Raw genomic sequence first — 72,089 nt, 5'->3', positions numbered from 1 at the left:
ATTCAGGAGTGACTAGGTGGGACATCAGGATACCGTCTGCATGGGGCCAGTTGCTAGAGTTTGTCATTTATGTGGCCATCTTCCTTAGCTGCTGGGTTACCCCCCTCCCCTGTTTTGCTTTAGTAGCAAGGCTTCCTTATATTTTATTTTGCCTCTTGCAGCTTCTGACCTCTTTTTACTTGTCTTGCTTGTTTCCCTTCCCACCCACCACTTCTCCTAATTGCAGTCCCTGACTCCCTCCCTTCCGAGCTGTCCTTGCCTGCACATACACTCACCCCTGTTCCTTCTAAACATGCTTTCCCACCACCGCTCCCATCTCTGTTCCTTCTACCCTACCCTACTGTCACACTGCCCCTGTTTCTCCTTCCACTCCTGTCACCCGCCCCTGTATCTTCTACACCTCCCTCCTGCCCTCCAGCACCGGTTTCTTCTCCCACATTCCAAAAAAAGAACTATGAAGCAGCCAGTGGTGGGCACTTCATAGTACTTTTTAAAAACATTTTGTTATCCAGCACTGCCCGCCTCTCCCCATACCCACCTCCACCAGAATGGAGCACCCTGCCTCTTGGCATCGAGTAATTCGTTCAAATATTTCTAGTTGCAAATATGTCAATGGGGTTACCCCTGTGTCCACGCTCAGCCAGTTGTACTGTGCAATTTCTTGACAGTAAATGTTTTCTATGTGATTTACCCAGGGCGCTGAGTCAGAAATAAGAAAGCTTCTGATAAAACGCGCATTAACTCTTCCTTATGTGACACAAGATATAGTGGGAAGTTGTGATTGTGCAGGACTGTTTTGTGGAGGTGACAATGTATGTGTGTAAACACATGTACTTTGCATCCTTTCTATTTCTAAATGGCCTACAGCATGTTTCTATTTAACATATAGATTGACATAGTTTCATTTTAAACAATGCAAGTTTGCTTATTTATTTTGCCGCTTTCCCCCATTGTCATGGGCCGACCAGATTTGGAAAACCAAAAACCGAGATATGCTACAAACATAGAAGAAGGACAGCAAGTTTACAGATACCATGGGACATAGATGACTTAATTGGCTACTCACCAAAGCAGAAAAAACATTATGATGTGGCACTAAGGGAGAAGATGTGGGCTAGTAAGTAGAACTGCCAACTTGGAGGCCCAGCTTCGGCACTTGACTCAACATTGTGCGATTCTGAACAAATCAGTTACTAGTTATTAGGTTACTTTTTACCTAAAAAGTATAATGTGTACAAAACGTATTTGTGCAATCACCACTTGATGTACACAATCCTCTAGATTGCCTCCCATCCCCTTATGTAATTTATAATGCTCCTTTGCTTCAGTGGTAGTTTTGTGCTACACACAAAAATACATATTAAGGGGAAATGTAATGCAACTGTGTTAATTAAATTGTTTTCTGCTAAAGGCTGCCAACTCATTTTGCACTGGTGCACACGAATATCGTTAGTTGATCCTCTTTAAAAACCGACATGTGCTAAATTTCCAGAAATGTGCTGGGAAAAGATTTTGAAAAACTGGTATTGTCTCAACGAATCCTGTCTGACTGGCCACCCTGCAGTGCCAACACTGGGGCAATGGCTACAAAACTTGTGGATGCGCACGCACAAAAATGCACAAGCAGATAGACATTCAAGCATGCACATGAGGCCTTTTTTTAAATTTACCTTTGTGTCTCCTGATTGTTTTGCTAATCTGGCAGCATGGATTTAATGTGTGATCCCAACATGCCAGTTGGCATAATAGAAGCTGCTCCACAGTTTGTATCAGCACAAGGCTTGACTGGACCCTGCACTGCCAACCATGATATGGCACAGAACCTCCTAATACTGTGACTGACATTATTACCATGTCTCTTAGCCGCCACTGAAAAATTCAGCAGGGGCAGCACAGGGCTACACTTGTTCTCGGCTGTAAGAGTGGCACATGGATTGAGTCCACTTTGAGAGCCTTATCCTCACCAGCACCTATTTCTTCCAATAATGCAGCAACATCTGGCTGCATTTATGAGTACTTCACTCCTAAGCCATGGAAGAAGTAAAAAAAATAAGACATGTCGGTTCTCAGTCCTGGTGAATACGGGCATATTTAAACTCCTGCTAGTGCCTCCAGCTTGTGCATTACAAAAAAAAATACAAACTGATGAATCAGATACTTCAGTTAATCTCAGCCACTGGTTATTATTCTAGGCTGCATTCCAGGCAATGGTTTTTCACTCATTGTGCCACTTTAGACAGGGACCAACGATAGGCAAAACAGTATAGGACAGCTCTAAATGGAACAGTCCAGAGAATGAAAACAACCAACAAAGTCAGAAAATTTCATAGAGAGGAAAGAAACCATAGCATACTGTCATGGTAGTTTTCAATACATTTCTTTTTTAGGGTTGAGCCTGCGCCGCATGCGCTTGCGCATGCGTTTCGCTAAGCGAGACGCTTTAGTAATTAAAAAGGGCTCGGAGCCCTGTCCACGTCACAGTAGTGTCTGTCATTGGCTTGTGGGCTTGCCTGTTAAAATCTGCTTGATTTCATTAGTGGAAGGCATGCACATGTCATGCCTTTTCTGGTGGATAGCCCTCCTCGAGCGCATCGACCAAGTACAGAACACATGCGAGGCTCGCTGTTTTCTGTCCGGTTCGTGGACTACTTTTTCTCTATTTTCCCAGCGTGATTTTGCTTGGCAGAAGTCGAGCGCTTTACACAGTCAATTGCACTTTTTTGGGTTATGTACATAAGTGCACTTTTGCCGATAGGTGAAAAGTCGGGTTGGGAGTTTACAAAACTATCAGCTCTAACACAAGCAAACGTGAGACCCGTTGCATTGCAAATGCTTGTTTGTCCTGGACTGTCAAAAGGGGGACCTAACCAAGACTTTCTTTTGTTGAAAAGCAGAACCAAAGTTGAGCATGGCTTGTTCTGTGGATACAACTGTGTGTAACAGTTATTAGAAAATAACACGAGCGAACAAGCTGTTGCGACCGATGTGGAACTGCAGGACTCATAGAGCCCCATTTATGCTGTGGCACAAGGTGGAGCAGTAAGTGCCTTGCTGCACCACCCTGCCCCACTGGGAAAGGGCAGAAGTGTGACGTATCTACAAGATATGGTGCATTTCTGCCCCCGATGCACGAATTGCTGCCTAACACCAATGCAGGCAAACTTGCACCATGATGCAAGGATGCCTGAATTGCGGGGATGATTGTTTTTGAGCAGAAAGGGTCTCGTAAATGAGGCTCATAGTTTGCATAATGGTGGTTACACGATAATGCTTGGGTTCTGGGTTATGTGATCAAGTGCCATCAGGGAGCTGTCTTTAATGGTTTAATGGCGGAGATGTCACAGGAAAGGCTCTAGGATCTCGATAGATACACAATGATTGCACACTGTGGCCTATCTTTAATTTGACTTTCATCAAGGCAACAATCTGGCATGATTGGAGCCACTCCAGCAAAAAAAACACTGTCATCTGCATTTGTTAAGTCGTTTCTTGTACCCAGTGGTCTCTGAGGAAATTTGTATCATCATGTACCCACATGGTTGCCCTAGATGAGTGGCTTCCCACTAGCTCTTTCACCTTCCTGGATATGCCCATGTATATCTATCTAAAACTGGTAGGATGCATTTATTTAATAAATATCTTTACTAAAAACGTTGATATATAAACATACAGACCACAACCAGTAGGCACGTTGACTTGCTAATACATTATTGTGGTTGAGAGGGTGAAGTTCGCTATGACATGCTGGGGAGGGCATAACCTCCACCCCGCTTCTCTAGGTGACAGTACCTGATTTAGTTTAGCAGATCTTTTGTGGTTAATGGTAGAACCATGTCTCCTTGCCTGATGCCTTGGATACCAGGCCCTTTTGCCAGCACAGACTTCAGAATGCTCTTAGGAGTTTACCTGGTGTCTCTCAGGTCTGGGCAGCAGGAGATATTGAACCCAACATCTGTGTTGAAGTACACACTCTCTCAATTGGCTGGTGATGGTTAAATACTTATCCAGGGCTGAGGTGGACACGGCCTCAGCAGGTTAGACCATGGACGGTTCCTAGTGTTCCTAAGCGACACCAAGCTCCTACCACACCTCTCCTCCATCCCAGACTGTCAAAGTTGACAGAGTTAAATTTCGTGGTGAGCTTCTCCAGGACTGAGATCAAGATGATTTTGTCCACTTCTCACTTTTTTCTTGGGCATTGCACCACAGTACATTACAACATGGTCCCTGCAGAAGACTCAGGGCCTCATTTACAAGCGGCAAGGACAGGAATGCGCGGTGTCTTGTAGATACAGCACATTCTTTCCCATTTGTTTTGATGCAGGGCAAAGCAGCAAAAAGGCTTGCAACACTACCCTGTGCCAACAATTTGTAACTGAGGCCCTCAGAGAGATAGCAGGGTTGCTAAAGATTCATGGGCTCATTTTCAAGCCCCTTGCGCTGCACAACCTTTTTTTTAACGCAGCACTAGAAGTGTGCTACACTGCTCCATATTTACAAACTGACACGTTGGGCCCAAATCCTCAGTTTGTAAAGACCTGCATCATATTATACCTGCGCCAAGATAATGTACGCAGGGTAGGCGTTCTTACGGAAAAATCCACATAGAACTGATGCAGTGAAATTTACAACTTTTCACTGCCTCACTCTACAACTTCACTGTGTCAAAATGTTACCGCCTGCTCAGACCAGGCATAAAATTAACACAGGGCTTTTTCCAATGGGAATGTCTTTGCATTGCTGGAGTTGGGTCAGCCTATTGACGCAACTCCAGAATTGCGTCACTTTAGTGCCAACAGATACGCCAGAATTTCTGACGCATCTGCGAAAATGTGTGCCGTAGAGCTCTGTATTGTAAATACAGTGCATCCATGGTGCCGCTAGGGGATGTGCGTCAGGTGCAAGAAAATCTGACGCATCAATAACAATGCGTCCGTTTCTTGTAAATGAGGCCCTCACTGTCATTCTTTGGCTGCATCTACTGTCCCATCAATGTGCACAGTGATGAAACACCTCTGACAACAGCAGGTAGACTGCATTTCTTGAATAATATGATGCATGGTTTGCGTGCAGTTGGCATGGAGTGGTAGGTTGATGGGGCCCTATCCCATGTGCATCTCAATAGTGGTTTCAGGGATAAGATAAAACCTCTTCACTGTGTTATGAACTCTGATTGGGCCCTCATTAATTAGGTGGGAGTGTCCAAAAAGGTGGCCTGGAATCCTCACTAGGCTTTTGAGAAAAGCCACTGTCCTTAAGGACTAGAGATACAGTGCTCTCAGTCATAGGCTGCTGCAAGTTGTCACTTCCACATGGTTGCATTGCATGTAGTAGACGTTTAACAATGGCGTAACGAAACTTGAAGGGGCTCCCCTGCATAGTACACAGGGTGTGGCTTGTGTCTGTATACCTTGAAGACAGAAGGACCTGCTGTTCTGGGCAACGGGGTCACAGAGATTTCATTTGTATTGCACAGCACAATTACGTGTGATTAAAATATAATGGACCCCACACTCGTAGAATCGATGCTCTCCCGAAGCAACAAAAATACATGAAGATGTGCATGTGCAAGTACTGTTACAGGCCACTAGGGGGCATTATTGCAGGTGTGCGGGCAACTGCTACCTGAGCTGGATGGGCTTGAATGAAACTTGGACTCCAGCACAGTCGAAAAAAAACCACAAATTAAACTCAAGGTAATAATTTTATTAGCTAAGCTCGCTTTAAATTGTGAATTTTGGAAAATACGGACTAGGGCTACCCACAGTCGGGACCGGTAGACTCTGACCAGAAATTTGTATCCAAATTCTCTTTGCCTCCCATTTCTCCCGCTGTGCTCTAGGCTTCGAAAAGACCGCAGGCGGCACTCTGTCTCTTCACAAAACTCTAGAGTGAACGACTAACTCATTTTTTTATATCATTGGCTATTAGCGTCTGATCAGGTCAACAAAGGTTGTAAGCCAAAAAAAACGACACTAATTCAAACCTTTTATTAACAATTTACTTGAACGCGTGGCGTGGTCATATGGGCTAATTTGGTTAGGACTTATAAGTGGGTGTTGACTTCCTTTCATAGGTCTAAGGAGGACAAAAGACGTCCCCTGCCTGGTAAACTGAGTTTGTTTTTCGCAATGAAGGAAATGGCTATATTTAGCAGGCCTGACTCATTAACTTTAACGACATAATGCATGGTGTTTATTGAAATGATGGCTATAAATAGCACTAAACAGGTATGACATTTGCAAATAGGGTTACTGAGGCGTCCCTACTTACAGTCTGTCATTCGGAATTCACTAATCATGAGAGGCAGCAGGGATGGCTGCTGGGCTGGCACGTTTATATGGCTTATGAGAAGTCGAGTTTCATTAAGAAATGCCATGAGTAAGGTAGGAGGGAAAGCAGCAGGGTGCCGTGTGTAATAAACAGATATAAACAATCCTGTGTGTTACTTATGGTTTAAATTAGAATGTCCACTGTTGTTCAGCAAGTGGAAAGGGCCCAGAATCCAGTGGTGGCTGGTGGGCTTTGAAAGTGGTGGGTCATCTAGTAGTTCGAATTCCATCAGAGCACGACTTTTCTAAGGCGGGAGCAGGGTTCTCATTGAGAGAAAAATGTGAAAAAACTAGGTCCAAATAGTTCATTTTAATACACAGTTTTCACATACACTGCTTAAAAGCCAATAGCTCTGGAAGAGAGGTCATGAAATAGAGACACTCTTTTCAGGTGTGCTAAACTGATGAAGCCTGACCTTTACAGGGAGATGACCAGGTTTTGTTTCAAAACATGCTATGTGCATGCCAATACGTTAAAAATGACCTCCATTATGCTAGGGCCATCATTTTGTTCTGGTTGCTAAAATATGCCATAAGAGGCCCTTTATACCAAATGTTACATCCAATATGTCATTCCAGAAATTTGCCTGCGATTCTGTTTATGAACCATGGTTGGCCCTGCTAGTGGAGGTGTTTTAATAAAAAGTTTTAATGAGAGTTCATGTATTTTGAGTAATGGATTTGTGTAGAAAATGTAATAAAGTAGAAAAATAACGCACGCATTTGAAAATGTGATTACGATGAGTGGCCATCAGTGTTCACAAAGTATACCTATTAATGGGTTATAAAAATGAAATGTTGAGTATATTGTTAGATTAATGTAGTAAGATGTCATATTAAGAGTTATGCATCATGTATGAGCTTTATTAATTGTAGGCCTTAACTTAGCGGAGGTCTTGGCCTAGTTGCACGGCCTCATGTCACGCTGTATATCTTAACGATTAATAAAACGTCTGTCTTAGAGAATTAAACTATGATTTTCCATTGTACTGTCTAAACGTGCTTGTAGCTAAAACTCTTTCTCATGAGAACCGATTGCTAGAAGACGCTATTCTTGCTAAATTTAACATTATGAGTGTAATGTGTGTAAGACTGACGTTCTCAGGAGGAGACCAATGGAGGCACTGACTGAAGTATAAGGTGCAACAATATTGTTACCTGATGAGCCGTATGATGAGGACATTACAGGAAAGGCCAATCAGCGACATGTGAACAGAGTAGTGGTAGAATTCATAGATTTTAAGTTTTAGTTTTATTGGACAAAGTATGACCATGCGACCCCTTGACCAATAGGGACTTGGGAGGTAGTTTTACTAAATTTAACTTAACAGGACTGCACCAAGAGAAGACAAGCCATTCTCTCTATTCTTCTTGAGGGTTTACGTCTATTCTTTCGAGTTGCTTAAAGACTTTGGTGGTCATTACAACCCTGGCGGACGGTGTTAAAGCGGCGGTAAGACCGCCAACAGGCCGGCAGTAAAAATTTTGGAATTACGACCGTGGCGGAAACCGCCAACAAAGACAGCCACTTTAACACTCAGACTGCCACGGCGGTACAAACAAACAGCTCGGCGGTCACTGCCAACAGACAGGCGGAGGACAATGTCCCGCCCACACTATTATGACAGGCCAAGCTTCCACCTTTTCCGGGGCGGATACACCGCGGATAAAAACACGGTGGAAACAGGCATTTCGAATGAAAAACGCTCACCTCTACCCACTTCATGAGGAAGGAGGACACCATGGAGCCGGAACTCCATATTTTTCCTGCGATAGTCTTCCTGCTCCTGTACCAGGATCACCAACGCCGGCGGCAAAGACCACGGTGAGTACTGCACCTACGACACAGGGGAGGGGGGAGGCAAAAAACAGGGACACACACATGCAACACCCCCTCCCCCACCCACACCCACTACAACACACACACCAATGCATATCTATACAGCACACTTACACCCCGCAGGAAGAATGCAAAGACAAAAGGAAATGAGTGTAACCATTGTAATATATCAAAATTCAGAATGCAAAAATATACATATATATACACTATTAACAAAATATACACCACGATTAGTAGTCCAGGTATTGCACCATTCATACTCCGTGGACCACTGGGCCCAAAATGCATGGGTGAGGCCCACACACAATACCAGATCAAAACAGAGAGAACACTGCTGGGGCATCAGATAGAAATACAACAGGCACCTCAGGGGGAAGGGAAGGGGGAGCACCTCAGCGGGATGAGTGCACAACGCCAGACCCACGAAGGGGCTCCATGCCCATTGATGTATCCTGGGGAGTGCAAAGCCACAGTCTCTCAAGTCTCTACAGTGGATGGTTTGCCCACTGTTCAATCCTGGGGAGTGCAAAGCCACAGTCTCTCAAGTCTATCCAGTGGGTGGTTTGCCCACTGTTACATCCTGGTGAGTGCAAAGCCACAGTCTCTCAAGTCTCTACAGTGGGTGGTTTGCCCACTGTTCCATCCTGGGGAGTGCAAAGCCACAGTCTCTCAAGTCTCTACAGTGGGTGGTTTGCCCACTGTTCCATCCTGGGGAGTGCAAAGCCACAGTCTCTCAAGTTTCTACAGTGGGTGGTTTGCCCACTGTTACATCCTGGGGAGTACAAAGCCACAGTCTCTCAAGTCTCTACAGTGGGTGGTTTGCCCACTGTTCCATCCTGGGGAGTGCAAAGCCACAGTCTCTCAAGTCTCTCCAGTGGGTGGTTTGCCCACTGTTCCATCCTAGGGAGTGCAAAACCACAGTCTCTCAAGTCTCTCCAGTGGGTGGTTTGCCCACTGTTCCATCCTGGGGAGTGCAAAGCCTCAGTCTCTCAAGTCTCTACAGTGGGTGGGTTGCCCACTGTTCCATCCTGGGGAGTGCAAAGCCACAGTCTCACAAGTGGATGTCTTTCTCCACTGGTTCTGGAGGGAGACAGGTGCCCAGAGTGCTTCATCCTGTGCAGGACAGAGGTAGTGGATGCATGTCTCCACTGGTTCTGGAGGGGGACTGGTGCCCAGAGTGCTTCATCCTGTGCAGGACAGAGGTAGTGGATGCATGTTTCCACTGGTTCTGGAGGGGGACTGGTGCCCAGAGTGCTTCATCCTGTGCAGGACAGAGGTAGTGGATGCATGTCTCCACTGGTTCTGGAGGGGGACTGGTGCCCAGAGTGCATCACTCACCCTGTGACGGTGCCTGTTGCGTCAGTGCCCCTGCCGCTCATGGGCTAGCGGTGCTTGACTTGGCGGTGCTTGCCCTGTTCAGCGGTGCTTGACTTGGCAGTGCTTGCCCTGTTCAGCGGTCCTTGCCCTGTTCAGCGGTGCTTGACTTGGCGGTCCTTGCCCTGTTCAGCAGTACTTGCCCTGTTCAGCGGTGCTTGACTTGGCTGTGCTTGCCCTGTTCAGCGGTGCTTGCCCTGTTCAGCGGTGCCTGACTTGGCGGTCCTTGCCCTGTTCAGCGGTGCTAGACTTGGCGGTGCTTGCCCTGTTCAGCGGTGCTTGACTTGGCGGTCCTTGCCCTGTTCAGCGGTGCTTGACTTGGTGGTCCTTGCCCTGTTCAGCAGTGCTTGCCCTGTTCAGCGGTGCTTGACTTGGCGGTGCTTGCCCTGTTCAGCGGTGCCTGACTTGGCGGTTCTTGCCCTGTTCAGCGGTGCTTGACTTGGCGGTGCTTGCCCTGTTCAGCGGTGCTTGACTTGGCGGTCCTTGCCCTGTTCAGCGGTCTTTGCCCTGTTCAGCGGTGCTTGACTTGGCGGTCCTTCATTGCCCAGCTGGGCTGGGGCTGGCGGTCCTTCATTGGGCAGCTGGGCTGTGGCTGGCGGGCCCTCCTGGGCAGCTGGGCTGTGGCTGGCGGGGCCCTCCTGGGCAGCTGGGCTGTGGCTGGCGGGGCCCTCCTGGGCAGATGGGCTTTGGCTGGCGGGGCCCTCCTGGGCAGATGGGCTGTGGCTGGCGGGGCCCTCCTGGGCAGATGGGCTGTGGCTGGCGGGGTCCTCCTGGGCAGATGGGCTGTGGCTGGCGGGGCCCTCCTGGGCAGCTGGGCTGAGGCTGGCGGGGCCCTCCTGGGCAGCTGGGCTGAGGCTGGCGGGGCCCTCCTAGGCAGCTGGCTGAGGCTGGCGGTGGCCACCTGGCCAGTGATGATGATGGCAGTCCTCTCCGCCGTGCTGCTCCTCCCAGACTTTACGGGTTTCTTCTGCCCTTCCCCACCTTGGGAGGAGTCACAGCTGAGTCCACACTCCCCCTGGGACCCCTGTGAGCGGCTTGGGTGGCCGGAGTCTTCCCCCTCTCCCGCCGGGCACTGGCCAACTTCTGGTGCTTCACGGGGGGGACTGGCTGTGCTCTGGCTCCATGCTACACTAGCTGTCCTGGTGGCCGGTGCACTCCACATACCTGTGACAACAGGTACCACTGGTCCCGTTGATTTTGTGGCTGAGGTGCTAGATCGGGACCTATGAGTTGGACGGGGGAGGTGGTGGGAAATAGGTTAAGGGTAAACAGGAAAAGTTGTTTGGAGACACTGAGACAGGTAGCTGGAGGGGGTTTGGGGGTGGAGGAAGAGGTGATGGTTGTAGGAGGTGTAACCTTTGTGGCTTTGGGTGCAGGGGCATGCGCTGGAGGCTGTTGTGAGGTGGATGTATGTTTGGTGGGTGTGTGCCTGCGTTTGTGTATCTTGGGAGGGGGCGTCACAGACACACTGGTAGAGGACACAGGGGACGTGTGAATGGTAGTGGGGGTGGTGGCTGCATGTGAGCGGGGTGTGGTGGGGGTATGCTGGTGCGGGACGTAGTGGCTGTAGTGGTAGTGCATGCAGGTGTGAGTGGAGACGAGACTGGGAGGGAGGAGGGAGACGAGGAGGAGGGGGACACAGTGGAGGCAGTGGATGTTGGTGTGTCTGTATGTGTGTGATGCTTGCGTGAGTGCCTGTGGGATGTGTGGTGCTTTTGTTTGCCTGAGCTTCCCTTGTGTGGTGAGGTGTGTGCAGGCTGGTCTGATGGTGTGTTTGGGATAGGCAGAGGTACAGGGAATTGGATCTGGGTGGAGGAAGTTGGAGGGGGGAGGCTAGACACAGGGACAATGGCTGCCATCAGTGCTGAGGCCAGAGTTTGAAAGGTTCGATGAAGGGCAGCCTGACCAGAATGAATGCCCTCCAGGAATGCATTTGTTTGTTGCAACTCCCTTTCTACACCCTGGATGGCATTCAAAATGGTAGACTGCCCAACAGTGAGGGACCTGAGGAGGTCAATGGCCTCCTCACTGAGGGCAGCAGAGGTGACAGGGACAGGGGCTGAGGTGCCTGGGGCAAAGGTGATGCCCACCCTCCTGGGTGAGCGGGCACGGGGCACACGCTGAGGGGCTGCTGGGAGGGCGGTGCTGGTAGGGGGGGTGGCGGCTGTACCTGTAGTAGTGGGGGGCACAGATGTTGCCGCCCCCACAAGGGAGCTCCCATCGGAGGACGAGTCCATGTCACTGGTTTCAGCTCCTGACACCGCTGTGGTGCTCCCCTCGCCCTCCGTCCCACTGGTGTATTCAGAGTCCGTAGTGTGGCCCTCCATGGCCTTGTGGGATGCAGCTCCCTCGTGCTCCGGTGCCACTGCTCCTCCGCCTGATGATGCTAATGCACACAAGAACAGGGAGACCGCAAAAAAAGGGGGGGGAAACAGAAGAAAGACATGTTGAGTGCATGGCTTACCGCTACAGTTGGCGGACAAGACAGACACAGCAGCCCCCTGCACTACGACGCGCTCTTGGGCTCTACAGTGCAATTCCTGGGAAATGGCCTACAAGGCTATGGACGACATCTGCACACATAGATGACACAGGTGCATGAATAGCTGTACTTGGCACTCTACAGAGGTGGGGTGGGGGGCCACAGGGCCATGCCTTACGAAGGGGCCTAGCCTATGGAACTCGCCCTGGCCTAGGGAAACCCACAGCCCTCCTCCCCCACCCAGACCCCTCCACTGCGCGCTAAGTCAGCTGAATGAGAGTGTACTCACCCCCTTGTGTCTGCTGTGATGCCCTCAAGCGCCCATCCAAGTCCAGGTAGGCCACCGCCAGGATCCAGAACATCAGGGGGGTCATGGTTTGATGGGCACCCCTCCCACATTGGGAGGCCATCCCCAGCTGAGCCTCCGCCGTCTTCTTGCTCCAGCGGCGAATGTCCTCCCATCTTTTCCGGCAGTGGGTGCTCCGTCTGTGGTGGACCCCCAGGGTCCGGACGTCCTGGGCGATGGCACGCCAAATATCCTTCTTCTGGTGGGCGCTGACCTACATGAAATGTACAGGGGAAGAAGAGAAGTCATTACCCACTGCGCCGTCAAAGTGAGTGACCCCCATCCCTACCCTTGCCATGTGGCACATGCACCCACCGTCTTTCATGCACTCAGAACTCTTCCCCCTTCCTTCTTACAACCAGCCCTCTCCACACAGGCATAGCCCATACAGCATGCTCCCTGTGTACTTACCTGTTGATCTGGAGGACCGTAGAGTAGCGTGTACTGGGGGAGGACCCCATCGATGAGCTTCTCCAACTCCTCTGATGTGAAGGCAGGGGCCCTTTCCCCAGACGCACGAGCCAATGTCTCTTCCAGACCGAGGTCACAGCAGCACTTGCAGTGTAGGTCCTCTCCTGTAGAAGATCAGTTATCGAATGATTCAACAGCTAGAAAATGGCGGTCACATCAGCGGCGGTGCGTACCATCACCGCCGGCGTACATCGTCATTGGCTCCTGGGACCCATAGGGTCCAATGTTAACCAATGCAGCATTGCGCCGCGGTCTTCGACCGCCTACCGCGACGGTGTACAACGCCAGCGCAGTTACCTCACATCCCATTGTCTCACTTTACAGGTCAGGCAGCCGCCATTTCAGGGGACCACATGGCCGAATTAACAACTGCGTCACACATACCTAGGCCTAGTCTCAACACACATACAGGCCAGATTTTGTGTATGAATGGTGTTCTGTGTAGACTGTGGGTACATACCTCTGAGTTGTTTGACTCTGTGCTTGCTGTTGTCCTTCATAGGCACCGTCCGCTGGGACATGTGAGGAGATGGCGGAATCCTCTGGTGTAACTACCGCTGGTGGACCTGTCGACAATGGAGGAAAGAAATTTGATAATCCCCTACAGGTTTGACCGTGCCACAATCCAGGAACTGTGTACCCAGTTGAAGCCAGACCTGATGTCAGCAATCCGCCATCCCACAGGAATCCCCCCTCAAGTGCAGGTGCTATCAGTGCTCCATTTCCTTGCAAGTGGGTCATTTCAAACAACTGTGGCCATGGCATCAGGGATGTCCCAGCCTATGTTTTCCAACGTATAGTCCAGAGTGTTGTCTGCTCTTCTGAAACACATGCGGAGCTACATCGTTTCCCCTCAGGTGGAGGATTTGCCTACAATGAAAGGTGACTTCTATGCCCTTGGACATATCCCCAACATCATAGGTGCCATTGATGGGACACATGTGGCATTGGTACCCCCCGCAGGAGTGAACAGGTGTACAGGAACCGGAAGAGTTATCATTCCATGAATGCACAGATGGTATGTTTGGCCGACCAGTACATCTTCCATGTGAATGCCATGTTCCCTGGCTCAACGCATGATGCTTACATCATGCGGAATAGCAGCATCCCTTATGTGATGGGTCAACTCCAGAGGCACCGTGTGTGGCTATTAGGTGACTCTGGTTACCCCAACCTGGCCTGGCTACTGACCCCAGTGAGGAATCCCAGGACAAGGGCAGAGGAACGCTACAATGATGCCCATGGGCGAACTAGGAGGGTGATCGAGCGGACCTTCGGCCTCCTGAAGGCCAGGTTCCGGTGCCTCCATAGGACAGGTGAACCCTATTCTACTCACCAAAGAAGGTGTGCCAGATCATCGTGGCCTGCTGTATGCTTCACAACTTGGCTTTGCAACGACAGGTGCCTTATCTGCAGGAGGATGGTCCAGATGGCGGTGTTGTGGCAGCTGTGGAGCCTGTGGACAGTGATGAGGAGGAAGCAGAGGAAGAAGACATGGACAACAGGGACTCAGTCATCCAGCAATATTTCCAGTGAAACACAGTGCTGGCATTCCTGTGTGGGGGCTTGTGTGATGATGGTTTAGGGGGGTGTATGGGTATGTGCATTGGGCATGCTTTAGTGATGGGTGTCCATGCGTTGGTGTTGCATGGAGGGCTTGGTGTTGGGATGGGTGGTTTGTGATATTGGTACATTTGTGAGGAGTTGGAGTGATAGGGGTGGGGGCGAGGGTGGGGGTATGTGATAGCATGCAAGTAGGGTGGGGGATGTAATAGTAAAGCTTTGACTTACCAGAGTCCATTCCTCCAACTACTCCTGCGAGGCCCTCAGGATGCAGAATCGCCAAGACCTGCTCCTCCCATGTTGTTAGTTGTGGATGAGGAGGTGGGGGTCCGCCGCCAGTCTGCTGAACCGCCTGGTGGTGTCTTGAGACCACGGAACGCACCTTCCCCCGTAGGTCATTCCACCTCTTCCTGATGTCTTCCCGATTTCTTGGGTGCTGTCCCACTGTGTTGAACCTGTCGACTATTCTTCACCATAGCTCCATCTTCCTTGCAATTGAGGTGTGCTGCACCTGTGCTCCAAATAGCTGTGGCTCTACCCCGACGATTTCTTCCACCATGACCCTGAGCTCCTCCTCCGAGAACCTAGGGTGTCTTTGCCGTGCAATGGGGTGGTGTAGGTGATGTTTGGGGTGGTGATAAGTGTGCTGATATGTAGTGGTGTGTGGTGTTTTGTGCGTGGAAGTTGTGTGGGTGATGGTGTTGTGTGTCTGTGGATGCTAGTTTGTGGATGGTGGTGTCTATCTCTGGCCTTCTCTCTGTAATACTGGTCGTAGGGGTTTGTGGGTGATGTGGGTGTGTGTTTTATATTGTAATGGGTGTGTGGGAGTGGTGTGTGTATGTGTATCAGGTGTGTGTATTTCGAACTGTCCAATGTGGCGGTGTTTTGTAGAAGTGTGTGTATTTTGAGAGCAGCGGTGTGTAACGCCAGTGGAATACCGCGGTTGAAAGACCGCCGCGTGGATTCGTGTATCGTGATAGTGTGGGTGCATTTCTGTTGGCGTGACGGTGGAGGATTTGTTTTCGCCCGTTTATCGTTGACCTTTGGTGTGGCGGACTTGTGTGGGTGTCTGATTTTGTCGGATTCCGAGATGTGGGTCATAATAGCTGTGCCGGAATTCCGCGGCCGCGGCGGTGTGTTGGCGGTCTTCTGCACGGCGGTAAGCGGCTTTTACCGCCAATGTTGTAATGAGCGCCTTTGTGTTTTCTGAACTTTGACATGGAATCCTGATGTCTTGCTGACCTAACTGATGTCCTGCTGACGAAGACTATCGTAGCTTGCCGATCCAATTGAGGAGAGGTATTCTTGTGCCCATGTGTATGTTATGCCTATTTGCTTTTTCTTACTAGGTACCAACCACACTGTTTGATAGAGCCATAGTTAGATGTTTTCCAAATTTGTGTTTGCTAAATTGTTTTGCATGAAGCCCAACATGCTGATGCTAATTTGGTGTTAGTTCAGGATTCTCACTAATGAAAGTCTGCGATAGGGAATAACGTTGATGTATTTCTTTGCTGAATTTAAATGTATGTGATACCATTTGCACAATTGTTCTTATTATTAATTTTCACTGCAACCTTAGAATATGTAGTAGTTCAAGCTTTGATTAGATTGCATTTCTTCCATAGGTTTGGACAGCCAGTGTTGTTTCTGTATGTTTATCATTTGATTTTGAGATTAATGTACGTGACATTAGCATTGTTAATATAGGGAAATAAATATTCTAACTTTTACTAAAGTTGTGGTTATTCATGACTGAAATGTCATGGTGTGTGAAAATTATTGACTCCTATTGATCATTAATGCTATTGATTATCATTGATTGTTGACGATATTGATTAATTATTGATTATTGATCTGCGTGTACTAGAGTTATGGTGGGAACATTTTAATTGCAAGTCAAAAGGTTCATCGACCTATTCGCGTTCCCTTGTAAGTTTACTTATTAAGGTCAGATGCGCTAACAGTCCTTTTGTTAAAAATTACATCTAGTACACCAGGGCAAGCATTTTGTCATGAATACCTGCCTCTCATATGAAAGAATTGTCCTTCCATATGCCAAGGCCTACCCCCAATGTGCCAGCACTAAGATTTTGCCACAGGTGCCCTATGTATCAAGCATTGCTTCTAGTATGTCACCACCAACATTTTTTCTTGAGTGCGCCCTATGCCAGGAGATACATATAGTATACCAGTGTCAGTATTTTGCCACAGGGTCCAGCTATGCCAAGTATTACCTCTAGTCTAATAGTCTGGCGCACTCTGATATAGCTCAAGCAAAACAAGTGTTTATATTTTATTTGTTTCCATGTATTACTACACTATAAGTAAAACATATACAAATGTTAAAAATGCACGATCCTTTGTAAAATAATACCATCATTTAACATACATATCCTATTCAATCTGTTAGAACAATACATTAGCATTTGCATACAGATGGAAAGATCAGACAGTATGAGATGCACATAAAGGTGTAATTTATGTCTTTACATAATCTGTCCAATCCAACAGCAAGGTCAACACTTGTTTTGTCTTACTAGACTTCTCCAGGGCTTAGGATATACTTCATGAGTATCCCACAAAACGTTAAAAATACAAATACCTAATCCAATATCCACAATAGTAATTACTGTGTGTATAAATTCTTAACTGTTACCAGCAATTTACCCTCAAGGATACCCCATATGGATGTTAAGCAAGGACTTTGCCAGCATTGATAATATTCAGGGAGCGACACTCTTGAAAGTAAGATGCAAAGAGCAAAAGAGAAGACCAGTTATGACCTCAAAATATTATCAAGAAAGTAAAAAGAAAAATCCGATAGTCATCCATAAACATTCGTAAAACCTCGATGGCTATTTATGGCCACCTCACGCTTAGGGTGGCATATTCTAGAAGTGGAAACGTTTAGATTTACACACTCAGAAAAAGACTCACATACAGATGTATGACTTATTCCTGTGATTGCATGAGTAGCAACAATATCATTAAAGGAGATGTTCTCCACATCTGCAAAAATATACAATGAAAACATGTCATACTAAGTTATGTGTTTATTTTATCAAATGTCCCTAAGATCGATAAATGTTGGCGAAACCGAAAGGAAGGTAAAAACTAGGATAAGGGAACATAAAAATATTATAATTAGCAATAACACAGAATCAGGCGTATCAGTTTATTTCAACAAAAGACAATATGCAGTTTCTCAAATACAATTGCAGGTTCTTGAGGTAAAAGCAGAAATGATACATGGAGACGGCATGAGAGACTGTTGCAAAGAGACATTTTCTAGATCAAAATTATACAGTATATTTGAAGGGTATGTATATACCTCAGATAACGTATGTGTATTTATGGCAAAAGATATAGCTGTGACTATATGTAATGATCCTGTTGTATCAATTTTTACATACCTGCAACATAATTTTTTTTCTTCTGAAACAATCAAGGACTGTTCAAGCCCATATATTTCACACATATCTTCCATCAAATATCATTTAAGACTGCATCACTAGAGATGTCCACATCACCCGCTTTACTAACATCAGCAGTGAGAGACAGGTATTTGCGCACGTTCAAAATGGAGTCAAACATTGAAAAGGCACAATAACTAATTGAGAGACAGGTTGACTTAATATCATCATTGCATGGGCACTGGAGAATTTATCTTTTCCTGACAGCTGTGTTTTACGGAATTCTGAGGACAGTGTAAAAGAGATGCTGATAGACTAAGAGTATTGCAACCCCGAGCTGGTCTCCTGATACCCACAGACAGTTTGGGGTATCACCAAAAGATTCGAATGTATTGATTATTTCAGAGACTGAGAAAAACATTGATAGTTCTGAGAAGAGGAAGGGGATATTGACGCGTTTAGGTTAATAATAAGAGAGGTTGACAAGAGTATTTGTTATGATTTTTGCTCCTTGACTCAATGTTGACTGAGGAGTTGTTTACATACTTGATCAAGCACCGACAAAGCCAATAGGACTTGACTTTGGGACCTACTGGCTTTGCTAACGGTTTAAGTCATGTTGCACAACATCCATGATGCTGTGCAGCATGCCTGATAAACAGGGAAAAAAACCTATGCTGAAGGCTTCATCATTATGTTGGTGTGTGCACCAAGCATGTATGTACCTACGATATGGTGCAAGTATTATCATTTTTTGGTTTACTGATCTGGGTTGGATTAGTAAACAAAAAAAATAAGGCCATTAAGTTGAGGGAAAGAATGCGGGCGAGAGGAAGGAACACAGGTGGAAGAAGCATGGAGAGCAGAATCAGGACAGTGGAGAAGCAACATGGAGGGAGGACGAAAGCAACACAGGGGTGCGAGGGGGAAGCAAAATGGAAAAAGAACAACACAGAGTAGGTTGGAGTGAATGAACAGAGAGAGCACAAGGTGGAGTTATAGCTAACTGGAGTGTAGCTTAAACATTAAAACTGTAAACACATCAAAGTGTACGTAAGAGAGGCTCAAAGAACAAAGGGACAATTTTATTTTTGGTGGTAAGGATACTGAGTCACAACGGTGATGGAGTATCCTCACTGCTAAGAACATGGTCCTCCCACTGCATTTAGATATGGATGGACCTTTGAATAAATCACGGCAGAGACTTCTCTGTCCTGATTAACCCCCTCCGACAGCCCTGGGGAGCAAGGGCTGTCAGTGAAATGACTACATGTGTGCCCACCCAATTTGGATGGGCTGACATGTAGTTTTTTTTTGTTGTTTCTTACCATCAGGTAAAAACCTGGTAGAAAGGAATAGTAAGAACATTTTAATGCTCCACTTACAATGGAAGAAGCCTCCCATAGTTAGGGGAGCATTTTTTCTTTGCAAAAGAGTTTCGGGAGTTTCTTTTTGACAAAGAAAAAAAATTACCATTTTGTTACAGGGCTCTTTCCTTCCGATTCAGCCCAGCAGCAAACAGTAAAATGCATTGACAAGAACTGCTGTAGTCTCAATTCCAGACAATGCCTTTATAAATGACTGCATGCTAGACAGTTATTTATAAATGTGGTGAGTGAAGTAGTCACGGCCTGATGGATGTAATGTCCTCCACCAGGCCAATGGGGACTACTGCGCCCGCTAAAAATTAAATTGGTCACAAAGTTGTGGAAAATTAATTTTTTCTAATGTTATGATAAAAAAAATTCTGGGAGCAGTGACAAAACACACAGACTAGGGGAAAATGCATGCACTCTCATTGAGTGCTTTTAGAAAAGCAAAAAGTTCCAGAAGTGCAGACATTTGTGGAATGATGAAAGGAGCCAATCAGATACATCATAAAAAAGGTTATTCTTAACTTGGAGGACAAACGCTAGATGATCAGGCTAAAATAAATAAAATAATTGAAGAGAAAACAAACAAATAAGAGAGAGAAAACAAAAAAGCCAATAGAAATCAATGGGAGAAGTTGCTTTCTGGGTCAGCTATTGAAATGCCCCCCAAAAAGGTCTAAGCAACTAGACAACTGCACTGTCTAACAGGTTTTAACCGACAGCTGATGATTATGAACTAAATCAGGCGGCATCAGGTATGTGAAAAGAAAGAAGGGGTGCCATGAGGTGTGTGTAGACAATTCAATGCATTAGTGACTGGTATATGTATGTTGGTAAAAAAAAAAAAAGTATTAGTTAGACCTGGCATCCTTGACATGGTGTCTCCTAACTTTTTGCCATCTGACCTCCTGATTTCCTCACTCAGTTCTGCTGTTTTTTTCATTCTGAACACTTTACCACTGCTGACCAGTGGTAAAGTGCAGGTTCCCTGCACTCTAAACATGGTAATATTGGATGCTCCACAACAGGCATATTTAATTTACTTGTAAGTTCCTAATAAAGTGCACTATATATGCCCAGGGCCAGTACATTAAATGGCATTAGTGGGCTTGCAACACTGATTGTGCCACTCACTACAGTAGCCCTGCAAACATGTCTCAGGCCTGCCACTACTGAGCGTGAGTGGGCAGGTTAAACTGCCACTTCGATTGGGCAAGTTCACCCGATTGCCAGGCCCAAACCTTCATTTTATTACAGACAGGTCACCCTAAGGTAAACCCTGAATAGCCCCAACTTTTAAGTTTAACATATCCAGGGAGTAGAAAACTGCTAAATTTGTTTTTCACTACTGCAAGGCCCATCCCTACAATAGGTGAACATTGGATTACCTTGGAGCATAATTTAAGTACAACTTTCAATTGGGTTGGGAAAAGATAGAAATATGTAGCTTGGTGTCTCGGAGCTCATAATTTAAAATCACACCTTCTGGTGAAGTTGGATTTTAAATTGTAAGTCGGAAATGCCACTTTTAGAAAGTTAGCATTTTCTTACTTCAACCATTCTGTGCCTCTGCCTGTTTCTGAATACACATCTTGGGTAGATGACAGCTAGGCTTTGTGCATTCCCTCTAGGCAGTCACACACAAAGGGAGCTCGGGGTGACATTTGCATTCTGGTGGCCCATCACCAGGATGATTTGTCTTCCTGGGCTAGATGGGTGGAAGCAGCTGACACAACTGAATAGGGCTATGCCTCTCCTCACACAAAGGGCTGCATAACACCCTGTAGGGTGTGTAGAGCCAGGAAAGGAAGGCAGGGACCTGGTGATCTTCAAAGGCCTCTTCAAAGTCTCCCTCACTTCAAAGGCACACTTGAGTATAAGTACTGGACCCCACAACCCATCAAGTCAGACCTCTACTGGATTCAAGGACATTTTGCCTGGAAGAAGGACCCCCGTGCTGCCAGAAGGGACTGCCACATTGCAACAGCATTGCAGTGTTGGCCTACTGCTTGCTTTGTGCTATGCTGTAGATGGGACTGCCACTTTGATACTTGCCCTGCTGTGTTCTCCTGCTGCCTGCTACCTCTTGCCTGGGATAAGAAGGACTGGACCTGTCTCTACATCCTTGATGCTAAACATTCTCCTAGGGACTGTTGGCTTGCCCCCTGTTCCTTGGGAAATCTCAGGGACATCAAATATTCCCCCTGTGTGCTGCTGTCATAGGACTCTTCTACTGGTAAGTCTGACAGCCCCACCCTGAGCAGTAATTAAATACTCCTGACTCTTGTGACACTCAGTGTTCCCTGTTTCAAAAGGGTCAGAGTGTCCGAAGTCTTCCCCCATAGCCGATGCTGCACCTAAGACACGTTTAACTCTGCACTGTGCGCCACCTGAAGTCACTGTTTCAACCACTGAGAAAGCACTGCAGCAAGGAGCAAAATCATCGCAGCACAGATAACCACTCATGTCACCTCAGCCACTGGGGATCAGTCAGCACAGTTGCTCCAACCCCTCCCCTGTGGGGAAACCTCCCATGATGCAGGTCCAGAGACTGGCATCTCCGCATTTAGAGAGAAGCAGGTACTGTGGGCATGTGTAGCCACACCGTGCTCTAGCGGGCAGGTGATTTGAATTGGTGTGCGATTGCGAGGGGCCAAGGGAGGCCAGTCTTGCTAGCGCTGGACGTTAGCCTTTGTGGAACTATCAGAAACCTCATCTGGACTTGCTTTCCCTGTACCAGTGCTTGTGGAGTCCCATTGTCAATCCCCGACAGGGGCCGCTGTCTGTGCCCAGTTCTGAAGAAATTCCTGTTAAGGCTCTAAAAGGAGCGGCGCTAACTACAGCATTCCTATTGTTTTTAAACTCATATTACTTGCCAAGTACTCATGCGATTCTTATTGTTTTGTTCACATTTTAATCAGATAAACAGTTTCTATTTTTCTAAGTTGGTGTGGAGTCATTTTGTGGTGACTTTCACAGTGCTACTGTAATCAAGTGTTGCACAAATACTCTTAAGTTAAGCCTTACTGCTCTGTGACAAGCTACCAGAGGGTGAGCACAGGCTAAATTACGGTGTGTACCTGACTTACCCTGACTAGGACTGTGGTCCCTACTTAGACAGGGTGCATACTTCTGCCGCCTAGTGACACAATTTTCAACATTATTGTTAACCAATGTAGATAATAATGTGTTATTTCCTTTACTGGTTGAGATAGTCTTCCTTTTGTTTTGTAGATCTGGAGTTCTCAATCCCCCTGATGAAGAGAGGATCACTCGAAATGCATTGGGGCTATTCCAGTTTTTTGGACACATATAAGTCCATGAATGTGCACTTACAAAAACATAAATGAGAAGATAGGACTTGTGAATAAAAGAGTTTGAAGTCAACATGGAAGCAAGATACTTTATTGATTATTATCAATTTGACATGAATGAGTGTTGGTTCCAAGTGGCTCCAGCTAGTGATGCCAAACCTAGAAGCTCTAATTCTGTATGGAAAGTCTTGTTTTAGTGTAAACATGTAAACCCTTTTATTGCACTATTTAACAGTGCATCTGAAAGCCCTCTTTTTTCCTTCAATTTATTACCCTACTTTGCTGTTTGGGATCCAAGTGACTGATTTAGAGTTTGGTGTATAGGTTACTTTGTCACAAATGTTGCAGAATTCCTGTCAGCCTTATTACAAATGGATTCTATGCTAGGGCCTTGTAATAGGTTGGCACTCATAACCACCACATTTGTGACAGGAGAAGCTGTCTGCCAAACTCTATATTAGGCTCTTAACATCCAATTGACTGTTGCAGCAGTGTGCAAACAGTATGGGAAACCTAACGCTTACTGTTCTTTGTATAACCATTTGCCGCTTTATAAATCTGATTTTCAGCCAATCTGACAGTTATAAAATGTATTTACAGCCTGTATTTTGGCAAAAACAAAACTAAATATATTTCTGGTTTTATACCTACAGCCTGATGTAAGTCCATTTATGTGTGAAACATCAAAGCAATTAGTAAACTTCCTTTTATACTACAGTATTATGATAGTATCTGAGTAAATTTAGGTTCAATTTATAGATGGATTATAATCGTCAAAAGTACAGTAAGCATTAAAAATACAATTAGCAAGTCTTTTACGTAAAGACGAGTTTATTTTGGAAGAAGGATATATCAGAATGGTGTAAGCATTAGGATTTTAGAATTAAAGACATTATTAACTGTTTGGGCCATGAGCCACTCTGTCACAAATGTGGGAGACGTCCCATCTGCCAGTTTACAAGTGCATTATGGTCTACTGCACTTGTAGTAGAACAGATATCCATAATTTTGTGTTGGAGTATCTAGCCCTCCAAACAATGCCCTAATACTCTGTAACCCTTTTTGGTAAGAAGGCCTTCCGGTTTTGTGTTTTTTTTGCTTTTTTTTTACTTTTCTGTCTTTTTTCATCAGTATTTTTTGTCCTCATTATATTCCTACTTGTCCATATTTATTTTGTGTTATTTGAAAAAGTAGTGTAGCAGTTTGCCTATTTACACTTTTATTTACATTATTTTTCCGCTTGAATGACTGCAGGTTTTAGCACTCTATGTAACCATACAAAACACACATGTACATTCATCTAAAAACATTCACACTGACAAACACATGTGCATAACCTCAGCTATCAGGAACTCTTATCTCTTTTTTGAACTCCCTATGCTGTCAATCTGCAGAGACACTGGCCTTGCTACCGTAAATGAGAGCATAGTCATAGGACCTAAAGTGTGTATGGTTTGCAAATGTGTACTTCACTTGGGCATTTTGATGGCCTCATAGAAAGGGTGAGTCTACGTAACGACTCAGGTATGGAATACTGCTTCAGCAATTTATTTTGTTATTAATATTATTTTTTTGTTGAGCAACCTATGTTTCAGTCATACACAGGTTTTCTGAAGGTCATATCAATGACAGGCTGCACATAAATGAGATGACCCATTTTGAAAATGGCATTGTAGCATTCACATTTTGGCTGTGTTTTTTAAACAAAATTTGAGTAAATGCCGTAAAACATCTATTTTAATTAGGAACAACTAACTCGCTTAGTGCATTATGCGCTTCGACGTTACGCCTGTTTAAAACTTCTCCAGTCACAAGTGGTTCAGAGACAAAATATAGTGATGGTTTTCTTCTCTGGCTAGGAGGTGGGATGAATTAATAATGTCATACAGGTAGTCATAGCTTCTGTGTTAAACAAATGAGTGAATCATAGATGTAACACAACACTCACGTTTATCACAAATTCTTGTGTAAACTCTTCAGTTCATATGGTGATTTGTATATGGGTTGTGCCCATAAAATTTGCTCTTTGTCAAGAATTTTTGTCTGTTAAACTAATCTTCATTTACTGCACAGAATCTGACTCTGTATTGGTGGTCACACTTGCATGCGTGCATGTGCGTGCGCACAGACACACACTCACACTTCTCTGAACTGCTAATGTCAACATTCAATACTATTTTTAAATAGCTACTTGGCACACCACATCTTTCTCACATCCGGCAATTATACCAGATTTCCATTTGGGTGGAAGGCATGGCTCTGGGCACTTTCTTATAGAACACGAGGTATGTTATGAGAAAGCAACTCCCCACAGAAACCAAGGACCAGGGTGTTGGCACCATGTTCCAAAATGAACGCTCCGCACGCGACAGGGCTTGCAGCTATTGAAACTCAGCTTAGCCCTGGCACTGACCCAGGGCGAGCATGACTGCTGTTCTCGAAACAAGTAGTGCTTATGAAGCTAACTGCATGCTCATGGCAGTGGCTGCTGTCACAGATGTCAAGGGGGGCCAGGGGCACGAGTGGAACGTTAACGGAGGGGGGAAAACAATAAATAAAAAATACATCTTACCTGTCCACCACCACTGCTGGACGCTCCTCTGCTCTCCTGCAGTCCCTGAGACACAAGCACAAGCTCCTCATGCAATCCTGGTGGTGCCTTTATGCAATACCTAGCACGAGAGCAGGACAGGATTGGTCCAAGCAGCTTGGTCTGCCGCTCAGACAGTGTACTGGAGTCTGTGCTGTTTCTCCAACCTGGCCGTGCAACACAGCCAGGCTGGAGAAACCTAGGTGTGAATGTCAATTTAGCTGGCCTAAGACGGCTGACCAAACTGACATGCGCACTTAGTGCACCCACTCCACTTTTCCTCCCCCCTCCCAATGGCCCAGCCCTACCCCTCCCTGCACATGCTTGCTGAGCCAGCAGGTAAAAAATAAAACAATAGTAAAATATCAGTTTATTTTTCAACTGCTGGCTCTTAGCCAGCGTGGCGACACTTCTTCGCCATTGCGAAGGAGCCGCTCCTGGCCAAGGAGCAATGCAACAGATCAAGGCTTGCTTCCTTAGGAGAGCTCGATCCAATCCACAATACCACCAGTTTTATTGTTATGTTTAGCTTCATTTGTGAAAGGATAAGTACAGGGCCTAAAAGATTTCTCATAAGCCCAACAGTGCCACTATTGAATGTCAGTGTCAGTGTTGCCCTAGTCTTGATTCCATCTCATGCCTCTTTCATCCACTGCCATACTTTTTCGGCCATTCTATCTCACACTTGTAGCTTCTTTTTCCATCCCTGCTTTCTCAATATGTCACTATTTTTTAATCTTTCTCTTACTCCTTCTTTCCCCCTCCTCTGCTTTTATCGCTCTTGTTCTGGATCAGAGTCTGATGATGAAAAATAATTCCTGACCCCAAAAGAAGAGTGCGGGAAGGCCCACTTACAACCACTGGCTCAATTTCAGTACATCTGGAACCTAGAGTTAATAAGAATGCCAACTTCAGAGCAATAGAATTTAAAACTCAGTCTTACTTCCACAAACAGTAGGAGCAGTGACAGAGAAAACCTCCGTGTTCTCTCTCAGCAATATGCATCCATTCTTCCCTATACAAACAGGCTGTCTACCATTGTCCTTTGAATATTTGGTCTCTCCCGCAAAGTGTCAAATATACATGTGTGAGCTCATGTAATATTTTTTAATATGGTGTAATGAAATTACACATAACATGAAATTGCACATATGAGTTAAAAAGTTGTTTGCCAGTATCTCTGGTGAAATGTTCCTCTGAGGACATATCTTGCACGAAAAAAGTCACATGTGGTATTGACAGGAGCAAGAAATGTTTCTTGGCAACATATTTTCTGCTTGCACCAAAATCCTGCAACAAAAAAAACACATTGCAAAACTGTGTATTTCAGTTAATTTCATGCAAAATGAACGTTACATTTTGCGAGAGTATATGCCAACCCAAACCCTGCTTGTGGCTATGGTTTCATTTTAGTAAAGGGGACTGTTTGCCCACTAAAAACTAGGCTGAGGCCATTGGAAAATCTACAGGCACTGCCACTAAACAGACTCTGCCGCCTTTCCGACTTTCTGTGCAGTGTAGTTTGCACTCAACTTTGAAGGTAGCTAGTGGTTGCTTTCGTAACATGACATTGAGCACCACATTGCCACATGAAATCACCCTCTGTGGTAGTGTGCAGTTGTCTTGCATTTGATATCACAATTGTCTTTCTTTTGTTTAATGTGAATTGGCAGGAACTGGCAGTGTGCAATCCCTACCGAAACAGGACATGTTAACAGTGCTCGTCTCAGACTGTGAAGACGTGTTCCAAGTCCTGCAGCAATACATATTACATATTGTGTAGATGTGATGATGTGTATATACAAGAGTTGCAGCTCGCTGTGCGTGGGGCAGCAGGCGGTGTGGGGGGGGCTTGAAACAAAATAAATGTTCAATTAAAAGAAATTAAAAGTTCACCTGCCTCGCCACCGCTCCTCTTTCCTGGTCACTGAAGGGCACAGGTTCCCAGCCGGCCCTAGGGCAAATCCTATTGTGAAAGGTTTGCAGCAGCTGCTTCTCACAGGGGGGATGCTTCTCCACCATAGCTGAGGAACCGCTGCAAAAATAAAAGAATCCACTGGGAAGACAGCATGAGGCATTAATTATGGGGGAAATACCAGCAGTCACCCACTAAGCATCAAGGAGGGTGATCAATCACTCTTATTCACTCCTAGGATTGCATGGACCTTCCAAGCATTACAGGATCACCATTACCTGCATCACAGATACAGTGGGGGAGGGGCACAATCCACAACATCAAGCAAATTTCGAATCTTTTGCAGATATCATCATCAATCAATAGAATTAATTTGATTGTTAAACCAAACTGTGGAATCTTCTACGGGTTCCATTTTGAGATGCAGAGTTCATTGGAATAAAGGAATTTTGAGAGCTTTTCCTTGTCTATTCCCGAACATTCTACCATTAGCTAGTATTTTTAATAACATTATATTCTTTCTGCTGTACAGGTTGTTAAAAGCCCTGTACCTCATTATAGGCCATCACCTGTGTCTTCAGACTTTAACTTGTTAATAGGGCCGTTATATATACTGTCATAGCTCTCGATAGTGGGCTATAATGCTATATTGGAAAATTAGGATGTTGAGAGGCCCATTGAAGACAGTGGAATGGAACATGGTAAATATTGGCTGGAATCGAACTTCAGCTCCATCATTCAAATGTTTGTCGTTCTGTTTCTCTCTGTTTCATTTAGTAAATTTTATCCTCAGTGAGTGGAGTGTTGTAACATCATAATAGTCCTTCTACCTCAGGTTACCTTAGTATAGGCCATAGCCAATGTCTCAGGCCATTGACTCAAGAAAAATAACTTTAGCAGCTGTTATCATGCTCAGCAGAGAGCTCTAATGGCATTCAAGATTACGCAGCACAAGGCGATGCTTGTCTTGATGCTTGCTAAATAGACTGGAGATCAGAGAAGATCTCTGTTGTAGATGGTCAACACAGGTAGCCAAATCTTACCAAGTAGAAACAGAAGGTCAAATGAAATGCCGAAAACTGGACTTGTGCCGTAAGGTTTTGGCTGACCTCAATCTAGCAACAGGTAGACTTATAGAACTTAGTTGGGTCACTTCTCGCTTCATTCTGCAAACAATATTCCAGAATTATGTCAATAAATAATACTTAATTATCCACCGCTTGTCTTTTTTGATGCAATCTTCAGTCCTATACTTTTTGATATAATTTTAGAAAGCTGTGCTGCGTGGATTCAAATCCTCCTCTTTCTACACTGTGTATTATGTAAGCTTGGGGAATCATGGAACTGGGTAAAGATTTTCTTCTTTCTCTCCTCCAATACCCACAAAACACTCACCCATATTTAAACTTTTTTAGCGCCACTTTTGCACCGCTTTTTGACGCAAAAACGGCGCAAACTTAGAAAACACAATTGTATTTTGCAAGTTTGCGCCGCTTTTGCATCAAAAAGCGGCGCAAACGCAGTGCTAAAAAAGTATAAATTTGGACCTCAGATCTGGAAAGAACTTACACTCACTATGACCCAGATACTCAAAATGGGGCTAAATTCCAGTCCCTAAGGAAACTTCTGGTTAGGCAGGGTGTCAGAATCATAAGATGTATGGCAAACACTGGCCCTCCCTATACAATTTGTCTCCAATCATTTATGGTAGCTCAAACTTGTCCAGGATTTGTAGTGTATTTCAATACATGCAAACGTTGGCATGGAATGCATCAATACTGCATGTAGTTGCCAAGTTCTCTTTTGCATACTTAGAACTGGTGGTATTATCAGACCTAATATACACCTCACCCGTGGCTAGCAGTTTTTTCTGGGTGTGATAAATACCCTGCCCCATTCTGACCCACTCATAATCAGAGCCTAACTGGAATTTCTCCATGTGCTATTGAGTACCAATAGGGTCTGATACAGATGTTTGTTTTTCTAGTATCAGGCGTAGAAGAGGATCACACAATTAAAGTCATGTTAACTATGCGCAAACAAGCTCAGTACGCATTATGTAAGCATTGTCCCTAGTAATGTGGTCATTAACTTGGGGCAGGCCCAGTCAGAAGGACTAAAAAATTGAATTACATCTCAATATGTCTTTAAAGTGATCCAAGGAGCACTCAGCATTGTTTATTATCTAAATGGAAATTTATCTGATGGAAGCACATGTAAACCAGTTTCCCAGTTTTGTAGAAGTAGAATTGGTTCACCTGAAAATTATGAAGTCTTCTCTTTTATGAGATAACATCCTTTCTTTCTGAGTTTTTTAATAATTCTGGAGAGAAAGGGTGTAGTGGGTGACCCTCCTATATGTAGGCGGCCACATCTGTGATAGTTCTGCATCTCCAGCAATCACTCTCTCAAGGTATTTTGAAGTTGTTTTCTGATCTGCAGGTGTTATCTTCAGCAGGCCATGTTTCCTAACTATATAAGAGTTTGACTACTTTGATCCACTTTTGGAACTGGTAAAGACACCAGAAACCTCACTCTGGATTTCTATGTTTTCAATAACTTTTTATACTTTTTTAAGGCCACATCTTATTTAGTGAGTTTTAAGTAGGCAAAGGTTTGGATTAGTGGGTGCATTTGGCACATGTTTCATACACTGTGCTCCAACTGTTGTGCACGTTAAGTTGCAGCACTATAGGCCTAGTTTCCAATTTTATTTATGTAGCATTTTGGCTGTAGTCTAGTTGCTTCCACTGTCAATGAAAGTTTCCAGTCTTTCTCAAAATATGTGCGGAATGCCCCAATTTATAAACAATGTGGAAGATGGTCATTGATGTTATCACAAAAATCTGCCACATGACTATTGAATAGACAGAGAAAATTATGTTGGGCCTGGATCAGCCTCCACATGTCCCGCCCCACCTTGTGTCTTTACCTCTGTCACGACGGGGCTCTTGTTTGCAGATAGACTGTGCATGGAGGAGGCCCTTCTGGCGTTTGCCCTTTGATATGGTCATGGCACCTTTATTGTGCATCTGTTAGTAGTCTATGGTAAGACTGTTTTCTGTATCACCAACAGTGCTCTCTTTTTGCCTGGGGTTAGTGGTTATGCATAGATGGAGGGGGTATTGTGTTCTTAATCCAGGTTATGTTTCTGGGTTCTACACTTCATGACATCCCACCATTCTATTCTGGCAGACTGAGGATTTCTTTTCATCTTTTCAAACAATGAAGCCTTATTAGGGCCACCAGGAATAGCTCAATTTGAAAAAAAAAAAAACTTGCAAATGCTATCCCTGTGTGCGTTATGCACTGCCTCGTTCAGTGATTCTCAGAACTCTGTCAAGGCCTACGTGACTCAAAACACACAAAGTCCTGACCTGAAACGCTCCCTTAGAGACTGAAATTGTTTTTCATAGATGTAAACCCCACCCACATGTTACGGGAGGCCAATTACTGCGTTCCATGCTGATCTTGCTTAGTGAGGTGGGATTGAGATTCAGACTGAGGGCTACATTGTTTAGGATCAAATGATAGTTTATCTGTAGTTGCCAGTAACAATGAACAAATCTGAAACTTGGAAAAGAACCCACCAGCTCTCACAAGCATTTTCATGAGATCGGGTGATCTCATGTGAAGTGCTTCCCTCAACACCCAACACTGTCTCAAAAACAATTTATTATCCCTGTTTTGAGGGATCAATAAAGAGAGAGCAGATAATATATAGCTATTAAAGCATGTTGCATAAAAAATGTGATTATTATAGCTAGAAGATTAGAATTTTCAAAACGCTATTGAAGATAGTGGAATGGCTCAGGGCCATAAATTGTGGATATATGTGTTCTGTCACAACATTCTAAAGCTTTTCTGTCTGTTTCCCTTTTTTTTTAATTTAGAGCATTTTGCACTGAGTAGCTGGACTGCACTGATAGTATTGTAGCCCTTCTATGTCAAGCTATGCCTGTTGTTAAAGGACCTCTCTGTCATTATAGGCCTTTTCCTACAGTTTGGGCCTATAATTTGTATTTAGGGGCTATTATGACATGATTTGACACAACATAATAGAAGGTACGTTAGAGAAGAATGTTCATAAGCCAAGTTCTGTAATTATAGATTGATTTAAAGCACTGGACTTTGGGAGCTGCACTGAAAACAGCGGTAAAGCAGAGGGAGTGGCAAGACCAATATCAGATTGCACCATTCCAGTGTTTCATTTTCTCCTTGTTTAATTTAGAATCTTCTTCCCTTTGGTGGGTAAAATGTTCTAATAGCATTATAGAGTTTCTGCCTTAGGGGCCAGTGGTAATAAAATGCTATCCTCCTTGAACTAGGCCTTTTCCTGCAGACACTAACAAGTAACTTGAGGATCATGGCATGTTGCCCCCTCTTGTGTTATAAACTCTTGCTGTGGCACGGGTCAGTAAAATTTAGTTATGGCATTTACGTATCCGTTTAATCTGAGACAGCAGGATATCAGTTGCGGATTGTGGGGCGCAGAAGGGGAGGGGGCCGCATGCGGAGGTGGGGGGAATAAAAATTAAATTAGAAAAAAAAACCACTCACTTCCTCGCCGTTGCGCCGCTACCCTCTGTTCCTCCGTCTTCTTGCTGCAGGCACAGGCTCCCAGCCTGCCCTGCGGCCAATCCTGACACTGCTCAGAGTAGCGTCAGGATTGACTGGGAGCGCCCCGCCAGGGTGCTCCCAGGCAGATTGGGAGCCTGTGCAGGCTCTTTCCAGCCCAGCAACTGTGTTGCTGGGCTGGAGAGAGGCCTGTGCGCATGTGTGTTTGGCTGCCCGAGACAGCCAGCCAAACATACATGCGCAGTGAGGGGGAGTGCTGTCCACTTCCCCTCAGTGCATGTCACCCCGTGACTCCTTTCAAAGAAAACGATAATAAACATAGTTTATTAACGGGGTGGAGCTTGCCCAGCTGCAAGATGGCCACTCACTGATGGAGCTGCGCCGGCCACAAACCATCCATATAGCAACCCTTCAGCCATAGCGACATGGGAACTTCGGACTAGACACCCAAGGCTGCCACATTACACAGAGAACCTGCAACAAAAAAAATTGCTGTTCCAGCAACTGCCACAGCCCGGACCGTGAAACGCCGTGCAGGAGGCCAAAGAGTGGCCTACGTGGCTGGGAGCAAACCGAGGCTGGAGCGGAAGACATTGAGGGTGTTCAGTCGAGCTATTGTGCGGCTAATGGCCGGTAAAGGTCAGACAGGAATGCAGGCCGATACGGACAGACATTGTGTAGCCCCAGTGAGCAAGGTGCAGTAACTATAATACTGAGCAGGAGGGACGCAGGGGCGCTGTTGTAAAAGGACCGAGGCAAGCAGACCAAAGCGGCCGCATGCTATGTGAACCAAACTTCTTCACCAAAAAGATGGGGAACCTGAAGGGCAGTGCTAGAGGCGAGCAGGGGGCAAAATTTCACAGACAGGAGTGGTGAGGGAGGCTGTGCATGTTGCACCCATACTGGACCAAGGCAAGGGCACAGGCAGGAAGCACCCAGACTCAGATTTGATGCAAAAGCAAAGTGCTTGTAGTGAACAGGCCTAGACCCCAGGGCATGATGATTGACACAGGACTGGAGGGGTGCTAAGAGACTAAGCGGCGCATGTGGCCTGAGAAGCATGACTTCAAGACTGCACAGTGATGGGGTCCCGCATTTACAGCCATTGCAGTAAGGACATCTCACATGCTAGCTGCACTGTTCACCATGGGCAAAAGCGATAAAAACCAGCCCAAATTGCACTTTGACCAGCTTAAAGCACATTAAATGCAAATCGAACAGATGGCCGCACTGTGCCCTGAAGTGAGGGACACAACACAGGAGGAAGAGCCTGACCTGAAGCAGATATTGGCCGCAATGCAACAAAGCCTGACGAAATTAGACACTAAGGGCCAGATGTAGGAATCCTTTTGCATGTCGTAAACTGCGAAAAACGCAGTTTGCGGCATGCAAAAGGCCGAACGCGATGCTCATCCTCAAATTGCGAGTCGGTACCGACTCGCAATTTGAGGATGCGACTCGCAAATAGGAAGGGGTGTTCCCTTCCTATTTGCGACCGCATCGCCATGCTGAGTTGCTTTGTGCCCGCGAATGCAATCGCAAACCAACTCGCAGTTACCACCCACTTGAAGTGGGTGGTAACTCATTCGCAAAAGGGAAGGGGTCCCGATGGGACCCCTTCCCCTTTGTGAATGCCGAAAAAAATGTTTTTTCAGAGCAGGCAGTGGTCCTATGGAAGTTTTTCTTTTTGGAACTCGTTTTCCTTTAAGGAAAACGGGCTGCAAAAAGAAAAAAAAACCTGCTTTATTAAAAAAGCAGTCACAGACATGGAGGTCTGCTGTCTCCAGCAGGCCACCATCCCTGTGAGTGCAGGGACTCGCTATGGGGTCGCAAAATGCGACCCACCTCATTAATATTCATGAGGTGGGTCTTTGCGACCCCATAGCGAGTCGCAGAAGGTGTCTGAGACACCTTTCTGCATACAATTTTGTGAGTTGCAATTTGCGAGTCCGTCAGACTCGCAAATTGCAAATCGCAAAATTTTCTATTGCTACATCTGGCCTCAGGATCAACTCTTTATCCTTCAGGATGGACAGGATGAACGAAAGACTGGACAAACATGCAGAGCGCCTTGATAAGTCAGAGAGGCACATTTCAGAAATAGAAGATGACCGCACAACACTGAATTCCAACCTAGCTGGCATGAGTAAGACACTAGCGGCCCTGCAGATAAAAGTAGAGGGTTTGAAGGCCAGATCACAAAGGAACAATCTTCACATAGTGGGCATTGCTGAGTCAAATTCAATCGACAACATGGAGGGATACATTGAATGCTTGCTAATTCAGATACATGGTAGTGAAACGATCTCAGACATGTTTGTGGTGGAGAGAGCACACTGCTCGCTGGTGGCCCGGCCTCCTCTGTGGGAACCACCCAGGCCTGTAATAGCCAAACTATTAAACTTTAGGAACCGAGACGTGGCTCTACGAAGAGCGAGAGAACTAAAAACAATTCAACATGAAGGAATGACAATCTTGCTCTAGTCCGATTTCACGCAGCAGGTTCAAGAGGCGAGAAGGCAGTTTATCCCATGGAAGCGCTGGCTACGAGAACTGTGATTGGAATACTGTATGCTTTACCCAGCCAAGCTACCTGTAATGGTGTATAGCAAACCAATGCTATCTACAGACCATAAACTGCTTGCCCAATTCCTGAAGTGAAGGATGACCAAGGGGGGTAGGCAAGACAAAGCAGAAGCCTCCTCATAAGAATAGAGGGACAATGCATGCATAGATGCCAAAGTTCCGGTTGGTAATATTAGCACGAACAGATAGACACAGTGGATCTGTGTTCGAGAATCTTGGGTTGCCAATTGGATCGATAACAAGGCACTATCAAAGCGCAGATGTGTAATGTAGGAGATATTGCTTGTTAATGTGACCTGGGTTCAAGAGGGGTGCTGATAGGTTTACAATTTGACACCAGGGGAGCTGATATTTGTGTCACATGGTGGGTTGACACCACCTACATGTTGACAGGTCAATTATAATTGTAATGTGGCCGGATGGAGGGGTAAAGTAAAGCAACAGCCAAGTAACATGCACCCCAGCGGTGGCGGCGGATTGGGGAAATGCCTGTTGTGGGCTGGGGAGGGGGATCTTTCAACAAGTTACCAGTTGGGTTTGTTTTGTTAGTATGGCATTTGCTGATTCACACTAAGAACACTTTGATAACAGCCTTTGTGCACCACACATCACATGACAGATCACAAATTTGAGACGGATGGCCACGCGGGTCAGGCACAATGAGGATGTTAACGTGGGACATCAGGGGTTTGAATGATTACAGAAAGGTGCGGAAGGTAGTAGCCTACCCCCAGCGACACAAGGTCCACTTGGCAGTGACATGCTTACTTCAAGGAGAATGCAGGGACAGTTTCTGGCAGCGAGGTTCACATCTCACTCTAGAGGTGTAATGATTTGGACAGCTAAACATTCAGGTTTTTGCCTCCAGGAGCTCGCTACAAACTCCAACAGTAGATATATTGTGGCTCGCTGCAGCAGATGTGAGCTCACCTTTCTTCTTATTGGGCTCTATGGCCCAAACTTTGATAATCCCCAGTTTTATATTGACTTAACTGCTAGGGTGGCGACATGTGGGGACCTCCCACAAGTCAGGGGAGGAGACTTTAATTGTACGTGAGATCCGATGAAGGATCGATCAGGGGTTGCGCTCAGGAAAACGACCTTCGCAGCTAAGGCGATGAATGAGATCACAGCAGACACTGGGTTAGTAGACATATGGAGGCATAGACACTCAGATAAGGGAGGGTTCCCTCATTACACGACAGTACATGCTTTGCATACACAAAGTGACCTTTGGATGGTATCCAAAAGTCTGATCCCTCGCGCTCATGTTCAGGACCCCTGGCCCAGAACATACTCAAATCACTCACCAGTCCTGCTTGAGATTGAGGTGGGACCCATGAAAATCCCTACACTTATGTGGAGGTTCCCTTCATACTTGTTAATGGATTCAGTGTTCCGAGAAGACTTAGCTGCAGCCATGAAGGAATTTTTTGAGGTAAACTTTGGCTCGGTCACTAATATAAGCATGATGTGAGAAACATTCAAAATCTATGTCAGGAGGATTACAATAGCTAAGCAGGCTGGGGTCCTGAAATTGCTGCGTGGATGCCTAGCATGCTTGGAGCAAAACATTGCAGTTAGAGAAGGAACACCTGATAACAGCAGACAAACACATCCTGGGCACAATCCATGAGAAGATAACAGATTTTCAGGACATGGCACATGCCGAGATCCAGCACAAGGGGAAATATGCGACAGCTCATATTTATGGGGAGGGTGAATGCCTGGGAGCGATGTTGGCAGGCCTGGCACGCCCTAGTAGAGAGAGAGAGAGAGACACACAATTTTAGCAATACAAGATGAAAATAGCTGCCTATTTAAAGATGAGGATACAAGCAGAAGGAGGGGGAGTCCCTGTGACCCACCTAGATTAGTGACAATAACAATGCAAAAATCACAATATCCAACAGGGATAAATCTATACCAAATATCTAAGCAAAAAACTCAATTTTTTACTGAGTCGTAATTTATTTTATTACAAATACGTCAATTCAGTCCTAGTGTCAACTAATCACCTATCTCCCTAAAAACTAAATACACAAAAACTAAATATATACAAATCCAAAGCAACCCCAAAATTACAAACAAGCACCGTGATACATAAAATATAGGCTGCTAAACCATCAAGTGGCAAGCAGTCACCAGTCCAGGTAGTGACAGTAGTGGAAGGAAAGTATCCTGCAGCAGTGAGACAAGTCAATCACTGGGATACATGTCCGATACAGTCCGCAAATTACTTAATCCAGATGTTTCAGGAATTCCAACAGTCACTCCTTAGAACATTATAGTCAACGCGTTTCGGCCTTAACAACTACGGCCTCCTCAGGACAGTGAAGACAGTGCCTATATATACACAACAGAAGAAAATTACCTTAAAAACTAAGGGGCATAATAATAATAAATATCACCGGGTGTAGGGAGAACCTAACACCTGTTCACCAACATGCCCTCATGTGTGGACATGAAAAGAAATATATTTATAGTGAATGAAATGATAACTTAATATATTTATATATTAAAGAATTATATGTACAAGAAATATAATAAAATAAAGCAGACTGAACCCCATCAATAGTCAGTTTGATTAATTATAGTAAATGTTGTCTAGAGAAGAATCAGGCCCAGAGGTATAGCCCACCAAACTAAAACATGTTAATAAAACTAAACAAACCAACAAAGACACATATTAACCTCGAAGCCACAATTGTAATGCTTCCATTTCAATAAAAATATGTAGAAGAGACGCGTATTCTAAGGGGACTAACCTGGGCTTGATGACTACGTGTAGAGCACAAGCGATGTCATTAGTCAGTGCAACCGGACTGCTGCTGAGAAAGATAATAAAGGACATAAGCTGACTGAAACAGGCTTAAACCAATAACAAAAGCCTGTCTACCGCGAATGCAGCAACACATGCGGCGCCTACCTTACTCTCAGGGAATAGCCGGATGACTTTCGGCAAGAATTCAAAGCTTCACCGCATTCCGAGTTGAAACGACGAGCGTTCAAGAAAGTGGCATGTCGGGCCATCGTCTTAGATACGCGTCTCTGCTAAACATGAACAAGAGACTAGACATGTTTCTACTCCTACATCAAGACTATGGGGGCCATTTTATAATGCGCAAAAAACGTAACTGAAAACAAATTAGAGGACAAAGTAATTGACATGATTAAATTGTCACAAAGTTAATCAGGGGCATTTGAAGATACAATACCTATTGTCATGTTGTTAGCAGTAGGCAACTGATTGCAAATATGAAACCCAGTACAATGGATAAATAATCAATAAAGAAACTACCCGAACATTACATAATTCCAGGACTTATAGTAGACCCAAAACCATAAATGGGACCACTACACCAATTATTAATAGAGCCTATCTCAACGATCTCTATCTTCACAGATTATATTATTTAGAAACGTTCGTAGTTATCCCATAGACACTTAGAAAACCTCCACTGACAACATCCTCACTAACATAGAACAAACTTAGTATACAGCTCTGGGACTGATTCTATACAACATAATCTACGTAACACAGAATATATAGTTAGAAGCACTGTAAAACAACTACAATTTAATTAAGTAAGGCCCACATCGCAGACAAATAGTTTAAACCACGCCTGGTCTTCCCAAATCTTTCTATCAGACGAGCTTCCATTTTATCCAAAACGGAAGCTAGTATAGTGCCTGTTTTTGTTTTGTCCACTACATATAAGATGGACCATTTAATGTCTTCTGGACGATGGTCTTGTTCAATGTAGCGGTCAACCATAGGGGCACCAAGTACCGCACATCTGATCCTGGACATATGTTGAAGTATATGTGTTTTCACCGGTTGTGTCGTCTGGCCAATATAAGTAAGTGAACACGGACAAGTGATACAATATATCACATGGCGTGTATTGCAATTTGAAAAGCAACGTTGGTGGTGTATTTTACCATTCAACTCCACCTGTCTACTCTTTTCTGTATATTGGCAAGCCAGGCAGTTCATACATGGGAAATGGACGATGATCGGGGGTAGGGCTAGCATACTTCTTAGATCGGCTTTCTTCTTGCTATTGGAAGTAAAGGGGATATGTACTAAGGAGTCATAGATGTTCCAGCCTCTTTTAAAAGCAAAGAGAGGTTTATCTAAGCATAGGGGAAGAAGCAGCTTCCAGTTTTTTTCAATGATGGCTCTGACACGATTCGCTTTCGGATTGTATGTTAGTACACAGGTCAAAGGGCACACCCTATTTTTTAACTTAGGTACTAACAGATGTTCACAGGGGGTGTACCATGCTCGTTTACATGCTCCCTTAACAATTTTCTTAGGGTAGCCCCTATTGATCAATTTAGAAGTCAAAGCTTCTGCGTTTTGAAAATAATCTTCTTTGTTGGTACAGTTACGGCAGATTCGAAGAAATTGGCCATAAGGAAGATTCTCCTTAAGAGAACGAGGGTGATTACTTGAAAAATGAAGTAAATTTAAAGATGAGGTGCAGATTGTGAACCGATTAGGTGACTATTACACAGAAATCTACACAACTAAGATCACCCCAGACTTAGATACAATAACTAATTATTTGATGCATATCACAATTTCATGGTTGATGAACAAAGATAGAGAATTCCTAATGGCACCTCTGCAAGCTGCAGGGATACGCAGAGCTCTCAAAGGCATGGCAGAGGGAAATGCCCGGGACCAGGTCGGCTAGCAATGTTACTCTATAAAACATTTCAAGATTTTCTAATAACCCCGCTGATGGCAGTGTATGAGGAAATGATGGGGGCCAAGGTGATGCCACCTTCTATGAGAGAAGCATTACTTATTACATTATTAAAGTCTGGCAAATCCCCTTTGCAGTCTTATCGGCCATTATCATTAATCAACGTTAACACTAAAATCTATGTTAAACTTCTGGCAGACAGATTGGCAGCATTAATACCCAAACTGATAAAACCACAGCATTCAGGATTCATCTTGTGCCTCAGCCTAACGGCTAACTTCTGCACAGTGTTTGGTGCCATACAGCACTTGAATCCAGAGGTAAGAGTGGTCGCAGTCTTTTGGATACTGAGAAGGCTTTCAACTCCGTGGAATGGCATTTCTTGATGGCAGTGCTCTGTCACATGGGGGTGGGCGAAGTCTATCTGCAATCAGTACAACCTCTTTACACACGGTCTTTAGCAAGAGTTAGGGTCAATGAATCTGACTTGGATACAATATCTTTCACTAGGGCCACCAGACATGGGTGTCCACTGTCGCCACCGCTATATACAATTGCCGCAGAACCGCTCGCATGTGTGTTGTGGGAGTACTACGGACACTGAGGGCTCAGGTTCCCAGGATATAACCTGGTGGTTTCTGCATATGTGGATTACACTTTATTGTATATACACGACCCCAGGTGTAATCTTGCAATGACACTCCGAGAGGTTATAAAACATAGTGCCCTTTCTGGTCTGCAGATTAACTGGGATAAATCCATAGCGTTCCCCTAACACCAGCTGCAACTCTCATGGTTATAGACTTTCCCCTTAAGTGGGAGACGGGCTCAGTTAGATATCTAGGAATTCAAATTGATACAGATCCTAAAATAGTAATGGCAGATAACTACTGCTGCAATCAAAAAATTTACGGGAATGTGGAGAGGTGTATTAAGTTGCCGCTGTCTCTGGTGGGGCATATAGCCCTCATGAAAATGGTGGTGCTCCTGAGGTTCCTATTCCTCTTTCAGAATGTTTCTTTGCTCCTGCAGCAATCAGTTTTCTAGACTCTGAGAGCCCTACTTATTAGTCTTGCTTGGGCGTGAATGCAACCTAGAGTGCAGTGGGGAGTGCTAACTCTGTCATACGAGCTGGGTAGACTCAACACACCTGACCTAGAGACATATTATAGAGTGACCTATTCCATGTTTGGACATGCCTGGATACATTGTTCCTCTGGGCTGACTCACCTGAAATTGGAGCGAGACATGGGGTGCTTGACTTCTTAAACACAACTACACATGCATGGCACAGTCTTATAGGTGGACTGGGGATCATCCTAATATAATCTCCCCATGCATCTTTGGAATGGTGCACTTGACTCCCGTTGGGGCGTGACAAAAACCCAGAGGCCACATTGCACAAACTGAACATCAGGACACTAGGAGATTTGTTCCACGAGGTCAAAATATGCATTTGGGTGTAGGTTGCAGAACAGGCGCAAACAATGCAATATCAATATTATAAAGCCTGACACGCTATGGGTGCAATATTAGGGGATGAACTGCAGGAGCCACCAGACATGCAGGCCCTTTCCATGATTATTACAGACACCCAAACTAGTAAGCTAGTGTCTAAACTTTATGCACATGCACAGGAGGCTCGCGGGAGCTAATTGATGAAAGCTAGGGTGGAATGGCAGAGAGATTTAAGAACACATTTAACAGATGCACAGTGGTGCTCAATGATCCGTAACATCTCACGCAATGGTAGACACTGCGTGCTACACTTTAAATTCATCAATAGGACATATTACATTCCCCTTAAACTATTCAAATATAGAGTACTCAGTGCAGCAGATTGTCCTAGATGCGGCGAGGAAGAGGCAGGGTTTCAACACATGGCTTGGACCTGCCAGGGCATACAGCGATTCTGGGAAAAAGTGTTTGGAGAATTAGAAGGCAATGTAGGAAACTGACTGGAGAGCACGCCCCTCCTGACTCTGTTGGGTTATGACAAAGAAATGAAGAGAGAAGACTGATGCTTGATATCCATGGGGTTGCTGCTGGCAAAACATAGGGTAGCCATGAGGTTGAACCATGGCCCATTACTAACGTTAAAAGAATGGTACGCTGATATTTTCTAATGTAACACTCAGACGGACATATACAATGAGTTATTCCCCTCGAAAAAAGACCCAAATAGTTTGGGGGATCTTATAATTGGGAAGGAGATGAGAGAGCCAGAGGGTAATGAAGCGAGTGACACAGTAGAGAGTAGATCTAATAGACTCTTAGATATACATTAGGTACTACATGGTTGTAAATTTGCAAAATATATCATGGAAGGGGAGAGTCTGGAATGTAATATGGACACCATTGTCACCATTGTCATAATATACTACTCTGCTTCAGGGCCGGATACGCATGTATTAGATTGTGCTACAAGCGTGGGTGTACATGAGGTATATAATGTAGGGAGACGTAATTGTATTTTGTCTGAAATGTCACAATTGTAAAATCATAAATAAAACATTTAAAAAAAAACAAAACATAGTTTATTATTATTTTCTTGGAAAGGTTTTTCAGCTGCCGCTGCTGGCGGGGGGCAATCCTTGCAGGATATTGCTATTGTATGAAACACTTTGGACCTGATTACAGGTAAGGTGCTAGTCCCATTTGGGACTAAAGTTCCATTTGTGCCCAAAATGGGAATACAACATGGGTGCAAATTGTGTACACTGGAGGGTTTTGGCTGCCTGATTTTGTTCCAGGTCAAGCTTGGTGCAATTTGCGCATATGTGCTGTTTGTGCACCTCATAAAGAACAGACACTATTAATGCATTACCATTCAGAGGTTCACAAACTGTAATGTTGTGTAAATGTATCACCCACTAAATACCTGACACAGGCAATTACTAGCTACGCGTTATGAAACCTGTGGCCAGTTCATAATGCAGGCATTTCAATTTACCCCTTTCTCAAGTGAAATCTCATCACAACGGCATTATTGCACTGCATAAAAACTGCATCTAAAACTCAGATCCCTTTGGTGTGAGAGTAAGAATGAAAATCACCATGGCAGTGTAAAAGGCTGAATGTCTTTGGATTATTTTGGGTCTAAAACTGGGGAATGCATATTTAGTAACATTCCCAAGAACGTATTGCTTTTATTGAGTTAAATGTGATGTGCTTACCATTTTTTGTAAACAAAGTTTATTGCAATTTCGATCAACCAGTGAGCAGGTAAACATAGTATAAGAGAACATACAGTGATCTACATAGACTCTGAGGGCAAGAGCTTTTTCAATCTACACATCTCTGCACTAACAGCAATCTAATGTTGCAACATCTACCCTACCCCCCCATCCCTTAACCTCCCCAACAGTGCCCCACCCCCCAGTGATGATACTGGTAGCATATCTGGACAGTTGTATTGTATGTAGGTGTGCTATGAAAGAGTCAACCCTCCGCTCACAATGTGAGAGTGTTTCCCCCGTCTAGTCCAACCGTAGGATCCTGCCCCAGGGTCATCCGTAATGGCACCAATGGATTGGGTCTATTGGCAACTTCACAAAGCATCCAATCATCATTCAATCAGGGGACTGGACCCAATCGACATTCCTCCTTAAAGGAGTCTAATATCGCATCCCAACCTTGCGCCGCCTCCAGGGGCCGCCAACCCCTTCTGGCCTCACCATGTAGAATAGCGCTCTCGCACCCAGCCCACCTAGTTAGTTCTCTAGTCCATTGGGACAGTCTCGGCCCAACTGGATTCTTCCAGGTCATCGCTATTTCCCTCTTGGCCAGTACGTAGGCCAAGTCCCGGAACCTGTTGGTTATTTTGTATTTAGCCGTGCGTGGAAACCAGCCAAGCAGACAATGACCTATTGTGCAGGGGACTTCCCTTCCTATCGCTCCAGCCACCAGTCGGCTCACCTCCGCCCAATACACCTCCGCCGTAGGGCATCTCCAGAACATATGCCTAAATTCCGCCTTCTCTAGCCCGCACCTCGGGCAATGTACTCCTTCCACTCTAAAGTACCTGCTGATCCGCTCAGGGGTGAGATATGCCCTATGTAGTACATAAAAATTAATCAGCTTAAATCTGGCATTGCGAGTCATTTTGGGGAAGCCCCCCAGAATACGCTCCCAGTCCCATCGGATATAGTTGTGCCCAGGTCTACTTCCCAGGACGATTTGAGCTGAGTCAAAGGTATGGTCCTCTCCGCCTGAACCCTGCTGTAGAGATTAGAAACTGCCTTAAAGGTGCCAGAAGAAGTCGCCAAATATGTACAGGTTGTTTTTGCAGTGAGCTCTCCTGTCCATCTCAGCCAATGTTTCCTGATACTAGCCACTACTGAGCCATATAATAAGAAGTGCCCTCCCTGTAGACCGAATTGTGTCCGAAGGACTTCAAACGGCATCAGCGTCCCCTCCTTAAATAGTGCTCCTACCGTCTGTATCCCGGCCTCCACCCAGGACTGGAGTCTACCCCAGTCACCCCGATGGGGCAAAGCTCTTAGGGACAAGAGGGGTAGGTCAGGGGAGTAAGGGGCCTTTACTTTAAGTTTAGGTAAGAAGCTCCTCCAACAGCGCGCAAGGACTTTAAATTCAAGGGACTCATGCGTCCCAGTTCCTGGACACCCCAACAACAGTTCGTATAATCTAGTCTCTGGGGGATTAAATGCCTTTACCCCCAACCCTGTCGCTGCTCTGTTGGCTATCCATTGCGCCAACCACTGGAGCTGCGCTGCCAAGTAGTAAGCCTCAAAGTCCGGGACTGCCAGGCCTCTGTCTGGGGACCGCCTCTGAAGTTTGGCCAGAGCCACTCGCTTGCATCCACCCCCCCAGATAAAGGCTATGACCATGGACTCCAGTTCTGCAAACGTGGCCTTAGGAATCCATACTGGCAGGACCGTGAAGTGATACAGGAGGCGAGGCAACACCACCATTTTAAGGATGGCTACCCTCCCCGCTACAGATAGAGGTAAGGTTTGCCAGAAAGCCATGTTGGTACGGAGGGACCGCAATGAGCCTCCGATATTGCTGTCTATTATATCCTGTGGGTCATGGAAAATCCTGACCCCCAAGTATGAGAGGCATCTTGGAACCCACTGGACATTTCCCAACTCCAATGGTGGGGTTACAGTAGCGTTCAAAGGAAACAGGCCGGTCTTGCCCCAATTCACCCGAAGTCCAGAAAGCTCACCAAACTGCGAAAGCATCTGTTGGGTTCGGGGAAGGTCTCTGTGTACATCATCTAAGAAGATCAACAGGTCATCCGCATACAACGCTATCTGATGTCTCTTGCCCCCCGCCACTATGCCAGGACCCCCACCACCACCGCGCACTGCAGCTGCCAATGGCTCCATAGCCAGTGCAAACAGCAGCGGTGATAGGGGACACCCCTGTCTGGTACCCCGCTCAGCGACATAAGGTCTGGATATAGTCCGTCCTGTCCGTACCCTAGCAGTGGGCTCAGTATACAACAATCTGACCCAGGCAATGTATTCAGGTCCGAAACGAAGGTGGGACATCACTGTATAAAGGAAAGCCCACTCCAAGCTATCAAAGGCCTTTTCTATATCGACTGCGAGCACTCCAGGGGCTGGGCTAGTCGAATTCCGATCGTTCATGACCGCTATAAATCTGCGTATGTTATCCGCTGTGTTGCGCCCCGGGATGAACCCTGCCTGGTCAGTATGTATTAGCGTTGCCATGTGGGGGAGCAGCCTAGAGGCCAGTACCTTGCTGAGGATCTTGTAATCCAGGTTCAGCATGGATAAAGGTCTGTATGCCCCGGCTTCCGCAGGATTTTTCCCAGGTTTAAGCAAGGGCACTATTACCGCCTCCCTCGCTGTTGCCGGCAAAATTCCTCGGTCTCTGGCGGATTGATATAGAATCTCGAGCCTAGGAGCTAACAAATCTATTTACATGGCATAGAATTCGATAGGGAGACCATCTGTCCCCGGAGTCTTTCCCCTCGATAGTTCACTAATGGCCCTCCGAATCTCTGGTTGTGTAATGGCGCCCTCAAGTTGTGTCGCAGCGTCCGGTGGTAGTGTCTGCAACTGCAGTCTAGATACATAACTATCGGTGGAGTTACCGTCAGGACGAAAAGTGCTTTTATATAATCGTTCGTAAAAGGTCATGAGGTGAGAGTTAATTTGCTCCTGCCCATGAAGGGGATTCCCCCACTCCGATATCATTTCCAGGATAGGTGATGTCTTATGCGTTTGCGATACTACCCATGCTAACATCCGACCCACTTTGTCTCTCTCCCCGTGTGCTTGTGTGATATAGTTTTGGTAGTCGAAGCATCGAAGACGCTCCACACAGTCAGCGACTGTTGCTCTAAGCTCTATGATAGTAGGTTGAAGGAGCGGATTTTCAGGCCTTTTTTTCTCCACCTCTCGCAGCTCACTCTCCGCTTGTTCAGTGTCCCTAAGTAGAGTCCTTCGGACCCCCACCGCTCCCGCAATACAGCGCCCCCGCACCACCACTTTAAAAGCGTCCCATTCAATCAAGGGGTTATTGGTCGAAGCCTCGTTATCTACAAAGTAGTGGGTAATATGTTGTCTCAGCTCCTCCCGAAAGGGTGCGTCTTCTAGGGACTCAGTCTTCAGGCGCCAGGTGGGGATGCGGGGAGGGGGTGAACCCCAGCGTAACTCTAGTAACAGAGGGTTATGATCAGAGATTGTGCGGGTCAGGTATTCAACATTATGCACCTGAGGGAAAATGTCTGGGGAGCAGAAAAACACATCTAAGCGGACATGGAGCTCGTGCCAGGGAGAGAAGTAGGAATAGTCTCTGGTCTCAGGGTGTAGCCGTCTCCAGACATCCACCAGCCCCCAACTCGCCTGCCAGGAGGAGAATAGCCCTGCTACTCTCATCAGAGGGAAATCATGTAACGGAGGGTGGGAGCGATCCCTGGAGGGATCGGCCACACAATTAAAGTTGCCCCCCATCACTAGGGGGAACTGCAAATAGGTGGCTAGGAGGCCCGATAAGCGTGCAAAGAACTCACCCTGGTCCCAGTTCGGGGCATAGACATTGATCAACGCTAGATCTCTTCCCTCCAGTCGACCCCAGATTGCTACAAAACGTCCCTCAGAGTCTATGAGCGTGTCCAATATCTGGAATGGAACCCCGGCTCTGATCCATATCAAGGCACCCCTGGCGAATGCGGAATAAGAGGTATAGTATGCCTGGCCCCTCCACCGTTTCTGCAGTGCTAGCCCTTCAGCCTGGGTTAAATGTGTTTCTTGGAGCAACGCAATCTGAATCCCCCTCCGCTGTAAATGTGAGAATACCTTATATCTCTTAGACATTGTGTGCATGCCCCGTACATTCCATGAGAGAAATTTATAAGTGCCTAACGTCGCCATAACTGTGTTTCAATCCCCATCTGTGACATGCCCCATGCAGGACTAGCAGATACCACGAAGATCCCTACTCTCACATTATACAACACCAGCAGACCAATGTTAAACATCCACCACTCATCACTCCCCCTAAACAAGCCCCAACAATTAACATCCCAACTCCCCTTCCCAAGGACAAAAGTTTGAACGGCTCTCATCCAAACTTCGTGAAATGTCAACTAGGTTATCGAAAGCGGGGGAACTCCTAGATCACAAAAGGAGTGGGCCATCGCTCTAATCCCCACTACTGGATTGCAAGATATAGTAGTACTTGTGGACCCAGATCTCATCCATCTGGCGGGTACAACCGCCAGAATGACAGCCAGTGCGCCCACCTCACCGGCCACTACGGTGTCTGCCAGAGGAGGATCTCATGACTAGGGCAACTGGCGCAAGTGTAGTTCGATGGGAGGACTCTCATATGATACAGTCAGAAGTGCCCGGTGTTATGGCCGGTCCCGATCTGTAGGATACATGGGAAGTCTTGGATTCATGGTCCGAATGAGATGGTTCACAGTCTGCAGCGGTCTGTACTTGGGATCCGCGATCAGAGCCGCTCAATGAAGCTGCTGCCTCCATGGCTTTTCGTCTCTCAGTTTGCATCTCCACAGGGGAAGGACTATTTACTATACGGGCCGTGTTGCGTTTAGTCCCTCTCCTCCGTCCATGCTCAGGGCCCTGTGTCGGAGGACCATTCCCCTCATGTGGAAGCAGATCAAGCCATTGCCATACCTCCTCCGCCGTAGTGAAAAACTGTGTACTGTCTTTGGTCACTACCCTAAGCTTCACCGGGAACAGCATGCCATATTGTAGACCCAATTGGCGCAGTTTCTGTTTTGCATCCCTGAAGGTGGCCCGTTGTTTCTGTACTTCCCAGGAGAAATCTGGGAAGATACGTACCGTGTGATTGTCCATTGTGCGATCCCCTTTGGTCCTGCTTTGATGCAACAGGTAATCCCTATCTCGGTAATGAAGAGGCCTGGCTATTATAGGTCGCGGGGGGCTCCCGGAGGGGGAGGACGCGTCGGAACTCTATGTGCCCTCTCAATCGCAAAAAAAGGAGAAAGTCCATCGTCCGCTAAGTCCTCTCGGAGCCACCGCTCGAGGAACTCCGCCAGGCCAGTTTGTGGAACACTTTCAGGCATACCAATCACCCGTATGTTATTGCGTCGCGATCTATTTTCCGCATCTTCGGCCCTTAATTCCAGGGCCCTGATCCAGGTCTCCAGCTGCTGTGTAGACTTAGTGGCATCCTTGACCTCCGGAAGAAGCTCTTTAAGTTGTCTGTCGGTGGTGGACACCTTTTCGGCCAGGCGACGGTGATCATCTCGCAGTACTGTGAGATCCGTGGCCAAAGCATCGATTTTCCCCTCCAGTGCTACACGGGAAGCCGTTATAGCTTGTAGGACATCTTGAAGTGTGGGGTCGTCGCGTCCCTCTCCTGAAGCGCCATTCCTGGGGTCAGGCGGGTCTGCCTGTGCCTCAGCTGAGGACCCACCTTTTTGTTCCATGTCCCTCCGGCGACCGACTTTACCCATTTTCTGGGGTATGGCTCCAACTCCGTCTGGTCGGTGGGCTCTGGACATCGACTCTCCCACCTCAGCGCTGTATACTGCACTGCCAGAGGGATCGCCGAACTGTTATCAGAGAATTGCTGTTTCCGGTGCTCGGTACTCGTGTAAGAGGTTTATCGCCTTCCAGTGCCAGCCGCACTCCGCACTCTAGGCCGCCAAGAACCCCTGGGGACACCACACGCCAGGTAGTCAGGACTCTCTCTCTCCTCCCAGTCAGGGTGTGGACCTGTCGAGCCAAGCAACCTCGCCGTTCGTGGAGGGCGCCTTCAAGCATGCATGTCTCCCATCCAGTGTCTGGGGGCCCCTTGCACTCTCCTGTAGGTAGCACTGCGCAACTAGGCGGACCCCTGTAGAGGAGGGCCGTATGTACCGTGCCTCAGTGCAGGCCAGGTTCGCCCTATCAAGCCACCGACTTCATCCCCCTCGTTCCAGCTCACCTCAGGAGGTCCATGGAGTCAAGCCTCCCAGAAGTACCCCCCGGCGTTGCCGTGCCGACTGCGATCAGTCGCCCTCAGAGGGGAGCTGCCAAAGGAGCTCCGGGAGAACCCCGGAATTATCGCCTCTAACCGTGATCCACTGGATCCTTCCCTCGGGTGCCGGCCGCCATGTTGTGTGTGCTCCGCAGTCCTCAGCCGAGCACAGTCGCAGAGCTGGGCCCCACTGTTCGTCGGCGCTGGGTCCCCAGAGGGAACCGCCAGGTCCCCTTGTAATTCTTGTCTCTGAGAGGGGTGAGCTGGATAGGATCAGGGAGTTGCTGTAGTGGATCGTCTGCCGCCGGGAACGCTGGTCAGATCGCGGGCGCCATCTTTTTTTTTTTTTTTTCGCGGCACTCCGTCGGCCGCAAATTCGGCCCCAAAACTCTCTTCCCTTCGGGATCGGGCCCCTCAAAATGAACCTCGGGACCCCCTCGCACTTTCAGCCAGGCAATGGGGCGGGTTGGGGGTCCACTGCATTTCAGGCTGGACCGGAGTGGGGATCGCTAGCAGGAGCCTCACGGAGAGGCTTCCTCTGCCATCGGCGTCAGGCCACACCCCCGTGATGTGCTTACCATGCCCTATGCATTCTATATGTAGCGTCCATGCATGGAGAGCAATATATTTTTGAAGATCTGTGATGGAATACCTAGTCCATAGATGGTGCAGTTTAATATGTGTAGGATAATACTCCACCCAGAGTAATTACATGTTTGTCCTCTTTTCGTTCCAGTGTTATCCCATTTTTAGGTCTGGCGTTTGATATAGCGTTAGCTGTTTCCCGATGCTATTGTTTCTTTAACAAAATCATACATAAAGTACATAGATAGAGGATCTTATGCTCGGTGTAATTAATCTATGGGTCTTTTAAACTGTCAGTCGTATTTTGCTTCCACCCATCACAACATACATCATGGGGCAATGTGTCAGCCCACTTTAGCCACTGGCACCTTCCATTTACACTAACTGCACAAACCTTGACAAATCTGGTTCAAATTTTGTTTTATTTATTTTTTACCTTTAAATTTTTTTTATTTATTCTGCCTGCATTGGCGATAATTTATTTTCCATCTCCTTTTTAAAGTTGCTGTTATAAATTATGTAAGTGGCATTGTAATATTGGAGAAGCCTGCGATTTTAATGAAACGGCCTCATCAAAGAAGGTTTTCTAAACTTCCAATTCTTATTGCAAGCATGTGGCATTATCTTTTATTCTTTTTATTGTTATGGCCTCTGTTTGCATTAAAAAAAATAATAATAACCATTGCACTAGTGTGTCAAGGCCAGACATTTTGGAACTGCCAGAACTTGTAGTAATTGTCTCTAGTCCAGTATCAGTGAGGCTCCTGGGGACACAGAAGACCACACAGGGCTATGTTCCACCGCTGATAGAAAGATGGAGGGTACCCAACCTGAGGTCTGTCACCAGCTGGCCTTTGGTCGGTATAGAGTGCAAGTGATGATCATCAAAAGATCTCTCTTCTCATTGTTTTACTTAAACATAAGACATTGTTTTTTTGCAAACTATAACACCCAAAATGATTACAGAAACTTTAGACGAGCTTTGTAGTCATCTTTGATGGACAAGTTGTCAGGTGCATGCGCTATGGCATACACTCTTGCTCTGAACAGCTTAAAGTTGCTGGAAATGGGGTGCCATGGTAGCTACAAGGATTGTAAAATATCCACGTAGGCTTTGGGACAGACAATGATGAGCATAATAATGAATTATTTTGTTCATGTGCCCAAGTATTATTTTCTCTGAAAGCACTGATTATTTTCTTACAAATATTATAAGTGAAGGGGTTTCTTCACCAAGGGAGAAGATTAACCTTTGCTCACGTTTATCAAGGAACTGAACACTTTTAATCTCAGTGCGCTGTATCCAGTGATAGTCACATTTCCATTGCATATCTGGCCATCTAGGATGCTGTACCTGGGGGAGAGACTGGGATTCCAACAGGGACTTTTTCTCACTTCCTTATTACGTTGTGTTGAGTGACTCATAAATATGAATATTAATCACCCATTTTATGCAATGTTTAATACGCTCGGACACAGATGGCCGCATGAAAAAACAGGGCTCTGCGAACTGCAGTAACAGAGAGTGTGCGAATGTGCTTATGGTCATACGCACAAAAGGAGATGGGAGGAATGCTTTCAATTTTTTGAACCACTGGCAATAACTCACGGTGGCATCCCTACCTATCATTTTATTGCTCACCATGCCACCTCAGTGTGGACCCAGCCAAATGCAAATCAGCCTTGTCCCAGCTCCACATGGGAACAGACCAGCCCAAACTGACAGGCCAAATCCTCACCAAACCGGAACACAAGAAACCTAGGACCGGTTTTGCCCTGATATAGGCTCATCAGCCAGATCGAGCTTGGCTCCAGTGGTATAGTGGGCACGGAACCCACATCTGGGCATACCCTTGCCACTTAGGGTGGTACATAAAACACACAAAAGGTGAAGGGAGGAATTCTTGCAATTTGTTGTACCAAGCTATACCTGCTTGTTGAGCGCTTATCAAGGTGATGCCGGTCATAGGTTGATTGTTTTCCGGTTTGGTGAGGACCTGGCCTGGCAATTCCGGGTCAACGGTTCCCACGTGGAGGAGGGTCAAGGCTGATTTGCATACAGCTGGATCCAAACTAAGGTGGCTTGGTGAGCAAAATAATGATGCGTTGGAAAGCTACCCAGAGGACTTGCCAGTGATTAGACAAATTGTAATCATTACTCCAACACCTTTTGTGTGTTTGATGTGCATATGGTCACCATATTTTAAACATTAGCTAATGCTTGAGCAAAGATTTCTAATACTTGGAACAAACTGCTATACCACCGACCATAACAGTGATTGAATTGATTGATGGTGCTGTAGGCCGCAATCTCGGCTCAGTATTTCTTGCTTTTGTGGTTGGACGGGGGGATGACTGTTTGGAGATGGCTGGATAAATACCTAACTATACATCTAATTTGTTGGATTTAACTCAACATACCAATCAGAAGAGAATCACAAAAACCTGCAGTGAGCACCTTATCACCTACAAAGTGTTGCTTTATTTTAATGCAACCATGACCACTGATAGAGAAGGGTTTCCTAAATCTCAATCTTTTGGTGAAGTCATCAAAAAGAATCCCCGACTGGTTGTATGGACCTTTGATTGTCAACATAGGTTATGAGAAAGGAACTAACATAATTAGTTCATTGCAATTTTGGTGAAACCAATGTGACTCCACAGAAATGACAGAGAGGATGGTGTCCAAATCTTGATGGAATTACTAACAATTTATTTTAGGTTACAGATTAAATCAATCAGCAAAATTGCAGAAAACATATCATAACAGTGTCGATATTCAAAAGGTCATGCAGACTGAATTTAGATATTATAAGAAAGAAAAGGGACATTAGTATCACATACAGCAAACAAAATATGACTGAAGCAGGTTCCATAAAGGAACTTCACGTATTGAAAGTGGCAAGAGGAAATTCTATGAGGAAAGTGTCAGCATCATATGAACCAAATTTAAGGTTTAATGGAAAGAGTCTGTGTATTCAAGCATAAAGATTAACACTCTGGGGAGGGGAAATCAGCAGTGTTGTGAAGAAGTCTTCTCCCAGCCTAGAGTCTGGAGAGGGTCTAATCCGGCATTCTGAAGAGTACAGACTTAAAGCATGAAGTAAGATTCCAGAAAGCTTCTCCTTATCCTCTTCCCCTAAACAAACCAATCAAAAGATAGTGTTCTTGGGGAACAGGTAGACCCCCTTATTTCTCAGCTCCTAACAAAAAAGCAATCATCTTGACAACCTTGGATGTAACATCAGTTCGATCTGCCTAAGTCTATTCTAACTTAAAGAGGACATTGATGAGGCACCTACAGAAGAGAGAAAACAAGACACTTTCATCACATTTGATAACACATGCAGTAAGGCCTAGTTACAGGTCAGCCCAACATTAGATTCAAACAGTTTCTAAATGAAAACAGTCAGCATAAAAGATTATAGCAAATGCAAATTAAGAAAAGTATACATTTCTTTCATGGTATGTACATTATTAAAATTCAGCTAAATATACTGGTGTCTCTCATTAATGTGAATAAACAGCCACTTACTACAATAGATGAACAAAAGGTATGTAAATAAATAGCTTTAAATACATGTGGAGTATCTAGGTTGCCTAGAAACGGTTGGCACTGAATTACGCTGCTCCACCACTGGTACATTTCTTCTGCCTTACCTCAGTTGTGTTAACCGCACTGATCGATTTGAGGTGGCTTGGACCGTGAACCCAGCCTTTCTCTTTTTTGCTTAATTTTTTTCAAAGTGCAGAGAAAGTCATCCTGAGAGAGTGTATTAAGACTTTGGATTTCTAATAATGCCTCTGTTTGAAGGGTATTACGTACAACCCTTATTCACCAGCATGACTCATTTATTTTCCTAAGATTGCCTTCTCCTTTTCTTTGTCAGCTCATTTGCCTATTACAGGAATACAGTATGGCGGGTGTGAGTTGCTGTAGGTGAACAGTGCACGCCCTTTTCTATTTGCTCTCTGCCCATGGCTGAATGGCTGAAGGGTGAATGCTGGAAATACACACTGCAACTAGGTGTTGGCTTCTTGATGAAGCATGACACACACATTTTCCATGTCATCAAAGTCAACTGACTTAGGCAGTTTTGTTGTGGTACACAAAACCAGTTGCTGTGTTGCGTCTGAGTTTTTATAATTAAACTAAATACCGCATTTTGAGCATTTTAAATAATTTTATTCATTTTTTTGTTTTGCTTGCAGTACTAACTTAATCATCTCAGTGCACTTTTGATTTTCTCATGTGTTACAGAGAGGTACCAAGCTTCAGGCCTCGTATCGAGCCACATAGCTCCTGATAGACTGTTGCAATTTCTAATTGTCTTGCATCAGACCATCGAACCTGCAATAGGCCTGTGAAGTGGGTGGAGGAGTGCGCTAGCAAGGCCGAAAAACTGATTGCTTGTTCATAGCACGCGATCCACCGGCGTGTTTAGAGTGGATCTGCTCCAGCTTTATTTGTGCTGCTGTCCTGCCACCCTGGCCCCACCACTACAGCTGTTGAATGTGCCAAAAGACCCCACAGAAATAAAACACTGCACCTTGCCACACACATTAATTTGTCCAAATACCTTTCCCTCCAAAGTACTGTTGTGTGCTTGAAATGTGACTCGTATTTATGTGAGTATAAATCTATTTACACATATAAAGATGAGGCGCTCTACCAATACTCATAATATATAAGTGCACATACAAAGTCAGATTTAAATATTTTAAGCAAATCTATACAAAATAATTCGTGGGTAGCCCCAGCATTTCTATGTGTGGCCCTGTTTGTGCCCCTTAAAATTCACTTCTAGAGATGACACTGGTCTAAGTTGTGTACTTCTTCCTCTTTTATTCACCATGTACCACTGCAGTGGAAGAATAAGCGTTGCACGATCTTCCTTTCACGTGAATTTGCCAAACAGCACTCAGTCCTGGAGAAGGATCTATGAATATGGATATTCGATTCTCTCTCACACAGTTTCTGCCACTCAGTCCTGGGGAATATGAAGGCTTTGAGTGCCTTTACTCTTTCTTCCAGTCATCAGCATTTAGTCCTGAGGCACAGCAAAAGTGTAGGGGTCTTGACTCCTCTCCCTATCAGTCATCGGCACTCTGTCCTGGAGAGAATGAAGGTGCTAACGCTCTTCGTTTTTCTCTTTTTTAGTCAAGGAAACTCAGTCCTTCAAAACAGATGATTTTCAAGCTGTCCATTTCTGTTTCTTGTGTTCATCAGTGCTCAGTGCTGGGAAAGAAAAGCTTCTGTGAGTTTTTATTGCTCCCTCTATTAGTCACCAGCTCTCATTTCTGACTTAGTGAAGGGTTTTGACGGTATTTAGTTATTTCCCTTTCAGTCCTTGGCACTCAGCCCTGGGAGACGTCGCTCCCTCTCTATTCTCTGTCAGACACCAGAATTCAGTCTTATGGAAGTAGAAGATGCTGACAGTCTACATTAGTCTGTACTTCAATCTTCAGAATTTATCACAGAGGTTTGGCAACATTATAAGGATCTTCACTTTTCCATCTTCCTGTCATCAACACTCAGGATTGGTAAAGGTGTTAATGCTTCCCTTCATGCTTAATCAGTCATTGACACTAGTTCTCATGAAGAGGGCTTTGAAGCATTTGTCTTCACTTTTATTCATCCGTGGACACTGAGTCCTGGGCAGGATGAAGCAAGATAAAGTTTTCTGGTCCTTCTTTTCTCCCCCAAGTAGTCAGGGGCACTCAGGCCTAGGGAAGGGTTAGGTTTTCATGGTCTTCTGGTGGAGAACATTATTAAGATGGATCTGATGTGAAAATGATCCATCTGGAAGCTCAGAAGTTCTGGAAGCTTTCGCAGAGACACATCTATCTTCCCTATTTATGTGCTCAGAGGTCGAGTAACTAGGCACAGGATATATATATAAAAAAGAAGATCAAGTGGAATGCAGGGGGTGACCTCGCTGCAAGGGTAGATATAGGATGTGCTAACTGAACATTTGCATGAGCAGCCTTGCGAAATTTGAATTAAACACATACAACTTTGTGAAATTCACGACTTTTGTGAGATGAGAAATTCAGGTTTTTTAAAAAAAAATTACATTTTTCCATTCTGCACAGTTTTTCCCTACTGAAAGCTGGTTCGTGCAGCAAATGTCTTGGAGGATAGTACACTGGACCTGAGAGACATCTTCTGCTAGAACCACTCTCCTACTGCCTGTGAAGTTTATACGAATGTTATGCACTTTGCATATAAACATCAGATGAAATACCGGCAAAGAGCTATGTGCGAAATTGTTGCGAAAGAAAGTTATGCAACTTCAGCCACCTTCCTGTGATACATAAAGTTTTGAGTTTCTTTGTTACTTTTACTGGGAATCAGTCGAGGCTTTGTACGGTGGTTCTGATTCTTTTTGTTTCCTTAGAGAAATTGTTAATGTTCTTTAGAAATGCACATCCTATTTTGAAAGACATGTGAAAGGTATGTTATATTGAATACATTGTGTCAATGCAAACAACCCTTGATGTACGCACTGACATGTTTTGCTGCTTGATACGTCATGTACTATTATTAAATGGGATGGGAGGAGTTTAATAGAATCATGCGTAACTACATGCATTAACCAACACAACAAGGAAACTCAAGAAACCTGACACTGGTGGCCTTTGCATCATCATCTGAAATAATCACAGCGTCCACACCTTTTCAATTTGCCCTCCTTGAAATAGACAGTAGAATCAGAGCTCTAATTGTGTTTCCACTTATAATCAAAATTAATTAGTGCTTATCCTGCAATAACCTCTAATGGTATCCTCCAAGGCAACAAGAATGTAAATCCTGGCTGTGTGATAGAATTGCCTATACTTGGGCTTAGCTACAAACAGGGCCCCTGGAATTATGCAATTCTAAAGCTGCTGCATTTTCAGCATGATGGTGGATGTTCAGCACTTGCCACATAACCTAGCGAGTGCTGCATAATTTTTCAGATTTCAACACCAATTACTTTCCTGCTGGAATGGATCAGAAGTTACTAAAAACGTGTCACAAGCAGTGCCACACAGCTGAAGTCCCTTTCTTTGGAAAGGTGTATTTGTCACCTTTCCATTATTGGTTGCAGTAGACAGTTCTTAACTAGTATTATTAATGATGTGAAACTTTTTATCATATAGTGTATAAAAAACGTCCAAATGACCAAACATCCAAATAAATGACCAAAGGAAAAACATTAATTGCCATTGTATGTGCTACATTTTGAGCCGAATTTGTCCTGAATTCTAATGCGCTATAGAAGACATTAATTCAATTTAATTTAACCAATTGTCTTTACTGATGTAATGGGCTCAAATTTAATAAGACTATTTTAATGTACAGAGGCATCATTTCAACTGTCACTTGATTTCCATGGGTGTAAAATGAGAAATACGACATAATGAAAAGCCTTTTTATATTGTGCAGTTCATTGACAATTTCACACTATTGCCATAGTATTCACTGGATTCGTTTTCAACAGCGCATGTTTCTTGTCTGATGTACATGTCTTATTTCAGGTTGTAGGGACTTCGGCATTAGAATTAGTCCCCTCGAGACCCAGAGGTACGAACATTAATGTTGTCATGTCTGAGCAGGCTACAACAGCCTTATTTTATGTCTAATATGATGTAGGAAAAGGCCCCACTGCGGTCCATGGATACTGAGAAGCAAATTGCCCGTATAGAACGCAATAATTATCGTATCTGATAAATCCGACACTAATGTGTTTAGAATTTATAGGATGCAATAGTTATCACCTCTTCCAACTTTATGTGTAATGATTTGTGGATTGTGGTGCTTATAACACCAGACTCCACATATCTCAGTAAATATCATACTTTTTTTATTGTCAAATAACGGCAGTTTTGACCTGCCAAAATGTCACAGAGGGTGCAAACGTTATGGCGCCCGGTGATTACCAGGTGCGATGAATATCATGCCTCTTATAATATGTATCGTATCGTGGCGAGGATCACAATTTAATGGGCCACTAATAATCAAGTGCATAAAAGGGACCTATATTAGTGTAACAGTAGATGATCAGAAGAAGTGTAACCGGTAAGACATTTGGAGGGTTTTGAGTTTATTTTTTAATTTTACTGGAAGTAATTTGAGTGTTTATAGGGGGCTGGTTAATCTTGTTCCTTCAGAGAAGCAGTGGTGTAACATAGGCCCCTGCAGCCCCCAGGCAGGAAGGAGTCAGATCCTTAGATACCCCCCTCAGCGCAGTATCGTGTCCTGAGAGCTCCTGACTTAGTTCTGAGCGGGGGCCCTCCATGTACTTTGCGGGGGGCTCAGGTTTTGTTATGCCACTGCAGAAAAGCTGTTCCTTTCTTTATGTCACACAACTGTGCTAAGATGCCATGAGCCTTGTTTGGTGCTGTAGAAAAATAAAATAGGATAAATAATATGTTCGTAGCTTTGAGTCAAATATCAATTGAACTACTAGCAAGGCAAATATCAGAAATTGCCTGCCTGACCAATTGTTCGAGAGTGCAGTTTTCTTTAGCGATAGAAACCCTAGTTTGAAAGACATTTCGAAGGGATGTTGCATTGCATCCATTGTGTCAATGCAAATAACAACTCGACACAAGCTCTGACACTCTTCACTGCTTGAATCGTCAAGTACTATTACTAAACAGGATGACACATTTCTGTAAAGGGTGTTCAAAAGGGAGCCAGGATCCTTGCTGGTACTGCCTTATATAGTTGATTTTGTTATTCCTAGGGTCTTTGGATACCCAGCACTGTGGCGAGTCTCTAGTGACCTTCCTTGAGCTGCATTCCAAACTGTGTGCCCTCTTAGCATAAGAGAAGTCCACTGGACCAACAACAACTCTGGTTCTCTTTGAGATTGAGATTGATACGTGATTAGGTCTGTGTGGGCTGCGCATAGTTAAAGTGGGAGAGGTTCAGGATTCCCTTAGGGTGAGTGTGGGTGCCCACAATATTACACCGCATCAGCTTCAGGTCCTCATGATACAACCGAAATTTGTGCTACACATTATCCCTATGGTTCACTGCTTCTTCATTTGTACAAAGCAAGCCATAGCTGGGCTCAATGAGAAGAACCACAGAATGAGATTGTCAGCATTCCTTGAAGGCTTCAATGGGAGCATCCTAGGGCCATAGTTGCCAGTGTTTAGTTTAGAACTTTGATGTGGCCACCATTGTGGGTTTTGGAGCAATTCTAGGCAGAAGGTGGTGTGCACAAATATGACCCAGTGAGCGGCAGGAGTCTGGATTGGTGAAGACTGTTGCTTTCTTGGCATTGCTTACTATATTAGTAGCCTAGTGCAACTGGATTCATTACTTTCTTGATTGGTCTATTGTGCTCTGGTTGGACAATACGACAGTGGTGGGATCAATCAACCAAAAGCATGCAAAGTGTAACATGGTTTTGAGGTTGTTGAGGAAGTTGTACTAATATGTATAAACAAATAGCATCCTGTTTAGGGCTAAACATGTCCCTAGTGTGATGAACAATATTGCTGATGCTTTGTATTGTTTCAAAATTCAGAACTTCAGGAGGTTCCTTTTGAAGGTAGCTGTGGAATCCAGGACATTCCCTTTGCATCTATGGAGCCTTCATACACTCTCCTACCCCACCTCATCTTAGTGAGCTTACCACCAAAGACCTAAACACCCTACAAGGGAGAACTTCAGGAGGAGCATTTGGGTTTCATTAGAGGGACGCAGGTGTTGGCGTTTTCTTCTATAGGGCCCTTAGCAGCTTAGCTTAAAGAAGGCAGGATCCAGCTACTTGAACCAGGTGCCATAAGGCTGCCCTGACATTATTTATGAAAGGTGGCAGGTACACAGAATGTAGCAGCTTCCTTTCATACCAGCAAGGTGGGAGAGGAGTAAAGGAATTAAAATGGATTCTAGAAGCCTATAAACATTGACAAGTTGACCAAGCTAGTTGCAGTCCTACTGGTGATATACAACTATCTTGCTTGGCCTTTTACGGTCTTTCACAGGACATTTAGAATTACCGAAATAGTGGCTAGTTCAAAGCAGAGCAGGGAAGGTAGGTTCCTTGTGAAGAATATCAGTTGCAATAGCTCCATCTTCATCTAAGATGAACCAGCTTGGGAAGGGGGCCATGTAGTCCTCAGCAGGGCTCTGGACATTGCTGTTAACTGGTGTTGGCCCTGGCAGAATGTATTAGGATCCAACCAGAAGTTGGAACTGAAGCTTTATTTCTGCGTCAAAATTAGGTTTGTTTGTCAAGATATGAGTTTGGTAGGATTTCATCAAAGACACTGGCAGTGACCGAGCCAGTGAATTCAGCTTGCCCTCATTCCAGATTGGGACAGCTACATCTGCAGCTGGGTGTGGCCTTCAGACAGGACAACTCCATAAAATAAGGAGGTGGCAATCTAACTGTTACAAATGTTATATTCACCTGGATATGATTTAATGTTTTAAATGCTGCTATTATGAATTAGCCTCACTGTTCGGCTGATGCCTAAACTTGTTTATGGTCCTCTCTTTTCATGCATTAGCTATAATGTTTTACTTTTAATGTTTTAGGTTTTGGTTTTTAGGAATGCCTGGATGAACTTTAAATTATCCCAACGTAATTCATTTACTTTTGGGAATTTCATGTTATGCTTGTTACCCCAAAGTCCAGAATTATGTCACTTTGCATAATTTTGTGCCAATTGCTGTAAAAATTTATAGTGAAATGTGCCATTGGTGGTAAAGGTTTAGTGTGAACACACACAAACAGAACGCAAGCAGCTGTTGTTTGCTGTGCTTTGTTTAAATGTATCCTTGAGGCAAAAATTGATGTAAGGATGCATTTTGCTCTACAATGTAGAGAAAACTGACAGACTTGCATTTTGCATATTTCATGTAATTTGCAGAAAGTTCACATAAATACAAGGAAGCAAACAATGTAAACTTCGCAAACCACTAGTCTGGGGGTCACCTTTGTGTTTGGATTGCCAGTGAAGTGTATCTGATTTTCTGATGAGATGGCTCCGGTTTTATGATGAGATGGGTCAACAGTGGAGGCCTTTGTGTTGAAGGATTAAGTCGAGTGGTCGAAGGTATCTTAGGAAAGGGGTTTATGCTACTTTCTTTAGTCATCTTGCACCATTGTGGTAATGATTTGGATCAACAGGGCAGGTTCAATAGAACGAATTTTTAGTTTGAAGAATTATTGTGGTTGTCCAAAGTTTTTCCTGAAGGAACTGTGGCATGGTCCTACATAATTCCTAGGAGAGTGTGGCATTGGGGAATCATCTGTTAAAGCTCATTATGAATCTGTTAGGTGTCTGAACAGAATATTGTTGAGGGTTCGGGATCCTGGGCACCTAAAATACATTACACGTGGCTGTATTGGAGGCAATAGCTTGGTTCATGTGGACAGTGTTCACTTGACTAGGGAGTGAACTGATATTTTTGTACACTCCTTGTTTCTTTTGAGTTCCAGCATCTGTGATTATTTGAGAGGTGGTCACGTGGTAGGTGAGCCACAGTAAGCCTGTGGCAGAATGGGCTCATGGTTTGCAGTGGTACTTCTGGCATCTCACACAAACATATTGCATTCAATGTCCATTCATTCCTGAACCATAAAGGTTTTGAAGCCTTCAGTTCCTAGGGTGGGGTCTGATACGGCTGTTCTGGTTCTCTAGGGAGCTGGGTGTTCCCCTTCCGTGGCTTTTGGTGGAAGAGATACATACTGTGCTAAGGTGCCAAGCGTGGCCTGTTTTTCCAGTGAGATCTAGAAATGGGTGGCAGTGGTTCCTCTATAGGGTGCCTCTTACACGGTTCTTTAGGCTCACAGCTGAGCAGGCCCTTCTCCTAATTTTAAGAAGCTTATAAAATTCAGGACTTCAGGAGGTGGGCCCTCGTTTTTGTTTGGAGATACCAGGAGACCTGCCGAGGAGTGTGATCATGAGCTCACAACCTGGGATGGAGCATAGGCAGGAGGTCTGTATGTAGCTAACTCTACACGAGGCTCAAAACTCTTGTAAATACCTCTAACATGTAGTTTTGAGCTGTTTGTGTTTTTCCCTGCAAATGTGCTTTTAATCACATCCTTCTCAATAATGTGTTCTGAATAAATACTGCCTGGTCCATTCTTGAAAAATTATATTTGTCTCAGTCTGGTTTGTTGTTGCTATTTGTCCTTGGACTCCTTGGGTACTCCCCAAGTTGCCTCCCTATTATCAGTGTCCTTAGGAATGGGGCAGAAAAGGATACTTAGAGGGTAATGTGTTGGTGAAAACACATGCCATTTTAGATGTTTCTGCTCTCCAGGAGCACAAGTGAAACAATTCGCTCAGAAGAGTATGAAGTGCATTTTTTTCAAAAGAAAGAGACATACCCTAATTACAAAAGAGCCTTGGTAATCACAAGTAGTAAAATTATTTAAAATTAAAGTAGTGGACCTGCATTCCTGTTGATAGTTCCTTACCTCGGTCTATGCTTACTTCCACTTTACTTCAGATTCTCTACCCTAATGTTTCCATCACTAATTGAACAGAAACACAAATCTAGGTCTTGCACATGTTTATAAAGCAAGTAATTCCATTGAAGGATTTATGCTTTCCATATCTTTTCTAGTAACCCCATGGGGCATGTCCTCCTTTCCATAGCCTATCTCGTAATATCAGCAAAGAAGTTTTAATATTCTATCAAGTAAATCCATTAGGGGTTATCTCCTTTCAATAAAATACCTGACAAACCCATTGTTAGAAATGGGGTTTCTGGATGTCTAGGATATGCACCTAAGCCAGGCAGAACTAAACCACTATAGTCAGTGCAAGTAAGTTACACAGCAAAGATAACCTATGCTCACCCTCTGGTAGCTTGGCACAGAAAAGTCAGGTTTATCGCCAGAGTCAATGTGTAAAGCATTTGCGCAACACACACACACACACACACACCTGTGACACAATGAATACACCAAAAAGGAGATTACACAAATGTCTATATAGAAATGTAGGATATTGTATATGACATAGACCAAAACAACATCACTCATAAATACTGTACGCACTGTGCAACTCCTGATTCAGTACTTATTATCTTGGCGAGGCAAGAATGTTAACATTATGACATCAGGGCATGGAACACCGCAGTTCGTTTAGAGAACATAACTTTTAAATCACAAGGACAACACTAGTACATAAATCACCTTGTATCATTGTACATTCCCCATAGGTCACTAGAAGTGAGGGACAAATAATGTCATGCACAAGCGGCATACAACCACCCCCCAGCAATAGTGTACTTGTGAGTTTAGTGTAGGCGCTGCAGATACCCAGGTAGCCTTGTACACTGTGTGGGACTCGTGGTGATGATATCCATAGTAAAACCATGGGGTGCAGGAGCATCAGTGCTTCTATTAGTGGTTATATGGTGATTTGGCAAAAGTACGTTAGGCCGCAAGGACACCTGTACGTCTACTACGTACAGTATGGTAACCCCTCAAAGACTCCTCTTGAGGTGATTCACCCTGCCTTTCTTTGCACAGCAGTGAAGATTTTTGTATTTACCCCTGGTTCAACAATATCCCTGGGCCAAGGTAAGGAGAGACAAGGGAAAATCTCACGGAGATGCTCCTTGGGCCCCTCTCACATGCAGACTCACCGCAAAAGCAGCCGTCCATGGTGCCCAGAACAGTAGCTTTTAGAGATAAGCTGTGGGGGGCCGGTCCCTGCGAAGGAATTCCCTCCAAGTGGGATATGGCAGCTGGAGTATGCTACACCACTCTCAGTGGTGGCTGGGGCATGAACACTGCCTCGGTCCTCCAGCAGTGCGAGGAATCCCTGAGCCAGCCATCGCACTTCCTACTAACTTGATGGTACAGCTTCCCACATCAGCCCCATGTTTGGCCAGGAATGCTGCATGCTCCTCCAGCACACCACGGGGAAGATTGGTGTCGGGAAGAGGGTGCTGATGTCCTTTAAGTCCTATGCTGCCTGAACAGGCGAAGTGTGCCACAGGAGAGGGGCCTTCAGGGAAAGGGGACAGCAAGGCACTTAGGGTCCCCACCACGTGGCCTCCAGTGCTCAACACATGCCAGGGCATTAAGAGTGTGTAATAAAAAAAGTAAAGCACTCACTACGAGCTGTTTCACAGAAGGCTGGATTTGTCAACCTCCGTAAATCAAAAACTTAAAAAAATAGCAGCTCAACACTCGAGACTTAAAATTGAGGCGGTGATACACAGTTGTTTTTTGTGTGGCCCAATCAGGGATGTTATATGTTAGACAGCCTTTGAACTCTCCCTGAAGGGAGCCATTTAAGTGGAGCCAATAAGAATTTTCTAATTGCAACACCAAAATGGTATTTACGGAATTGTATGCCCTTGTAAAAATTGTACCTAGGCAAGACTAACCAAGAAGTGAGACAACGCATTACGCAACATAAGTCTCGCATCAGACAACAGGTCACAACAATACTAGTGATTAGCCATTTTTTAGAAAACCATAATTCAGAAAATGATGTCCGATGGACGGTTTTGGCAGTGGTCAATGCAGGTCAGAGAGGAGGCGATTTGATGCATTCCTCAAAAGAAAAGAAGCCCACTTGATCTTGAGATGCATCACTGTAGTTGATGGCCTCAATTAACTTAATGAGCTGTATAAATTACTGTAACTGGCCCTCGGATAATTTTCAGAGCCCTTACTCTGGTCATTAGTTTGGATTATTCCATTGGTTGTTATGTGTGACCAATTTGTGCTGAGTATTCTAGCCTATAGAGTTAATGATTGAATGAATCCACTTGTAGTTTTTCTCTGGGAAATTGAGGAAACACGTGGATGTGGCGACTGGTCCTCAAAACTGAAGACACATGTTCAGTGAACGGAGTGTTGTGCAACCATTTACATTGAGAGGAACTATTTTTCCATCATTTGTGTAAGGATTATGTGCCAGCGAGCTAAGGTGTTTATATAGCGGCGGAGCCTTCTGCAATGTCACAGTGGTAGGTCACACCCCTGTTTAGCGAAGGGCGTCTTTCTCCAGCTTGTTGGCTTTGCACTCAGTTTGGGTAGTGTTGATTTTTTTAGACTAGGTGTCCTGCAATCCGAAAAAAGCCTTAGCTAATGTCCCCCAGAAACGATGTGCAGTTCTGCAATTTTTCTTCCCGTTCCCTTACTGATATTATGTTCAATACCTATTTGTTTTTTTATGAACATTTCGGTCCGATTCGTTTTGACCTTTTTGGACTACGTTTTCCCACAATCTTTCAAGACTAGGGTCCGTCAGAAACGATGTGCTAATCCACAATTTTTCCCTCATTTTTTCCTTTTTTTTCCTACCGTTCTGATATTGACATTATGGCGGTCATTCTGACTGCGGTCACCATCAAATGGCCGCTCCGCGGTCAGGAGACCGCGGATGCCATTCTGGCTTTCCCGCTGGGCTGGCGGGCGACCGCCAAAAGGGCGCCCCCCGGCCCAGCGGGAAAGGCCCTGCAACGAGGAAGCCGGCTCCGAATGGAGCCGGCGGAGTTGCAGGGGTGCGACGGGTGCAGTTGCACCCGTCGCGATTTTCACTGTCTGCAAGGCAGACAGTGAAAATCTTCATGGGGCCCTGTTAGGGGGCCCCTGCACTGCCCATGCCAGTGGCATGGGCAGTGCAGGGGCCCCCAGAGGCCCCACAACACCCGTTCCCGCCATCCTGTTCCTGGCGGTAAGAACCGCCAGAAACAGGGTGGCAGGAAGGGGGTCGGAATCCCCATGGCGGCGCTGGAGGATTCCCTGGGCCAGGGGAAAACTGGCGGGAAACCGCCGGTTCCCCTTTTCTGACCGCGGCTTTACCACCGCGGTCAGAATAGCCCTGGAAGCACCGCCAGCCTGTTGGCGGTGCTTCCGTGGTCCCCGGCCGCCAGGGTCGGAATGACCCCCTATGTGTAAAGTCCACCTGGACCATTCATGATTATTTCGGATGTATTGTTACAATGTGTTAAATACATTCTTTTTGCCATGCGAATAGATGGAGCAAGAGATGCACGTTATCTCTAGGGGTTGGGATCTATTTAAGCAGCCGCATATCCAGAGTGCCTGCTTCCCTCTGCAGAGAATTTGGGCGGTAAACGAAGAAGCATTTGATGCCTACGAATTACTTTCAAATGTTACGTTCGCAGCAGGTGACTTCCTTACACAATGAATCGCTTTTACTAACACGTGTCTTGATACGCATTGCCCTTTTCTTTGTAGGAGTGGTTTTGAAGTAGTTCAGACGGCCCTGCCTGTGGGTCAGACTGAGTGAATTATCCCTGCAGTTTGAAAAGTAAGCACCTGCTTTATCATTTTATCCTTTTTTTTGTGTGTTTCACACGAGCAGCAACAATACTCGTACAATGTTACACATATGTTGTTCTTTTTCACAGAATCAGTTTTGGCTGTGTGCGAATTTCTTGGTGAGTTGGAGTTATTGAGTGATTCATCTTTGCATCCCATGAAGTAAGAACAGATTTCTTCCCGTTGAAGAATGTTACTTTGTTAACACTCTTCAATGTGATCCTGGGTGTAATCTACGGGGCGTCCGATGACCCGGTTTAAGATAGTTTCCCACTGAATGGGGTCAGTAGAGCGTTTGCAATTTTGGACACTGAGTGGGTTGCCAGTTTTTTTAATGTGTCATTGTGGTCCATTTGTCAGTTTGAAGGAATTACTGTTGCCTTGCCAATGCAATCCTGATTGGCTAGTTGTTGATTCCTTCAATGTTTTGCACCTGGCGCAGCGAACGTTTGGTACTAAACAGGTGGGCGAGTCTGTGAAAAACACAAGTGTCAGCCCACCCCGGTCAAAGATTTGCTGTAAAAACGCTAACCCTATGAGAAGTCCAGGAAAAAGTTCCCCTATTTGACTAAAACTTGATCCAATTTCCATCTTCTTCAGGTGAAATATCAGAGCAACAGATATTAATCAGAAACATCTCTGTAATGTGAAGGTGAAGCGGGATACCTCTGCAATAATACAAAAGGATTTTGCCCTTCAGATCCTTGTGCATGATCAACCATTGATATGCATTTGCTTCTTAAATTCTTGTGCATAGATGAGCGCTGCTTTGAGTAATGCGCTCGTTTGGGTACCCAGTTGATTTCACTCCATCATTCCAACACGTTCAATACATAACGCAGACCACAGGTTGTCGGAATTCATTGTGGGGGTTATTACAACTTTGGAGGAGGTGTTAATCCGTCCCAAAAGTGACGGTAAAGTGACGGATATACCACCAGCCGTATTACGAGTCCATTATATCCTATGGAACTCGTAATACGGTTGGTGGTATGTCCGTCACTTTACCGTCACTTTTGGGACGGATTAACACCTCCTCCAAAGTTGTAATAACCCCCTGTATGCTGTAGATTTCTTTACTTAAAAGCAGATCTCAATGTTCAAAATGACAGATCCTTGTTCGCACACTTTGCTATGATAGAACACTGTTATCCCAAACTCACAACAGGTGATTGGAGGAATGCTTGAAAATAGTCAAAACCATTGGCAATCAAGAAGGCTAGCATTTCAACCCAATGTGTTCACCCACTGCCCCACTCTACACGGAGACCTGCCTTTTGCACACCTGTCCTGACCCTGCTCCTCATTGGAACAGCCCAGATTATTGATATGCATCACATAAAATTTCTATATACATCCTCACGTCAGACTCGAACAGCCAACAAAAATCTGTATAATCATTCCTACAATTCTTTGAAGCCAACATCATAAGGCAACATATCTGAATCACATATTTGCAAGTGAATGCAACCAGGGAAATTCAAGGCAGCGTTCCTGCTCAGGGCAGTTGTGACTGAATCCAGCCACAACCCGATGAAACTGCCAACCTGGGGATTTGGACCACCAGTAGGCTAATTGATCCTCCGGTTATCCCCACACTCAAATGCAACTCTCATAGCAAGAGCGTGCATCAGAAACGTAAAATGCCCTCTGGTCATCATAATGCATTTTTTTCTTTTATTTCAGCAACTGTTTCATAATCTTTTCAAGAACAGGGAGCCATTGGGTGGGGTTTTTGTGGCATATGCACGGTCCACTTTCAGGGTGGCAAGGTCATAAGAGGGTAACTGCTATGCAGTTTAGGCTTATAAACCCATTGCCACTACTCTTTCCTGATGTTTGCCCTGGAGACCCACCCCTTTGGAGCCACACTTTATAGTAGAAGTGGAAAACAGAAATGTGCATTGGCAAGGCCAATAGGTTATGCCTTTGCAAGCGCTATTGGCTTTGCCTTGTGTCTTAGCCATGTTGTTCACCAGCGTGGCTGCTGTACAGCATGGCTAAAAGTTTGTGGCATATAGAAGAGTGGCATGGAGTGTCGTAGAGTGGAATGGTGAAGAATGAAGTAGAGTGTTGTAGAGTGGAGTGGCAGTGAGTGTTGTGTATTGGAGTGGCATAGTGTGGAGTCGCATAGAGTGGCGTACATTAGAGTGGCATAGAGTAGAGTTGACTGGTGTAGAGTGCATTGGCGTAGAGTGTGGCAGAGTATAATGGAATAGAGTACAGTGGCATTGAGTGAAGTGGCATTGAATTCAGGGGTGTAGAATGTAGCATTGTAGAATGCTGTGGCGTATATTAGAGTGGTGCATCGCAGAGGGCAGTGGTGCAGAGTTGAGTGGTGCAGAGTGGAGCAGTGCTGAGTGGAGTGGTGTGAAGTAGAGTGGTGCAGAGTAGAGTGGGGTAGAGTAGAGTGGCATAGAGTAGAGTGGCATAGAGTTGAGTAAGGCGGAGGGCAGTGGTGCAGAGTAGAGTGGAGTGGCATAGAGATCAGGGGCATAGAGTGGTGCAGAGTAGAGGAGTATAGAGTGGTGAAGAGTAGAGTATATTGGCATTAAGTTCAGTGGCAGAGAGTGCATTGTTGCAGGTTAAAGTGTCAGAGTGCAGTAGTGTAGAGAGCAGTGGCATAGTTTACAGTGATGCAGAGTAGAGTGCAGTGATGTAGAGTGCAGTGACAGAGTGCAGTTGTGTAGAGAGCAGGGGTGTAGAGTGGATTGTTTCAGAGTAGAGTGAATTTGCATAGATGGTGCAGGGTAGAGTAGAGTAGTGTAGAGTGGCATAGAGTGTAGTGGGGCAGAGTAGATTAGAGTGGCATACAGTGCATTGGTATAAAGTGCAGGGGCATAAAGAAGTGTTACAGAGTAAAGTGCATTGGTGTAGAGAGTATTGGCATGGAGTGCAGTGGTGCACAGTGATGTAGGGTACAGTGGCGTAGAATGGAGTGTGTAGTGTAGCTTGGTGTGGCCTAGACTGGAGTGGTGTAGAGTGCAGCAATGAAGAGTGTAGTAGTGTAGACTAGAGTGGCGAAGAGTGCATTGACATAGAGTAGAGTGGTACAGGGTAGAGTAGAGAGGTGTAGCATGAAGCAGCATAGAGTGCAGTTGTGTAGAGTGGAGTGGTGCAGAGTGCAGATGTCTGTATTGGTGTAAAGTGGAGTGGTGCAGAGTAGAGTGCAATGGTGTGGTGGGGTGCAGAGTAGAGTGGAGTGGCATAGAGGGGGGCATTCATAGTGTGGTAGCACACTGCCATTACAGACAGCACAGTTTTACTTGAAATTACCATTGCATTTGCACAGACATACAGTTTTGGTAATAAAACTATACAGTGCGCAGACAAAAATGTGTGGAAATTGCATCACCTAGTTTAATGATTCATTTGATTATATTGATCATCTTTAAATATTAAAGTATTTGTTTTCAACACAGTATTTGTTTCCAACACTGTTCAGAAATATCAAAATGTGCACATTTGTGCACTCATAATTCTTATACATTCTGAAATACTTGCACAGTTCATTTAAATGTTGCTGTGTGCTAGACAAAACTCTTTCCTACCTCCCTTACCCAGCAAGATTGTCACATAAATCATCTCACTTTGAAGTCAGAGAAAGAAAAGTAAACAAGCACCCTTGTGAGACTGCACCTGGCATTTGACCTTGGCCTTTGAATGCACAGCAAATGTGATGAGATAAGAACACGATTTAAAAGACTGTTATCAGAAAGAGAGTCAGTGGTATAATTCAGTAAACACAGTTTAGGCAACAAGAGGGATAAACTGAACATGGAGAGCCAAAAACAAATAAAGCCGGCAAATGGAAATCTAGAAAGTGTGAGTTACAAACCACAAACCCAGTGGTAATCACCAAGTGGAACATATTCCTGGGTCAAGTTTCTAAAAGTACTCAAGATGTCTTTAGCAAACCAGACAGCTGCTCTGGCTGGTAGGCTGTGACCTGAAAAGGAGCTCAAGGAACTTTCCAGCTAAATGTGCTCTGCTCTTTCCATCTGCTCTACAGACTTTTGTGTATGAACTATTTATAATGTATTGCATTTATAGGCTCTCATGAATGAGAGTTGGTCTTCATTTGTTGCATAGCCTCATGAGCATAGTCTAGTGCCCACACATACTTGCTTTTTAATATCTTGAGCATGAACCGGCGCAGATATAAATTTGCTTTACAGCGTCTTGCGCTAAAATGAGTGACAATGTACATTTGTGTTACAGAATGTTTCACCTGGACCTTTACTGATCCGCGTTTATTTTTCAATTCTTTTGCATGAAAGAGTGCTAATATGAATTTGTCCTGAAAACTCTTGTATTGCTGATATGCCTTTTATCTATTGACTGTTACGCAACAAGCAGTGACAGTATGCCTGTAGAATGTTGCAACTTAACTGGTGTGATCTGAAGTTTTTTATGTAAATAAGCAAGAGTTGATAAACACATTTACTCTACGGACTTTTGTGCATGCACCAGAGATGATATCCATTTTCTCTGTAGTTGCTTAAATATGCAGAGCTTATGCATGAACAGGTTTTACTATGTATTTTTACTATAAACTTTTGTTCATTATGCAGTGGTGATATGCATTTGCTTTGGAGGCACTTGTGCTGGACTCACTGTAATAGCCATTTTCACTATAAAATCTTACACATTTGCTCTAAACTTATGTTTGAACATAACATTCTGGGATTCCGGCGAAACAAGATGGCCTCCTAGACACGTCCCGGGAGGGCTCCTGTCCCGAGCCCGAGAATCCAACAATATCCTGCAGCCCTCGGCACCAGCAAATGACTGAAAGCACATAGAGGGAACCAAAACGATAATGCCACCCCAGAAATGCGCTGTGCGCCCGCGTTGTGCCCGTTCTGTCAATTGGGGTCCCCCGGGCAGAGGAGGCCGAGGCCTGGTCGAGAACGGGGAGGCAGGCCGAGGTAGGACGGCGGCGGTCCCTCGCACAAGCTGAGGGAAAGGAAGAAAAGGCAAAGAGAGACGGCCCACGTGTTGAAGGTGAGGCGGCAGAGGCATCCCCTGATTCCAGTGCAAGACTGGAATGGTGTGCTTGGAGGGTCTGGACCAGCACTCTGGGGCATGGATTTTACCGGAGCAATCGTGGAAGGAGGAGACGATGGCGGGGAAGCACGGCCCCCCCAACTGAGTAGTGCTGCAGTGGGGGAGTCCTCCGAATCAGGAGCTGAAGCAGGGCAGTGGGCCTGGGAGCGCAGGGCATTCTGCGCTGCAAGACCCAGAGGTGATTTACCGACTGGGGAGTGGTGACAGAAATCAAAGTAGGCCCCTGCCGGCCTGCAGCAGCATGATGGCCCATGGCCGGGCTCCCTCCGGTGACAGAGAGGAAGAAGCGGCAACAATGGACGCCCCCCTGCGGCAACAGTGAAACAGCAGGGGCACATACGGTGAGCCTTGGGGAGCTAGTGTGGATGCTAGCTGAGGCCCGGGGGTGGCCATGGGTGCTGGAGAAGGCTACCAGGCAGATGTACTTGGCCGACCCCTGTGTGCCTTCTGAACGACCTGGTAACGGCGACAAGGGCGGACGGTCCCATGAGTTGGCAGGGTTGCTGGAGGGGCGACCTCTGACTCCAGACTGTGGTGCGCCGGGGAGCCAGGGAACGTGAGAGCAGAGGTGAGCCGGACCGGGGTGTTGCCGTGGGTGATGGGGGAGGACGTCGGCCAGGGGAGTGTGGCGGATCCCACACACCACTTGTGACCGAGTTGTCCTGCGGGGAGCCATGCCGGGGCCATACATTTGGGACGAACGACGTGGAGAGATCTCCCCCCCTTCTTCCCCCACAGCTGACAAAGGTGTGGATAGAGGCGCAAACTCCCGATGGCACACCGTGACATCTTGATTCTGCCCCCGCAGACGGTTCTCTGTAACTAAAGTATAACAGCTGTTGCAGGGGACTAAACGGGCAACCTACGGGCCATTAGAAATTACTCTTAGCAGAATACCTATTGGCCTGGAGGTGTTGGTTTGAGGCTGCGTGGCACCAATATAGGCAAAGACAACCCACACAAAGGAGCCCAATCCAATGAGATCATGCAATACACTACCCCGGAGCATGGGTTGAACGCCTCAGAGGGCAGAACCCTGCGGCCCAGCCCTCACAGGACACCGCAGATATCCTAGAGGCCATTAAAGGGTCTCAAGAAGCTCTAGAGAAGAAGAAGAACACTATGGCAATAGACATAAACTACCTCCATCTGGACCGCCGTAAGGTAGTGGAAAGAGTCAAGAACACAGAGGAGGAGGTGCTGACGGTGCAGGTTGCGGTTGGAGAGCTTCAGGCATAGGTCACAGAACTTACTAAATTGGGAGTCCAGAACTCAGAGTGACTCGAGGATGCAGAGGGCAGATCATGCTGCAATAACTTCCGCCTGGTGGGGTTTCCCAGAGCTGGCAGAGGGGCCCTCCACAGAACTTTTTTCAGAAGAATGGCTGGCTAGTGTCCTCAAGCCCGTGCGCCTTTCAAAATTCTTCACGGTAGAGAGGGCATATACAGCCTTGGGCCGATTCCGAAACCTGGTGCACCACCATGAGCAATTATAGCACGCCTGTTCAACTACAGGGATAGAGACTTAAATCTTCAACATGTGCGTGCTCGAGGCCCCCCTAACTATGAGGGTAGGCCCATCCTCATTTTCCTGGATTACACGAGAAAAGTACAAGAACTGCAGAGAGACTTCCCTGGGGTTAAAGGAAAGCTACGCAACAATAACATTAAGTACAGCCTCCTCTTTCCGGCCAAACTGAGAATACAGTATGGAAAAGCAACAAATTTTTTCGAGACTCCACAGGAGGCGTTCAACTGGATGGAAACCCAAGGCTTGTCGCAGGGAGAACACGCTCCCTGACCGTGGAGACCT

General features: G+C 45.4%; 1 long non-coding RNA gene across 2 annotated transcripts; it reads right to left on the bottom strand.

The window, feature by feature from the left end:
* Positions 1-27,006: 27,006 nt before the first annotated feature.
* On the bottom strand, positions 27,007-37,176 carry LOC138294119 (uncharacterized). Of its 2 annotated transcripts, none has more exons than XR_011203202.1 (3): positions 37,110-37,176; positions 36,949-37,011; positions 27,007-27,136 (listed from the first exon to the last, which is right to left on the bottom strand). It is a non-coding gene; the product is annotated as an uncharacterized lncRNA (long non-coding RNA). The 2 variants fall into 2 exon arrangements; XR_011203203.1 differs by having other exon boundaries at positions 36,949-37,008.
* Between the last annotated feature and the right edge of the window lie 34,913 nt (positions 37,177-72,089).

Source organism: Pleurodeles waltl, chromosome 4_2 (assembly GCF_031143425.1).
Source record: "Pleurodeles waltl isolate 20211129_DDA chromosome 4_2, aPleWal1.hap1.20221129, whole genome shotgun sequence".
In the NCBI taxonomy this organism is placed as follows: Eukaryota; Metazoa; Chordata; class Amphibia; order Caudata; family Salamandridae; genus Pleurodeles; species Pleurodeles waltl.
The sequence above is the reverse complement of the archived record's forward strand: the minus strand, read 5'-3'. Positions and strand labels throughout refer to the sequence as shown.